This window comes from Vigna unguiculata, chromosome 4 (assembly GCF_004118075.2).
Source record: "Vigna unguiculata cultivar IT97K-499-35 chromosome 4, ASM411807v1, whole genome shotgun sequence".
Lineage (NCBI taxonomy): Eukaryota > Viridiplantae > Streptophyta > Magnoliopsida > Fabales > Fabaceae > Vigna > Vigna unguiculata.
In genome coordinates this window covers 35553135-35625223 of record NC_040282.1, presented here as the reverse complement: position 1 = coordinate 35625223, position 72089 = coordinate 35553135, and the positions used below count along the sequence as shown (strand labels likewise).

At 33.9% G+C, this 72089-nt stretch overlaps 4 protein-coding genes and 2 long non-coding RNA genes across 9 annotated transcripts; 2 read left to right on the top strand and 4 right to left on the bottom strand.

The window, feature by feature from the left end:
* Positions 1 to 20735: 20735 nt before the first annotated feature.
* LOC114181235 (receptor-like protein EIX2) lies at positions 20736 to 26233 on the top strand. 2 transcript variants are annotated; one of them, XR_003603772.1, is made up of 3 exons: positions 20736 to 20813; positions 20918 to 21326; positions 25918 to 26233. XR_003603772.1 is itself a non-coding variant. In XM_028067630.1 (2 exons), exons 1-2 carry the CDS (start codon positions 20870 to 20872, stop codon positions 25947 to 25949), a joined length of 489 nt encoding a protein of 162 aa, XP_027923431.1. In that variant the 5' UTR covers positions 20836 to 20869; the 3' UTR covers positions 25950 to 26233. The 2 variants fall into 2 exon arrangements, 1 of the variants encoding a protein (XP_027923431.1); XM_028067630.1 differs by lacking the exon at positions 20736 to 20813 and having other exon boundaries at positions 20836 to 21326.
* Positions 26234 to 35292: 9059 nt separating this feature from the next.
* Positions 35293 to 39230, bottom strand: LOC114181844 (receptor-like protein EIX1). The gene has a single exon (XM_028068448.1). It carries the CDS (start codon positions 38453 to 38455, stop codon positions 36146 to 36148), a length of 2310 nt encoding a protein of 769 aa, XP_027924249.1. The 5' UTR covers positions 38456 to 39230; the 3' UTR covers positions 35293 to 36145.
* LOC114180835 (receptor-like protein 34) lies at positions 38455 to 40087 on the bottom strand. The gene is made up of 3 exons (XM_028067125.1): positions 40073 to 40087; positions 39516 to 39651; positions 38455 to 39257 (listed from the first exon to the last, which is right to left on the bottom strand). The coding sequence occupies exons 1-3, from the start codon at positions 40085 to 40087 to the stop codon at positions 38455 to 38457; spliced, it is 954 nt and encodes a 317-aa protein (XP_027922926.1).
* A 6457-nt stretch (positions 40088 to 46544) lies between these two features.
* Positions 46545 to 47743, bottom strand: LOC114181847. The gene is made up of 4 exons (XR_003603955.1): positions 47625 to 47743; positions 47446 to 47537; positions 47235 to 47261; positions 46545 to 46616 (listed from the first exon to the last, which is right to left on the bottom strand). It is a non-coding gene; the product is annotated as an uncharacterized LOC114181847 (long non-coding RNA).
* Positions 47744 to 49330: 1587 nt separating this feature from the next.
* Positions 49331 to 50506, bottom strand: LOC114181848. Its single transcript, XR_003603956.1, has 3 exons — positions 50050 to 50506; positions 49793 to 49984; positions 49331 to 49687 (listed from the first exon to the last, which is right to left on the bottom strand). It is a non-coding gene; the product is annotated as an uncharacterized LOC114181848 (long non-coding RNA).
* Positions 50507 to 55571: 5065 nt separating this feature from the next.
* On the top strand, positions 55572 to 69995 carry LOC114181845 (receptor-like protein EIX2). 3 transcript variants are annotated; one of them, XM_028068451.1, is made up of 2 exons: positions 55572 to 56094; positions 69593 to 69995. In XM_028068451.1, the coding sequence occupies exons 1-2, from the start codon at positions 55662 to 55664 to the stop codon at positions 69628 to 69630; spliced, it is 471 nt and encodes a 156-aa protein (XP_027924252.1). In that variant the 5' UTR covers positions 55572 to 55661; the 3' UTR covers positions 69631 to 69995. The 3 variants fall into 3 exon arrangements, with proteins under 3 accessions (XP_027924252.1, XP_027924251.1, XP_027924250.1); XM_028068450.1 differs by lacking the exon at positions 69593 to 69995 and adding an exon at positions 69240 to 69378; XM_028068449.1 differs by lacking the exon at positions 69593 to 69995 and adding an exon at positions 66561 to 69378 and having other exon boundaries at positions 55572 to 56367.
* Positions 69996 to 72089: the final 2094 nt, after the last annotated feature.

Sequence of the window (72089 nt, the reverse complement as noted above, 5' to 3'; positions counted from 1 at the left end):
GATTTCTCCGCTTATATAATAACGATTAGAGAGATCATGATAGTGTCCAGAGGAAGGTGGAGGCTTAGAACGTGGGCAGTGAGGTTATTGCAGCGAATCCCTTCCCACCGGCAACAGTCGCGAGAGGTCCAAGAGGAGAGCATGTCGTAACGATCGACAATGGCAGCCTTGAATCGGAGAAGAGCTTCCCTCTCCTTTGGAATGCATGTGATTTGATGTTCTCCATAAGCAACCTGCATTATCATCACACAGTGAATAAGTGAATATTAGAATAGAGTGAAAGGGGTGATGAATTTACAACAAACCTGCAACACGACATAGACCACAAACATCATGAGTTTGAAACGAACTGGATTTTAATAGATTTCATACATATATTACAAAGGATTAAATAGATGTTAATAGATAAAAAAAGTTGTAGATAGGGTGATCATGATTGGATTTTTAAAGATCCAATTCAAATCTATTTTAAATCTAAATAATTGTAGTAAATTTTCAATTCAAAACTTTTTTCTTTTAAATTAGCTTGAATTTTTTTTAAATCCACGTACAAATATTTGAATTAAGATTTAAATTTATATTCAAATATTTGGATCAAGTTCAAAATTCATAATCTATATTTTATAAAAAAATTTAAATTGAAATTTTTAAAACTTGTATCGTTAATGCCAACACAATCGAATGTGGTAGAATTTTAGCTAGAACCAACTCGGTCGACTCGAATGTATTTAGAACAAGATCATCTCGACCAAAGTCCGATTAGGATTGACCGGTTCGACCTTTGGTCTGAATCAACCCGTCTCGATCTTTGGTTTAGGCTAGTCCATCTGAACCTTCAGCTCAATCCAACTAAAAATTTAAACTAAAAATTTGGATTGGATTTTTCATATTTGAATATTGAGATTCAAAAAATGGATATCCAAACTAAAATATATAAAATGTAGATAAAATTGAAATCCAAATTCAATAAAATTGATGTTAAATTGATTGAAATTTTTATAAAATTGATTGAATTGAAGTCAAAGTGAATCTGAGACAAAAAGTGGATTTTTTGTCCGCCCCTAATTGTTGGAACTAATTTAATCTTTAAAAAATGTTTAGAAAGTTTGAAAATGTTTTTATAATATTTTAAAGAAGGTGTTTGTTTATGATATTCTAGCAAATGTAAAGTTTAAATTAGAATTTACAAACGTATCATATGAAGTGTTAATTGATTACTAGGGAGTATTAATTAAATTAGTGATAACTAACTTTTATGGAAAAACCAAACTTTAATGAGACTTTCTCTTTTTATCATATTTTTCATTCACGTTATTGGAACTTCGAATAGTATTACTATTTTTTGTTTTACATGGAAAGATATAGAGTTAAATATGTTTTTGGTCCTTAACTTCAAGTAAAAATTAAAATTAATTTATTTTTGAAACTTTGGTCCAATTTAGTCTTTCAACTTTAGAAATGTTTATATTTAGTCCTTTTAATCAAATTGTGTTAAATTTATTTAATATTTTAAATGTGTTTTATAGTAGCATTTAAATTGTTTATACTGTTTGACATATTTTCACTTTAATATTAGTCCATAAACTGTCTTAAATATATTTGAAATGTTAAATTAACATAACAAAATTTAATTAAAAAAATTAAATTTAAATATTTATAAAATTAAAAGGCTAATTACGTATTCAAATAAGACTAATTCTTATTTTCAGTAAAAACTAAAGATAAAAATATATTTAATTCAAAGATATAATTAGTTATGTTTACTGTATTTATGGTCCACAAATTACGTATTCTTTTTTATCTGCTGCACTGCTTTCCCTTACTATATTCTCAGTCATCGGTCGTCGTGTTTCGCTTTTCCATTTTTTTGTATTTTTTTGTCTGTAATGGCTGCAACAAAAAGCAAGCGTTTTGGTCCTTTTTTTTTGCTTATTAATCATAAAGTTGTCAATAAAGTAAATAAAAGACAACAAATATAAAGAAAAAACGAACGCGTATGCAGTACATGCTTACTTTTGAAATTCAGTTTAATTATTTTTCTCTTAAATAATAAGAAAATCTAAATGACATCTCATTTCAATTTTATATTTATTACACTTTTCAATAATGCATGCATTATTTGTAGATTAATTTTTTTAATCATAATATTTTATTCAAGTTACCGGGAAACGAATATTTTGGGGTCGGAAGGTTCGTCCTTCATAAACTCTTAAAATTGTGCGTATATATAACTAGAATTTATGATAATTAAATTAGGTAAAATTTTAATTTATTTTATAGAATATATCATGTTAATAAATAATAAAATATAAAATTAAATATAATACAGAATATAGAATTTATTAAGATATTTTTTTATTTTTTTAAGTTATCTCTTACATTGTCAATGTATTTAGAGTGATTTAAGAGAGCGGAATGGTGAATTGAGTTGATATCTCCATCTTCACAAATAAAGAAGATTTGGGTGATTTACTGTGTATGCACAATAAAATTACAGATGTGTCTTTTTTTTAAAACCAGCCTTTCTAGGCATCTACCAGATTGTTTGTGCCAAAATAGTGCCCTTTGTTTAAGAGTTTTTCAGCGATTTAATAATTATAATACTTATTAATAATAATAATAATAATAATAATAATAAAATATAAAGTATTTCAGCATAATATTATTAGAAAATAATACAACATCTATTTATTTGATTATAATATAATATTTAAATTAAAATTATTTTTAACCATATATGACATTGTATTTTAAATTAATTATACCTGTTAACTTATTTTATTAAAAAATTAATCATCCAAATTATTTTTTAATTTAAATTCAACTAATAAAACTTTATTTTATAATAATTAAGAGTATAGGGACAAAATTGTAACTTCATATTTTAATCTTTTAAATTTTTTTTTATATTTATCATATTCATCAAATCATTCACAAACTTTCATCAACTTTATTTTCAAATCTTTTCATCTATCTCTTAAGACAAACAACACCATAATCCTTTCTCCATCTCCTCAAATCCATTCACTCACTCTCTCTCAAATCATCTCCTCAATCCAAACACACCCTTACCTTGTGTTTGGATAAAACATTTCAACAATTTTAAGAACTTGAAATACATTGCATTTGAATTTCTTGGAATTGAACTCTCTTCATTTTCTAAATAATTTGTTTGGATGGAGTAATTCAAATATCTCACATTTCAATTTTTTGTTTGGATAAAATAATTGAAGTTTTCTTGTGAGATAAAATTTCATTGTAACAATTTTTTAATATATAAAAGTTTGAAATTAAATTTAAAAGATATATTAGTCAACTTAAAATGTTTAAATTCCATCAATTTTGAATCATATTGACTCAACCGAATTCATCCAAATTTATGTTGACATAAATTTAGTCAAATTTGGCCAAATGTAAGTTAGGATCAACTCGGTCGAATTTGGTTGGGTTGACTCGACCAAATGCAATCCAATTTGGACAAGGCCGACTTGACTGAATTTCAGTCGGGATCAACTTGGCCAAATGTGACGGAATTCAATAGAGCCAACTCGATCGAATTTCGGCTAAGTTGGTCCCAACCAAAATTTTGTAGTACTCGACCAAGACAACACTGACTAAAGTTTGCATAGTCAGTCCCAACCAAATTTTGATCAATTTAGATCCCATCAAATTCGATCGAGTTGGCTCTAGATAAATATTTGGTTGAACTCGACCGAGTTGGTCCTATCCGAAATTTGGCAATTCAGACTGAATTTCAGCCAAGTCTTCATCGACCGAAATTTGACCAAATTCGGCCGAGTTAGACCCGGTCGATTGTCGATCGAGTCAGCCCCGACTATCTTTTATCCTAACCAACGAGGAATTTCACAACTTGTGGAATTTCAATTTCCTTATCTTTTGAGGGAATTTGAAATTATATTATTTTAGTTATTTGAAAAACCTAAAAATTTCTCAATTTCAATTTTCTTTTAATATCCTCATCTAAGCAAGTCATCATTTTGCTCCAAAGAAATTCAAATTCTCTAAATAAATGAATTACTCTCTTAAAATGTCTCATCCAAACACACTATTAGAGTCTTAGACATGTTATCTATTGTTTCTTAAGAAAGAAAAATAAGTTATATACAAACTTATCATTGTTGCTCTTATTTTTCAATTCCTATTTCATTTAGAAAAAAAATAACTCTTTTTTGTCGCACTTGATTATAAAATATTAGTTTCATATATATTTTTTTATCTTTTCTGTCTTTTGTATAGTAATTTTTTATGAACATAAAAGAAAATTTTAATTATGTGTTTTTTCATAATTAATTAATTTTTAATTATAATTCGATTATCATATTCGTCAATATTTAATTAGATTATCATAATTTATTTTTTAGTCTTGAATTTTTCATTTATACGGATCAAAAATAAAATAATAGATTATTTGTTAAAAGCGATTATCTGAATGTGAAAACAACACAAATTAAATTTCTTCACTTAGCCTGAAGCATGACAAAGGGCTCCATCGGATACAAATTTCATTATCTCATACTCATCCATAAATAAAAATCATATCCATCTTCATCGCCATATCCAACGAGTACGGGTATAAGATATTTGTCTCATTCTCATCCTCATTGAATAACGGGTATACATGCTCATACCTGTTTTCTTATTATTTTAGTATCAATTAATTATTTTTTATAGAAAAGTAAAATTCACATGAAAATATAATATTATCAAATATTCAATATAAAAAACACACATTCTCTTATCTTTAGTGTCAAATATTTCAAAAGAAATTATAATTGTATACATTTCAAATTGAAGTACCAAATAATTATATAAAATATTTCACAATTAATGTAAATAAAATTTCACAACTAAAACATCTATAAAATTTTTCAAATAAAGTTAAAAATATTTCGATAATCTTTTCACTAATCTATTTTCTTATATGCTCATAAATATTATATCGAGCATAGAGAAAAAATATTAAACTAACAATAATTCAAATATAGACATAAATCTTCCATTTTATGAATTTCAATTTATGCTGGATAGTATAAAAAATATTTATGACAATAACATTAAATTATTATATTATACTAAATGAAAGATTTGTTGTTAAAGTTACACTTATGAAAAAGAATTGGGAAATAAAAATAATTATATAAAAATCATCAAAAATAACATTTTACAAAATCAAAATAAGCAACAAATAAAAATATTAAAGAAGATGAAATGATTTGATACATCATTGAATAAAATTGTACAAAGAAAAAATATATAATTAAATATATAATAAGATTAAAAATACCTTAAACATATGAAAAAGAGTTGAACCATTGAGATAAAGTTGTTTTAGCAAAAATAAGTTTTTCAAAATATTGGGGTTATGGATTGTAAATGTTCATTGTGATTGGATGTTTTCATGGAAGTTTTTTTTTTTTTTTTTGTAGATTTTGTGGTTCTATTTCATTTTTATGGTTTATGCATACATTTGTTGGTTTTAGGTTTTAAGTTATATGTCAAGTTTGAATTTTTTTTTTATGGTTATGGTGTTGGAAATAGTTGTTGTTTGTTTGCGTGATATTGACATACCATCGTCTTCTTTTGTTACTTCTTTTTAGGCTTAATTACCATTTTGGTCTCCTAATTTGTTGGGTTGGTTTATTTTGGTCCCCTTATTACTTTTTGATTCAATTTGATCCTCTAATTCTTGAAGAAGGTTTAATTTGTTCCCTGCAGTTAAGTCTAAGTTAACACCGTCTTCGTACATGCCACGTGTGATTTTATGGAATTTTCAATTTTTTTAATTTTTTTTTAATTTTTTTAAAAATTTTTAAAATTATTTTTTTAACAAAAATTAACTGTCACATGTCACTTTATGGTTGTGACACGTGTCAATTTGAGATTTTTTTTATTTAAAAAAAATATTTTCGCGTGGCAGATCACGGTTGTGCCACATGTCAAGCTAACATTGGTTGTTTTCAATTTAGTCCCTCTATCTACAATTTTGATTCAATTTAGTCCCCCAATTTTTTAAAATGATTCAATTTTGTCCTCTCTAATTTCATACCGAATTAGTAATTAAACTTAATTACAACTTATATATACATATTAAAATAATTTTTATTATATTTATAGATTAAATTACTCCATCTAACTATTCAAATTTTTTTTTACATGTGTAGAAAATTTCAAGTGTAAAAAATTACAAGTGAAAGATGTAAGAAATGAAATAACATGAGTATTTAGGAAGTGATTTGATGTATAAATGGTAAAAAATTATTTTAGCATGAATATATAAATTGTGATTAAGCTTAATTATTAATTTGGTCTCAAATGGGAGATGACAAAATTGAATCATTTTAAAAAATTGGGGGATTAAATTGAATCAACATTTCAAATAGAGGGACTAAATTGAAAACAACCAATGTTAGCTTGACACGTGACACAATCGTGACCTGCCATGTGGCAGTATTTCTTTTTAAATAAAAGAATCTCAAATTGACACGTGTCACAACCATAAAGTGACACGTGGTAGTTTAATTTTTTAAAAAAAATAATTAAAAAATTTTAAAAAAATTTTTAAAAAAATTTAAAAAAAATTTAAAAATTTCACAAAATGACACTGACATGTACGGAGACTGTGTTAACGTAGACTTAACGGCAGGGACCAAATTGAACCTTTTAAAGAATTAGAGAATTAAATTGAACAAAATAATAATAAGAGGACCAAAATGAATCCACCCAACAAATTATGGGATCAAAATGATAATTAAGCCCTTCTTTTTATTTATGGGTTTGCCAATTTCTTCTGTTTTTATTCTTGAAACACGTTTCCAATTTCATAATTGAAACGTGGCTACAAAAGTGTAGACAAGTTGGATATGCCGCAAAGGTGAAACTTTTTTTTTCTTTTCGCTTCGAATGTTTTTTCTATTTCCCTTTTCTGATTATTGAATGTACATTTTTAGATATATTTTAGTGTTATGTCTTTTTGTAACAGAAAAAAAATGGGAAATATTATTGTTAAGTTAGTTCTATATTGTCCTGTATACTTGATAAATGAATTTTATTTTTTATTTTTTTTCATTTATGTTTGTATTTGTTTTTTCGTTATCTATGAAAAAAAAATAAAAGGTGTGATTTATGTCAAAGCTTTAGGAGTAAAAAATATTTAAATGTTTATGCACTCATTATTTTAAAGTGTCTTTGGATTCTTTAATATTTTAATTGTTTTTTATCAGAACATGTTTTATTAGGACAAATTGGTATCATCCAAAATGTATTCACACATTTCTCTCATTATTAAGAAATTTCATGAATCTCCAGTTAGAGGTCATAGTGGATACTTTAGAACTTTCAAGCACGTGGTGTTTTGGGAAGGCATGAGCAAACACATTAAAAACTTTGTTGTGCAATGTGAGATATATCAAAGGAATAAGGCAGAAACCTTGGCTCCAATAATGTTACTTTAGCCACTACCAATTCCTACTAAAGTCTGGTCGGATATGTCCATGAACTTTATTGGGGTTACCTAAGGCCTAGGCGAAAGACATTATTTTTCGTAGTAGACAGCTAGCTATCACCTTTTTTAGCAATTTCTAGCAGTTTCGTGAAGTAGGAACAAAGATGAAATTTAGTATCGCTTACCATCCTCAAATGGATGACCAGACAGAAGTAGTAAACCATTGCCTTGAAACTAATTACCTTAGTTGCATTATGGGTACAAAGTCTAAAAGATGGCCCCATTGGCTACCTTGGTTTAACACCAATTATAATGCTTCATCAACTATGACTCCTTTCAAAGTTGTTAATGGTCGGAGACCTTCCTCTCCTTATTGAGGGAACTACTATTCCTTCTAAAGTGGACAGTGTCAATCAGTTACAATAAGAAGGGATGATATCCTTAAAGAGTTGAAGGTTATTAGTTTATCTAAAAATGTATTGGACAAAAAATTCAATTTTTATGATCCAATATATTTTTTCTATGATCCAATCCATTTAATATTCATTCTATTAAAAATCAAATCCATTTAAAATCCATTTTATTGGATCTGGATATCAATCTAATCTACATTTTATATATTTTATGGATTGAATATTCATTCTCAAAATTTAGATTTTCAAAATGGATAATCCAAAATATCCAATCCAAATTTTCACTTTATATTTTTTGTTCGGTTAGGCTAAAGGTTGAGACAGACTAGCCCAAATTTAGTCGTATTTGATTGAGTTGGTGTGACCCTATACAAAATTTGGCCGAATTAGGCCAAATTCTGTCAAGTCGGTCCCGATCGAGATTTGACCCAGTTGGTCCTGGACAAAATTTGGAAGTATTTGGCCAAATCTGTCAAATTCTTTGGCGTTAGCCCTATGGACACAAATTTGAATCCACACCCATTATTTGGATCCAAAATGGATGTGTATTTGATTTTCGATAGAGTTGACACTATAGAATTTGGCAGATTTTTTGTCGAGGCCAACAAAGCCAAATTTCAGCATAGGATGAACTTGGATGACTTTTGAACAAATTTCGGTCGGGGACGACGTGACAAAATTTGGGCTAAGGTCGACTTGACAAAATTTCAGTCGAGATCGACTTGACTGGATTCGACTGAATTTTGGCCAGGGCCGATTTTGCCCAATACGACCAAATTTTGGTCAGAGCCAACTTGGTCAAATATGGCCACATTTGGGTTAGGGCTTGATTAGTCAAATTTTGGTTAGGGTTGACTCCACTAAATTTGTCGGCCGGGACCGACTTGACTAAATATGGCCAATTTTCAATCACAACCGACTAAGTTGAATATAGTCAAATTTTGTTCAGAACTTAATCGACCGAATACGGCTAAATTTGGGCAAGTGCCGACTTGACCAAATTTTGGTCATGACCAACTCAACTGAATTTGGCCAAGTTTAGGTTAGAACCGACTCGCCTAAATATGACAAAATTTTGGTCGCGATCGACTCTGCCGAATACGACCAAATTCAGGCCAAGACCAGCTCGGTCAAATTTTGGTCGAGGCCAACACGATCGAATTTTGACCGGAGCCGACTCAACTGAATTCGGCCGAATTTTGGTTGTGGTCGACTCAGTTGAATACAACCAAATTTCGATCATGACCGACTCATTTGAATACGGCCAAATTTCATCCTAGGTCATCTCAGCCAAATACGACCAAATTTGGGTCAATGTCGACTCGACCAAATCTCAATCAAGGCCAACTCGATTGAATTTGACCAGATTTTGACTTGAACCAACTAGGCTGAATACAACCAAATTTTGGTCGCGGTTGTCTCGGTCGAATACGGTCAAATTTTGTCTAGGTCGACTCAGCCCAATGCAGTCAAATTTGGATCGGGGTGAACTCAACTGAATACTTCCAAATTTTGTTCAGGAGCAGGTAGGCCAAATTTCGATCGAGACCGACTTGACAGAATTCAACCAAATTTTGTATAGGGTCACGCCAACTCAATCAAATACAACTAAATTTGAACTAATCGATCTCAACTTTTAGCCTAACCTAACTAAAAATATAAACTGAAAATTTGGATTGCATATTTTGGATTATACATTTTGAAAATCTAGATTTAAAGAATGAATATAAAATTCATAAAATATATAAAATATATATCAGATTGATATCCATATCCAATAAAATGGATTTTAATTGGATTGAATTTTTAATAAAATAGATATTAAATGGATTAGATCATAGAAAAAATAGATTGGATTATAAAAAATGGATTTTTGCCCACCCTTGATTAGAATTTTGTGACACATCTCTTTGCATTTTGAATGTCAGAACAGAAAACAAAAAAAAAAATACTTCCTGCCAACATCTAAACACTTTTCTAAAGTCATCCATGTAATGATAGCAAACATCTGCAAAAGCTTCAAATTACTATTGTTGCATAAGGTTAGCTTTCCTATTTCCGGTAAAATCATGTCCTTTTCTCTTCCTTCTTTTGATAAATAAGAAACTATTATATGAAGAAGTATAAACAACAAAGAAGAACCTTAGCTATACTGCAACCAATAAACCAAAGCACCATTATTTTATGGAAGAATCAAGTATTTCAGTGCAATAATGTGAGACGTGCGACGTGAGACGTGCTACGTGGTACGTGGGACGTGGAAAGTGAGATGTGTGCGTGATACGTGGGACATGGGACGTGAGACGTGGAATGTAGGACGTGAGACGTGAGACGTAAGACATGAGACGTGAGACGTAGGACGTGGGACGTGAGACATGGGACGTGAGCTGTGGGACATGCGACGAGAGACGTGAGACGAGAGACGTGAGATGTGGGACGTGGGATATGAGACGTGAGACGTGAGACGTGAGACGTAAGACGTGAGACGTGGAACGTGAGACGTAAGACGTGAGAGACGTGGGACGTGTGACGTGAGATGTGAGTGACGTGAGACAAGAGACGTGTGACGTGAGACGTGTGACGTGTGACATGCGACGTGCGACGTGAGACGTGAGACGTGAGACATCCATAAACAGTAAACTTTGAAATTTATATTCATAAACTTTAAACCTTACAATTTAATTAAAAATTTTAGAAGTTTAATAAAAGAATTGTTAATGTATCCATAAATTTGTACTAACAAATTTAAATTATACTCTTGTAAAAAATGTATTAATAAAAAAAGATTAAATACATATAAAAGTGAAAGAATACAAATATGAAGGTAAAAGTAATAATTAATGTTTATTTAACACCTAAAAATAAAAATTATGAGGATAACAACAATAATTTATATTTATTGAACTCTTAAATGAGCGGAAGGAAGTAGATGATGATCTGAAAAGTTAAACTAAGCCCAAATTTAGTTGTGTTTGATTGAATTGGCGTGATCCTATACAAAATTTGGCTGAATTAGGCTAAATTTTGTCAAGTCGGTCACGATTGAAATATGGCCCAGCTGGTCCTGGACAAAATTTGGAAGTATTCGGTTGAGTTCACCCCGACCCAAATTTGACTGCATTGGGCTGAGTTGACCTAGACAAAATTTGACCGTATTCGGCCGAGACAACCGCAACCAAAATTTGGCTGTATTTAGCCTAGTTGGCTCTAGTCAAAATTTGGTCGAATTCAATCGAGCTGGCCCCATTGAGATTTGTCCGAGTTGGCCCTGGTCCAAATTTGGTTGTATTCGGCTGAAACGACCTAGGATGAAATTTGGCCGTATTCAAATAAGTCGGTCACAATCGAAATTTGGTCGTATTCAACTAAGTCGGCCACGACCAAAATTCAATTGAATTCAGTCGAATCGGCTCCAGTCAAAATTCGGTCGTGTTGGCCTCATCCAAAATTTAACTGAGTTGATCCTAACCTAAATTTGGTCGTATTCGGCAGAGTCAATCACGACCGAAATTTGGTCATATTTAGGCGAGTCGGTCCTGACTTAAATTTGGCCAAATTCAGTCCAGTTGGTCATGACCAAAATTTGGTCGAGTCGGCACTAGCCCAAATTTAGTCTTATTCAGTCGAGTAAGTCCCGAACGAAATTTGACTATATTCAACTTAGTTAGTTGTTATTGAAAATTGGCCATATTCAGTCAAGTCGGTCCCGACCGACGAATTTACTAGAGTCAACCCTGACCGAAATTTGACTGATCAAGCCCTGGTCCAAATATGGCCATATTTGGCCAAGTTGGCTCTGGCCAAAATTTAGTCGTATTAGGCAAAATCGGCCCTGACTGAAATTCAGTCGAATCCAGTCAAGTCGATCTCGACTGAAATTTTGTCAAGTCGACCTTGGCCCAAATTTGGTCACGTTGTCACCGACCGAAATTTGTTTGAAAGTCATCCAAGTTCATCCCATGCTGAAATTTGGCCCCGTTGGTCCCGACAAAAAATCTGCCAAATTCTATGGTGTCAGCCCTATGGACACAAGTTTTAAAAAAATTTAATTTGAATTTATTTTATGAAAAATGGATTTTGAATTTTGAACTTGATCCAAATATTTAGATCTGGATTTAAACTTGATCTAAACATTTGGATGTGGATTTTTGAAAAATCCAATCTACTTTTTTTGAAAAAATGGATTTAGATCAAAAATCTAATCCAATTATTTGAATCCAAAATAGATGTGGATTGGATCATTAAAAATCCATTCTATGATCACCCGTAACCAGAATAGGCTAGAAGAAAATAAGCATCTCATCTCATAGAGGTGGAATATCATGTGGGAGATTGGGAATATCTTAAGCTGCAACCATATAGGCTTAAATCCTTATCAAAACGCCCCAATTTGAAACAATGAGAAACCCTTCCTAAGTCTTAGTCTGTTTCTTGTCTTCCATATTTGAATGTCTGAGAGTAATTAATTTCTTGGTTCTCTTTATCTTTGTTGTTGAAGCATCTTCAGAGTTTTGGCCTTCAACCTCTCTTTTCTTTTCCTAAAATATGATGCAACTCATATTTAGCTAGATATCTTTATCTTGAATTGGATAGCTAGAGATTTGAATCTTAAAATAGAAGAAGTTGTTTAATAACTACAGTTTGATGTTCTCAGCATATCGAAGACCAAACCAGCCCCTGCTCAACGCTGCAAAGGTGTAGATATATCCCATTTGCAAATCACAATGGCAACGATAATTGAATTATTGGACGTTCTTTTCATCTTCTGAAAACCATTTTGATGAAAGATGGACAATGCGACCTTGATGATGTAACTTAGACTAGATGAATAGGAAAAAGAGTGAAAAGAAGAATTCAGAATTAGTTAATGAAATTCAAACTCTAACTTTGTGGATCCAAATCAACAGTGCTGCCATATAAGAATTGGACAATAAAAAGGTAAAAGGTTGAACAATTAATAAGACCGACGGAATTTGTAATGAAATGTTGATTAGCAAGAGGTATAACAATAATAATAAATGGAGATGTGGACAAATGTTGATTTGCATTTACTTTTTATTTAATTATTTAATTTATATTTGAAATAAATGGCAGTAGTACAGTTAGTTGTTAAATAGTTGTTTCCTTATAATTAGAATTTTTTTTTATCTTTTTTGCTGGTATTTTACTTTATTTCCTAAAATAAGAAAGCAATTCCCAAGAGCATATTTGTTATAACAAAGTTAATTAATGAGCTGACATAAACACTCAATTTGATTTATGTTGAGACCGACTTGAATTGACTTGACTTAAATCCAGACTGACTCATATCGACTTAGGTTATTTGGTTTATGTTGCTCAACTTGGGTTTGAGTCACCTCACTTTACTATTAGCCAAAACTAACTTGAGCAAACATAACCAGACTAATTTCATTTTACATGGGCCCATGTCGACCCAACTCTACTAGATTCTCGAATGACTCGGTTGGATCTTTAGTGTGGATCAACTTCATTCGATCTAGACGTGGATCAACTCATCTCGCATTCAACTCAGGTCAACTTGTCCTAATGTTGGTTAGTTTAGAAGATATTTTATTTTATGCAGTTACTGTTCTGTTTCTGTGATCAAATAAATTTATATGCTATTTATTAGGGATAGTGGTTTGAAGTCTAAGTCAGCACGCACCCATGAATTTAGCATGAAATTGTGGGAGTGGAGTTAAAATCTGTAACTGCTGTGTATGGCTTTAAAAGCCAATCTTTCCCGATTAATAAAATGTGAGTTGACAGTACATACAAATATATTTCTCTATTCTGCTGTGTTTAACAATTGGTATCAGAGCTCCTACCTAGGGGCCTGATCCAATATTTCCTTGAGTGTGTGAGAGAAACAGTCGGTGAGGAAGTGTGTAGAAAAAGAGCGTTGTGAGTATATTGAAGAGAGTGAGATACAGAATGATAGACAACAACACTGACAAGTACGTGCAACCTGCGATTCCAAAATATGATGGTCATTATGACCATTGGGCGAAATTAATGGAAAATTTTTTACGTTCCAAACAATATTGGAATTTGGTGGAACAAGGGATCGCTAAAGTAGCGGATGGAGCTGTATTTTCTGCAGAAGACGCTAAAGTGCTAGAGGAGCAGAAACTGAAAGATTTGAAGATAAAAAATTATCTTTATCAAGCGATTGATCGTGAGATTCTGGATACTATTCTTAATGACGAGACCTCTAAGGATATTTGGGATTCAATGAAACAAAAATTCCAAGGTTCTACAAGGGTTAAAAGAGCACAACTGCAAGCATTACGCAGAGAATTTGAAATGTTACAGATGAAGGAAGGAGAAACCGTCAACTCCTATTTTGCTCGCACTCTCAAGATCGCTAAAAGTATGAAGGCGTGTGGTGAGAATATAGGTGAAAACAGTATTACTGCAAAAATCTTAAGGTCCATGATCTCTAAATTTAATTATGTAGTTTGCTCAATTGAGGAGTCCAACAATTTAGAGATTATGACAATAGATGAGTTACAAAGCAGTCTTCTTGTTCATGAGCAACGAATGAACGGTCAAGAAGAAGAAGAAAATGTGTTACAAGTTACCAATGAAGATAAAGGATGGAGAGGAAGAGGAAGGGGACGTGGAAGAAATTCCAGCAGAAGTGGTCAAGGGAGAGGAAGAGGCAGACAATTCTTCAACAAAGCTGAAATTCAATGCTTTAAATGTCACAAGATGGGACACTTTCAATATGAATGTCCCACTTGGCAAAAGAAAGTCAATTATGCTGAAGTACATGATGAAGATGAAAAGGAAGCGGAAGATGAGATCTTATTAATGGCCTATGTTGATATGAAACAAGGCACGAAAGAAGAATGGTTTCTTGACTCTGGATGCAGTAATCACATGAGTGGAAATAAGGATTGGTTTGCTGACATAGATGAAAGCTTTAGACACACGGTAAAGCTCGGTAATAATACTAGAATGCCTGTGATGGGGAAAGGGAATGTTCTGCTGAATGTTAATGGCATTACAAATGTGATCTCAAATGTCTACTATGTTCCTGATCTTAAGAACAATCTCTTAAGTTTAGGGCAACTTCAAGAGAAAGGACTCACCATTTTAATTGAGAATGGGAGGTGTAAAGTTCATCATCCTGAACGTGGTCAAATTATGGAAATCAAGATGAGTAGCAATAGGATGTTCTTAGTGATCGCTACTTTGATGCCTAGAAATTCTACATGTCTTCAAGTAGAATCAACAGATGAATCCCACCTTTGGCATCACCGATTTGGTCATTTCAACTATAATGGTTTGAAACTACTCTCCTCCAAAAAGATGGTCAATGGGCTACCTTCTATATCAACTCCAAAGGAACTTTGTGTACAATGCTTAGAAGGAAAGCAACATCGAAACTCTATTCCAAAGAAAAGTAGGTGGCGCGCATCAAGCAAACTTCAACTTGTGCATGCAGATATATGTGGGCCTATCAAACCCACTTCAATCGGTAACAAAAGGTACATTTTAAGCTTTATTGATGATTTCTCTCGTAAGACTTGGATTTATCTCTTACATGAAAAATCAGAAGCATTCTCTATGTTTAAAAATTTCAAAGTTAGTGTTGAAAAAGAAACTGGAATGTATATCACTTGTTTAAGGACAGATAGAGGTGGTGAATTCACCTCCAATGAATTTAGAGAATTCTGCAGGATTCATGGCATAAAACGGCAATTGACAGCAGCTTACACCCCTCAGTAAAATGGAGTGGCTGAGAGGAAAAACAGAACAATAATGAATATGGTGAGATCCATATTGATTGAGAAACAACTTCCAAAGATATTTTGGGCAGAGGCTGCCAGGTGGTGTGTACATGTTCTCAACCGGTGTCCTACTGCAGTAGTACCAGATAAAATCCCTGAGGAGACATGGAGTGGAGTCAAACCTACAGTGGAATATTTTCGGGTCTTTGGATGCGTAGCACATGTTCACATACCAGATCAACACAGAATCAAATTAGACAACAAAAGCAAAAGGTGTGTCCTGTTGGGAGTAAGTGATGAATCCAAAGCCTATCGCTTGTTTGATCCAATCTCCAAAAAAATCATCATCAGCACAGATGTAATTTTTGAAGAACAAAAGCATTGGAATTGGGAGAAAAACGAAGAGGCTACAACACAAGATGCTTTAGATGTGGAGGTTGAAACTGAGGAAGAAGCTGCTGAAAATAATGATATTGATGACACCATGCAGGCTGCTACACATCCTGGTGATTCCAACAGAGTTGATACAAGTATTGATGAACCACAAGCCCATGACAATCCAATTGAAGGGAGGGTTAGAAGAAATAGACGAGAACCCAACTGGATGCTTGATTATGAAAGTGGTGAAGGCTTGTCTGATGAAGATACTTTAAATGTTATGATGACAGTAACTGATACTGATCCACTGTCATTTGAAGCAGCCGCTAGAAGCAAGAAACGGCGAAATGCAATGATGAAAGAAATGGAATCAATAGAAAAAAATAAAACCTGGGAATTGGTTGATGCACCAAATAGAGTAAAGCCCATTGGAGTTAAATGGATTTTCAAGACAAAGTTCAAAGAAAATGGTGAAGTAGATAAATTTAAAGCAAGATTAGTGGCGAAAGGATATGCTCAAGAATATGGAGTTGACTACACATAGGTATTTGCCCTTGTGGCCAGACTTGATACCATTCGCATTATACTTGCTATGGCAGCCCACTATAATTGGCAAGTTTATCAGTTAGATGTGAAGAGTGCCTTCCTTCATGGAGAACTTAAAGAAGATATTTATGTACAACAACCCACTGGTTTTTTGAAGAAAGGGAAAGAAGACAAAGTTTACAAATTAAAAAAGGCGTTGTATGGCCTTAAACAGGCTCCAAGAGCATGGTACAACATGATAGAGAGCTATTTCTCTCGTAAAGGTTTTAAAAGGTGTGTATGTGAGCACACTCTCTTCACAAAATCAAAGGAAGGAGGTAAAATTTTAATTGTAAGTCTTTATGTTGATGACTTGATTTATACTGGAAATGATTGGAGCATGTGTGATGAATTTAAAGAATCAATGATGTTAGAATTTGACATGACCGATTTAGGCAGAATGAGATATTTTCTTGGAATAGAAGTTATGCAGAATTCAGATGGTATTTTCATTTGTCAAAGAAAATATATTCGTGAGATTCTAACAAGGTTTGGCATGGAGAATAGTAATGCAGTAAAAAATCCTATTGTCACGGGTACAAAACTATCAAAGAATGATGGAGGAGCCACAGTTGATTCAACTGTGTTCAAGCAACTCGTTGGAAGTCTTTTGTACTTGACTGCAACCCGTCTAGATATTATGTATGCAGTTAGTTTAATTAGTAGATTCATGTCTTGTCCTTATGAATCTCATTAGCTGGCAGCAAAACGCATATTAAGATACCTAAAAGGTACTACTGAAATGGGCATCTTCTACAAGAAAGGTGGTGGAAGCACTGATGTTGTAGCTTATTCTGACAGTGACTTTGCTGGAGACTTAGATGATCGAAGAAGTACTTCTGGATATGTGTTTTTCTTTGGTTTTGGAGCAGTTTCATGGGCCTCGAAAAAACAGCCTATAGTTACATTATCTACAACTGAGGCTGAGTATATAGCAGCCGCGTTTTGTGCTTGTCAATGTGTGTGGATTAAAAGAGTATTGGAGAAACTTGATCCTAAGGAACAGAAGAGCACGTTAATCTTGTGTGACAACAACTCAACCATACAATTATCCAAAAATCCTGTTTTTCATGGAAAAAGCAAACATATTGATATAAGGTTCCATTTTTTAAGAGACTTGGTGAAGGATGGAGTTGTCAAATTGAGTTACTGCAAATCAGAAGTTCAAATTGCAGACATTATGACTAAGCCCCTGAAGCTGGATCAATTTGAAAGGCTTCGATGTATGCTAGGCATGACTGACGCTTCAAATATAAACTATATATCGTAACGTGTATAGTTTAAGGGAGGGAATGTTGGTTAGTTTAGAAGATATTTTATTTTATGCAGTTACTATTCTGTTTCTGTGATCAAATAAATTTATATGCTATTTATTAGGGATAGTGGTTTGAAGTCTAAGTCAGCATGCACCCATGAATTTAGCATGAAATTGTGGGAGTGGAGTTAAAATCTGTAACTGCTGTGTATGGCTTTAAAAGCCAATCTTTCCCGATTAATAAAATGTGAGTTGACAGTACATACAAATATATTTCTCTATTCTGCTGTGTTTAACAGTCTTGACCTTCGACCTTTTAATTTTATTACCTTTCAAATATTGACTTATATTTGTCACTATTTTTTAAGAAGATATTTGATGGATTATTTTTTATACAAAATTATCGTTTAATCTAAAAATAGTTAATGTAAGTTACCTTTCTTTTCACAAGTCTTCCGATAAGTCCATTGATTGGAATAAAATTATTGCCCTAAAACTTTTCTCACGATTTGATTTATTCTACAAATACCAAATTTGTGTTCATACTATAAAACTGATAACATTTCATTTGATAGTAATTTCATTGTGGATGCCATGTAATTTGTAGTTTATTTTATATATGCATCACATAAATTAAGTTATTAGTTTATGTAAATTGACTAGATATTGTGATTTAAAAAAAGAACATTAATCCACAATAAATTTCATCCGAATTTTTCTGTTTACCAGTTTTAATTATAATAGATAAACATATGTATTTAACTAATTAAATATTATTTAAGAGTTGGGGTGACATTTACGGTGAGGACTTGGAAAATTGTAAAGTAAACCCATCACATAAGTATGATATGACAAACATAAGTTCACAAGGTTTACAAATTTTCATATTTGAAGAAGTAACAAAGAATTGTTGTTGTTGTTGTCTTAAATATTAATTAATTTATATTTTGTTGTCTTCAGAAAAAAAGGAAGTTTCCTTCTTTTTTTGTCAATATTTCTTTATAATTTGTAACTAAGACAATTTACTATAACGAACTTATTACCTATCTGGATTTTTAATATTAAAATATATTTTTTTCGTATAACTTAAAAGATTTATAAAAAATATTAAAATCACAATTTTTTTTATAAAAAATCAGGCAAAATATAAACTTTTCTAATGGTATTTATTTTAAATAACTATTATTTCTAAATAGAAATAAGTAACGTTATTTTGTTACTCATATGTAAACTGTTACACTGTATTAATTTGAACTCTTTCTATGTCAAATTAACCATCTTTTATTCATAAAAGAAGCCATTGCAAATATTACAACATGTTAAAAAACAATTGCTTTGCAAAATGCATTTTCAGAATATTTTTTTAATTTTATTATCTTTCGAATATTGGCTTATAATTCTGTCACTATTTTTTTAAGGAAACATTTGATCGATTATTTGTTATATAAAATTGTTGTTTAATCTAAAAAATCGATCTTTCTTTTCACAAGTCTTCGGATAAGTCAATTGGTTGGAATAAATTATTGCCCCAAAACATTTCTCACCATTGATAATGAGGAAAGTGACAATGGTGGAAAAGTGGAGGGACTTATCGTAAGAATGCCTCCATTGACTTAGACTTTGACAAGCATGATCTTTTATTATTTGTGATTATTTATATTATATTTAATTATTGATGATTTAAACTTTATTGTGATGAATATGTTTATTGTGACTTTAGCCAAAGATTACTCAATTAGTGATACTTGATATTCTCATTGTATTTGGTATTTTATCATAATACATGATTCACCGTACTTTTAGAATCAAATTATGTATTAATTATATTGTAATTGAGCGTTTTGATTACTGTTTGCAAAGATGAAACTTTATTTACATTTATTTCTTTATGTGAAGCTCGATTAATTGACAATTGATATTGACCTTATTTAGTTTACAATTGAACCTGGTTTGGTTGGAATAATAGAGTTTGATTCAATTTTATTAATTTTCCTTGTCATTTTATTTACATGAGACCAATGTCTAATTTTCCAATAATGACTAGATTCATTGAAGTTTCCTTTTTTTATTTGGCAATATTTGTTACATTTTGTCCAATTACACCAAACTATACTTTACTACGACAAACTCATTTGCTAGCTAGTAATATGAGATGACAATTAATATTATAGGAACAAGATAGTGGGACTTACAAATTTTTCTTAATATTTAGTGGGACTTACAAATTTTCTTAAAAATCCTGAAAGAAAAATATCTATTTTATGAATTGTATAAAAAAATCACAGACAATATACAAATTTTTAATTGTATTTATTTTCATACAATATATTGTCTCTACACAAGAATAAATAACATAATTTATTATTCATGTAAAACTATTAAATTGTAATAATTTGGACTCTTTCTATGTGGTTAGGAAAAACTGACCATCTTGGTAGCCACAAATAAAGATATCGCAAAGAGTATAATTTGTTGGACACAATTGCATTTTCAGAGCTCTTAATTTTTTTTTTCAAATATTAAATTCCAATTCTTTAATTATTTGTAAGGAGGAGTTTGATGGTTTGTTTTTTTCATATAATATTGTGGTTTAAAATGAAAATTCACAAGTCTTCTCGGAAGTCAATTGATAATGCTGAAATTATTGAAATCTTGCATGCATTAATGAAATGCATAATAAATATAAAGCTGAAATGAAATGTCATTAGTTTCTTTTATTATTTGAAACATAAAACCATTTAGTGCGTTTTATGTTTTATATTTGTTGGCTTTTACTAACTTATTGTATGAGTCATATATAATTGTAAATAAGAAAGGGTTGTTTAGTACATTATTTATGGACCACAAAAATTAGTTGATATGATGAATAAAAAAAAAGTGACTTAGAATGAAGTAAGGAAGCAGTGCAGCAGAGAGAGAGAGAGAAGAATATGTAATTTAGGAGTTGGTGTGTGTATATATATGGATGGGTATTGGGAGTGGTAAATTCAGAAACCATATCAGTCTCTTCTAATATTCACTCTGTTTGAAAGTGATAATGAAGAATATGAAAGCGATGATGTTTGTGGTGTGTGTGGTGTTGCAGGTTTCTCATGGAGAACACGAAATCAGATGCCTTCCAAAGGAGAGGGAAGCACTCCTTCAATTCAAGGCTGCCATTGTTGATCCTTACGACATGCTCTCCTCTTGGACCTCTCCCGACTGCTGTCATTGGGAAGGGATTCGCTGCAGCAACCTCACCGCCCATATTGTAAGCCTCGACCTTCACGGAGAATTTCATATTAAATCTCTTACTCTTGGCTATTATTATGAAGTCTCTCGGCGTTACATCAGCGGAGAGATCCACAAGTCATTAACGGAGTTGCGACAATTACAGTATTTGAACCTCAGTCTCAATTCTTTTCCAGACATTAATATTCCAGGGTTTATTGGCTCCCTTACCAACTTGAGATACCTTGATCTCTCTTCATGTGACTTTGGCGGAAGAATTCCAAGTGAGTTAGGCTCTCTTTCTCATTTAAAATACTTAAATCTTGCTCATAATTATTATTTGGAGGGTTCAATCCCTCATGAACTTGGAAATCTCTCTCGGTTGCTGTATCTTGATTTCAGTGATAATTATTTAAATGGAAGTATACCTTTCCAACTTGGAAATCTGTTTCGGTTGGAGTATCTTGATCTCAGATGGAATTCTTTTGAAGGATACATTCCTTCCCAACTAGGAAACCTTTCAAATTTGCATAAGCTGTATCTTGGAGGATATCATGGTGCTCTCAAAATTGTCACTACTCATCAATGGTTATCAAATCTTACTTCTTTAACCCATCTTTACATGGATTCCATATCTAATTTTAACACTTCTCTTAGCCGGCTTCAAACGATTGCCAAGCTACCAAAACTAAGAGAACTCAGTTTAATTGAATGTGGCCTTTCCGATCATTTCCTCCTTTCATTCAACCCTTCCAACTTCAATTTTTCTTCTTCCCTTTCTGTCCTTAGACTTTCTGAAAACTCCTTCATGCAACCGATGATATTCCGGTGGTTGTCAAACACCACTTCCAACCTTGTTGAGCTTGACCTTAGCTCGAACCTCTTGGAGGGTGTCATGCCATATCGTTTTGACTTGGCCATGAATTTGCTTGAGCGCCTTGACCTTTCCAATAATTTGTTCAAGGGTGAGGATTTGAAATCATTCATGAATATATGCACCCTACGTTCATTATACATGTTTGAAAACAATATCACCGAAGACCTTTCATCAATTCTTCGTTATTTCTCCAGTGGCTGTGTTAGATACTCACTACAAGAGTTGAGTTTGGCACACAATCAAATCAGAGGTTCTGTACCTGACCTTTCAGCATTTTCAAATTTAAAGATGTTGGATCTTTCTCACAATCAATTGAGTGAGAAGATACCTGAAGGCACTAGATTGCCATCTCATTTGGAGCAGTTGTCAATTAGCTTTAACTCTTTAGAAGGTGGTGTTCCAAAATCATTTGGGACCACATGTACTTTGGAGTTATTGAATTTTTCTTCCAATAAGTTGAGTGAAGATCTGACAATGATATTTAATCATTTGTCTGGATGCTCTAGATACTCATTGCAAGAAGTATATCTCGATCACAATAAATTCAACGGAATACTGCCTGATTTCTCTATATTTTCAAAGTTAGAAGCGTTGGATCTATCGGGAAATCAAATAAAGGACGGAGTTCCAAAATTACTTCACAATGATAGTGTTTTGCTTTCATTGAACCTATTCAATAACAGTCTGAGTGAAAACCTTTCAACAATAATACATCACTTATCCCCATCATTGCAACATTTAAATCTAGGCATGAATCAAATTAGTGGTACTTTGCCTTGCAACCTCGCAACAATGTTCCCATCATTAAAAGAATTGTACCTTGATGGTAACAAATTAAATGGGACAATTTCTAAAGATCTTCGATTTCCAACAGAACTTGAGGTATTATCCTTGATGTCAAACTCTTTGAAAGGTGTGCTGACTGACTCTCATTTTAATAATATGACAAAGTTAAAGACATTGATGTTGTCAGATAACTCACTAACTTTAAAAGTTAGTCAAAATTGGGCTTCGTCTTTTCAATTGGATGATATTGAATTGAGGTCTTGCAAGCTAGGCCCATTTTTTCCAAAATGGCTAGAGAAACAAAACAAATTTGAATACCTTGACATTTCAAATGGTGGAATATCAGATACTGTTCCAAAATGGTTTTGGACCAAATTTGGATTGACAAATTGGATGAGTATTAATATTTCATGCAATAATTTACAAGGTATGATTCCAAATTTGTCAATAGAAAATCATTATTATTCTCTTAGTTTGGCATCAAATCAATTTGAAGGTCATGTTCCACCATTTTTACAAGGCTCAATATTTCTTGATCTATCAAATAATAAATTCACAAATTCTTTTTCGTTTTTATGCTCTGGTGGTGTAGCTGAAACTTTGTACCAATTAGACCTTTCAAATAATAAGTTTTCTGGACAAATTCCGGACTGTTGGACCCATTTCAAGTCATTAGCTTATTTAAATATGAGTCAAAACAAATTTTCTGGGAAAATTCCTACTTCAATGGGATCACTCTTGCAACTTCAAGTATTATTATTGAGAAGTAATAACTTATCAGGCAATATCCCTTCCATCCTGAAAAATTGCACACAGTTAGTGATGGTAGACATAGCAGAAAATAGATTATCAGGATTTATCCCAAATTGGATTGGGAATGAATTATCACAGTTGCAATTTTTAAGCTTAAGAAGCAATTATTTCTATGGGAGCTTACCATTGCAAATTTGTTATCTAAAAAGAATTCAGCTCTTAGATCTTTCTCTAAACAACCTATCTGGACAGATTCCTACATGCATACAAAACTTTTCCTCAATGGCTCAAATGATTTCTTTGAGATATTATCAAAGTCATCATTACTTGATCAACACGAGTTATACGAAAGGTAACTATTCGTACAATTTGAATGCATTCTTGATGTGGAAAGGTTCTGAACAAATGTTCACAAATATAGGATTATCACTTTTAAAAAGCATTGATCTCTCAAACAATCAATTATCAGGAGAAATTCCAAAAGAAATAGAGGGTTTATTTGGATTGGTTTCATTGAATTTATCAAGAAACCAATTGACAGGGAAAATTCCTTCAAATGTTGGAGAGTTAATATCACTTGAATTTCTTGATTTGTCAAGAAACCAACTTGTTGGTTCAATTCCTTTGAGTCTTGCTCAAATTGATCGACTCGCTTCATTAGATTTGTCACATAATTATTTATCTGGAAAAATTCCAACTGGCACACAGTTACAGAGTTTTGATGCATCAAAATATGAAGATAATGTTGATCTTTGTGGACCACCGTTAAAGAAATTGTGTATTGATAGAGTGCCAAGACAAAAATCGATTGTTGAATTTCAAGAAGATGACAATTTGATTTTCAATCGTGGGTTTTACATAAGTATAACAATTGGATTTGTTATTAGCTTTTGGGGAGTATTTGGCTCAATCTTACTGATACGTTCTTGGCGTCATGCATATTTCAAGTTCTTAAGTAATTTAGCAAATACTCTTTATGTCATGGCAGCAGTGAAAGTATTCAAGAGGTTTTCTAGAGCATAACAGGTAATATTATTTTAGTTTTGTGTTATTTTTCTTATATTATTTTTATTATTATTATTATTATTATTATTATTATTATTATTTTAAACAAATAGTTTTCACAAACCTCAGTTTTCTTTTTCAAAAGTTATATATTGAACATATATTTTATATATATATATATATATATATATATATATATATATATATATATATATATATATATATATATATATATATATATATATATATATATATATATATATATATATATATATATATATATATATATATATATATATATATATACTAGAATAGGAATTACTTTTCCTGTGATGTTACAACCAACATTGAAGACTTAATATGGTAATTTTTATTTTTATTTTTTTACTTTTTCCAAATTATCAACCGTATATATTATTGCAAATAGAATGTCAAACATCACACAAGTAGCTAAGAGATTTTAGATTTAAACATGTTTTTCTCTCCGCTTGTATCCATAATATTGTTTTTTCTTCATCCTTTGTTTTTCTTATTTTGTATTTCATGATGGTTGCTAGTGACTTTGCTAATTTGACGTATCACCTTTTAGTAGAAAATATATGACAAAAAAAAACTTTCTTGAACGTAGAGAAACAAATATTTTGAGAGGAAAAATGCATAAATATTTCAGAAACAACTTATAACAGAACAAAATATATAAAAAGATTTAGGAAACAAAAGTATTTTTTTTTATTAAAGATCAAATAAAAATCAGAACTTTCAAATCTAAAATAGCACATTTAAAGCCAAAATTTGTACAGACATAAACGATTGTACATACAACAATGTTTTTATATTAATACATCATAATTAATTATTGTTACTGATTATCAAGATATTATTTAGTTAAAAAATTAATAACATCACATTTTAATTTGTCATTCACTATTTATTATTTATCTTTATGAAATCGATCTCATTTTTTCAGAGAATAACAATTACAAAGCTATTATGGTAAAATCATTTCTTCATTAGACAAAAAGAAACTGTTGAAAGATTAAGGATGTAATAATAAATACGAATATTGCTTAAAGATAATAATTAATGTCTATGGATTCAATAAAATAATAAAATATCCTAAGTATAAAACATATTTTCAGTCTCTTTATTTCTCCTCTTTCGATCATGTCCCAAAATTGTTGTGCCATTCTCATAATAAGTTGTTTCTTCTTTTGTATGTTTAAAGATTGCAATATTTGTGCCATGGGTGATAGATATAATTATTTTTCGACAAATGATTTTTAAGAAGTATATAATAAATCGAAACAATTTAAAAAGTATTCACTTCAATTATTGGAGTTTTCTATTCATTTGCCTTTTAATATTTGAGTTTTCTTTGTTTTCTCTTTTTCTTTTCATTATTTTTTGTTATTTTTATTTTTGGCCAAATTAATGATTTGTTTATTTTTTGGCAGAGGAAATCTGGATTATTATAGGTGTGAAGTAGTGTGAGTGAAGAAATGGAATTATTGTTGAAGATCGAAAAAACAGAGAAAAGAGCTACTTCACTTGAATTTGAAGAAAGATAACTGAGGAAGGTTTTATTAGATTTATTTTCTTGGCTATTTTTATTTTGTAATAAGTTTTTGAAAACAATTGGGCTTGGGGGAGCCCATTGCAGTTGGGCTTAGCCTTTCAATCTGAGTTTATTACATGTGAAGTTGTTTATAATAAAATGACTTGATGAATGTTCAAAACGTTGGAAATGACATGTTATTGAATTTTGAATCATGTTCATTGATTATGTAAAACTAATAGATGATGTGTATTTGTTGCATGTGATTAATTAATTTTACGGGAATTACTTTAGTAAAATTTTACCTTAGACAGATACAAATGGCATGATAACATGAAATTCAAAGTTAGATTGTAAGTTGAAGAATTTATAAAAGCACAACTTGAATTTCTTTTATCATTTGTTAATTAATCTGTCTCAATTATTAAGTATCTTAATTTGTCATGCACTATTTATTATATATCTTCATAAATTATTTTAAATTTTTTAAGAGAATAACAATTACAAAAATATTATGGTAAAATAATTTTTTTCATTCGACAAAAAGAAAATTATTGAAAGATTAAAGATGTAATAATAGATAAGAATATTACTTAAAGATAATAATTAATATCTTTGGATACAATAAAATAATAAAAGATCCTAAGTATAAACATATTTTCAATCTCTTTCTTTATCTTCTTTCGATCATGTCTGAACATTGTTGTCTCATCATAATAAGAAGTTGTTTTTTTTCTTTCGTATGTTAAAAATTGCCATATTTGTGCCATGAATGATAGATATAATTATTTCTTTAAATACATTTTTTTACATGAGTTGTAATTAGAGGAATGATCTCCCATATAAATCTTCATATTTTCTAATCTTTGGATTTGTAACGTCCATTTAATAATTAAACTTAATTAAATGAAACATCACATAGAAGAATAATATAAAAGGTATTATCATGGAGTAGGAATGTCACTTCTCACAATTATCCAAACAACTTGGAGAGAAAAATTAAGGCATACTACGATGTCATTAATAAAACAGAGTACAAGTTTAACAGTATCCAAAATACATGCTCATATAGCAAAATAGTACATAGGCCACAGTGCCTTAAAAATGTACTCGAAGTAAGGGGATCTAACCCAAGATTAGCTATGCAACAGAGTTTCCATCACCCTAATGACCATGAGGGTTTCCCATATCTGCTTACATCAATAAATTGATGATCATCGCAAAAGGAGAAAACCACACACAAAACACATAAGTAAATAGAAAGGGTAAGCTAGAGTAAAAGGTTTTATCATAGAATTGAGCATGCAATTTAAAAGTCAATAATACATGAATCAACCAAACATGTGATAACAAACAAGCGAGACTCTAAGACTCAATTATCCAAATACATATAATCAATCGGATTCACTGGATGTTTGCACTTGTGGTGACCTCTACTACTCTACAGAGCCATTGCCAATGAGTTCCACCCTACCATGCACAAGGTTAGCTTTTAAACGTCTAAGGTCATTATCCTGCCAAAGACTAGGGTCTCATGCTACTCTCACCACTTGAGTTAGTACGCTCTACGTGAGACTAACTAACTCTTTAGAGCTTCAGGATGCAATCCTTACTTAAATCCTTACATCATTATATACTGAGGCACCACCACGAAACCTTACTAAGAGGTTCGTGGAATTACATCCATTACCTGAGGTACCACCATGAGCTCTCACCAAGAGGGTCATGGAATTACGTCCATTACATGAGGCACCACCATGAACTTTCATCAAAAGGTTCATGGAATTACGTCCATTACATGAGGCACCACCATGAGCTCTCACTAAGAGGGTCATGGAATTACGTCCATTACATGAGGCACCACCATGAACTCTCACCAAAAGGTTCATGGAATTATGTCCTACTTATACCATAGTCATGTCTCACCAACCAATTATAGATTTATCATGTATACCAATTCTCATGTCAATATTCAACCAACCACCCAATCATGTTTCATACGCATATTCATACCAAACTCATCGATTCAAATCCCAATGTATCATATAGAGCATACATGGCATCATACTTGAGACTGTTTAAAGCACAAATCATCCAATTATGTGAACGTCCACGAATATAATCAACTCTGTTAATTCGCTCAAGCTAAAGAGCTCACGCTTAGGCTAGAGGAACCCCTCGCTCAAGCCACAAACTATTGTCTGGGCGAGATTGCACACAGGGGGCACGTTGAGGTCTCGCTCAAGCTACCCATCTCGCTCAGGTGAGACTACTCTCGCTCAGGTGAGTGACCTTTGCTTAGGCGAGCCCTCAAAACAGAGAGAAATATGGGTTGCAGTTGTTCTCGCTCAAGCGAGAGCTCCTCGCTTAAGCAAGAGCTTTACGTTTGAGCGACCACCCAGCTCGTATGGGTGAGTTCAGCAGAACCCACCAGCTCTCCCTTGTGCGAATGCCAGATTCGAATCACACCCACAACACAAGCAATGCATTTTCACATGACAAACAACATGAATCAAGCATCCATAACGTAAAACAAACCAAGCATGCAAAGATAACTTAAAAATAGCGAAACCCTAGCTTCCCTTACTTGAACAGAGGCTAGTAGACAACGACAAACACCAAACAGTGAGCACCACAACTCCAGGAACAACTTTATGAGCTGAAAATACTAACACCAGAACCAAAACAGGGTTACTACGATGAACCTAGTTGGAAACACAAAAGTAAAGCTAGAGAAGAGAAGATATGGGTTGAAGACTAACTTACATGGAATAGAAGTGGAGTTCAACTAGCTTGATGAGGAACAGGGCCAAACCCTAGCAGAGCTTTGAAAAGAGAGAAGAGTGAGTGAGGAAAAGGGGTTGTTTTGCGGAATGAGAGTAGAATGAGAAGGATTAGGGCTGAAAAAGAGTTTTTGGACATCCTATGGGTTGGCCTTAGGCCTAATAGATAAGGCCAAACCCTTAAATATTAAGAGCAAAAAAAGTGGGTCTTACGAGATTTCTCTCTTTTTTCCTCATTATTTTCTGTTGTTTCTATTTTTGGCCAAATTAATTATTTGTTTAATTTTTTTGCAGAGGAAATTTGGATTATAGGTGTGAAGTAGTGTAAGTGAAGAAATGAAACTATTATTGAAGATGAAAGGGTTGTGAGGGTTGCATGCTGAAAGCACACGAAAAAACAGAGAAAAGAGCTACTTCACTTGGATTTGGAGAAAGATAATTGAGAAAGTTTTCTACACATTTATTTTCATTAAAATATTTTTATTTTGTAATACCATGATTTGATCAATCTTCAAAATATTGAAAATGACATGTTCTGCTATCTCATTTTCTCATCTCTCATTGTTACTCAATTACCAAATTAGTTCTTTTCCATTATTATTTCCACTATAACTTTTATGAGTTTTATATTTGTACCTTCAAATCTTTAAGAAGAAGGATAAATACTTCTTATTTAGTATGTGAAGCTTAAGATTCATTAAGACGGTTAACATAAATAATTGAACCAAACTGTCTGATCAATAGAATTACACAATCAATTTACAAACTCTAATATTTGAAATTGTTTACTATATATAATAAACATACGTAAGATGTTTTGAGTAAAACATTCCTATTCATTAAAGCCATTTCATTTTCCAAAACCGTGCAAGACAAAATATAAATTCCCTAAAACAAGTGTTCCTTTGTTTCTAGAAAAACCCAATCAATAACCTAGAACCCTTTATATAAACATTACTAATTTAAAAGCCAATTCTTTTGGTAGACAAAATATTGGTTGCTAATGTTAGTAATTAATTTAGAGACCAAATCACCTTAATGACAAATTTAAAGACAAATTTAAAAATTATTTTAATTATCAAAGGAAAGTGTTGACAGGAAAAAGGAAAAGAAGTCCAAGGAAAGACATGCTTATATAGCTTGGGAAGATAATGATGATTAAGTAGTTCATCACAAGATGACAGTGAAAAAACAAACTTGTGTCTCATGGCTGGATATGAGTTATCATCATCAAGTTAAGTAAGTTCTCTGCCATTAAAAGACAAGAATGATTATACCTGAAGGCATCATATTTCCATCTGAAATGGAGCAATTGTCAAATGGATCTAACTCTTTGGAAGGTGGTGTTCCAAAATCATTTGGGAGCACATGTACTTTGCAGTCATTGGATTTGTTTGACAATATGTTGAATGAAGATTTGACAGTCATATTTAATCATTTGTTTGGATGTTCTGTATATTCATTGCGAGAATTATATCTCAATCAAAATAAATTCAGTGCAACACTAGCTGATTTCTCAATATTTTTGAAGTTAGAAATGTTGGATCTATCGAGAAATGAATTAAAGGATATGGTTCCAAAATCAATTCACAATGCTACTGTTTTGCGTTCATTGGACCTATCCAATAATCATTTGAGTGAAAATCTTCCAGCAATAATACATCACTTATCCCAATAGGCCAGATACTCATCGCAACATTTAGATCTGAGCATGAATCAAATTAGCGGCATTTTGCCCGACACCCTCTCAATGCTCTCGTCATTAAAAAAGTTATACCTTGAGAATAACAAGCTAAATGGGACAATTTCTAAAGATTTTCAATTTCCAATTGAACTTGAGGAATTGCATTTGATGTCAAACTCTTTAAAAGATGTGATAACGGACTCTCACTTTTATAATATGTTAAAGTTAAAAACATTGATGACTTACTTTAGAATTTAGTCAAAATTGGACTCCATCTTTTTAGTTGAATAATATTCAACTGAGGTCATGCAAGCTAGGACCGTTGTTTCCCATATGGCTAGAAAAACAAAATGAATTTAAAAACCTTGACATTTCAAATAATGGAATATCAGGTATTGTTCCAAAATGATTTTGGACTAAATTTGAATTACCAAATTGGATCAGTATTAATATTTCACGCAACAATCTACAGGGTATGATTCCAAATTTGTCACTAAAGAATCACTATTATTCTATTATTCTTGCATCAAATCAATTTACATGAATTACACATTAGTAAAATTTTACCTTAACCAGATTAAAAATGTTATGATTACATGTAATTGAAAGCTTGTTAGCCGAAGAATTTGTAGAAGCACAACTTGAATTTCTTTATAATTTGTGAAATAATCTATATTAATTGTTAAATTTCTTGATAATTCATTTTAGTGTTAAAAAATTAAATACCATATTTAATTTCCTAAAGTCATCTTATAATTTAAGTAACGTTTAACTAATATGTGAAATTTACTCTTTATTAAATAACATTTTACATTATTTCACTAAAACAAAGTATTTTTTACTAGCAATTATTTTATGGTGGTAATTTAATACATTATTTTTCTTTCTGTTAATTTTATATAACCACTATAATAAAAATTGATTTTAGCAGGAATTTTAATTACGTTTTCGAAAATTTTAACTTCATTAAATATGTTATCCGCGATTTAACTTTTTTCGGGTAAAACCAATGTCACTAACAGATTATCAACGATTTTGAGTAACTCATGCTAAAACGAAACTTTCTTACATTTCATAACTTCATAAATTATTAGGGGTTTCAAACTCTTGTAAATTATCAGGAGTTTTACAACCATAGTATTTTCCAGGGTTTCAAACCTCCGATACTTCCTAGAGATTTCAAACCCCTATTACACGAGTCATCTCATTTGAATTAATTTCATCAGTTAATTGTTTTAATTACGTAAATTGATTTTTTCTTTTAATGCACATAAATATACGAGACAATTGAAAAGACAAAATACAAATATTTTAAAATGATGATATTATCTTGAATATAACATTCATTAAAAGAAAGAAGTACATAATTTACGACTTGAAGGTTTTTATTCACAATCATAAAATTAAATAACATTCTTTAATATGGATTTTTGTGTTGATATTCTATGTATTAAAAATAATTCTTTGACCAAATACTTAACGTATAAAAAATTATCATAACTAATAACATTTAAATACTAATATAAAGAAGTATTTACATATTAAAATTTAAATATTACGACGATGGGTGTCCAGTTGCTCTGTTGTTGTAAAGTAGAACACAAAATTTTGTTTATAGCACTTGGGATTATCCATGCCATTGCAATTAGAGAGCAAACAAATTGAAATCTAAGGTTGTATTTACTTCATAAGCTAGATTTGGGGAGGGTGGAAAAATATATTTGTGTGGATTTGAGTAGATGAATATGTGTATTTTTTTAATGGATTTAGAGAATAAAATAAATGGATTTGGAGATAAATTTTATGCTAATTAGTGAGTGATTTGAGGGAATTGATATATTAAAAAAATTGTTTTAATAGATATGATTTGAAGATTACCAAAATACCCTTGATGATAAAAATAAAATAAGATATTATTATGAGATAAAAACATTAAAATTTTACAATATTTTAATTATTATACATATTTACATATTTTTTTTATTATTAATTATTATATATATATATATTAATTATTATTACATATATATATACATATATTATTTTTTAACAATATTTCAGTTATTATATATTAATTATTATAAACATATTAATTATTAATAATATTTATATTTATATTTATATTTATATATAATCTATATTAATATGTGCAACAAAATTTAAGGATAAAATGGTAAAAAGTGAATGAATCAACGCAAATCTTTTTATTTGAGGCGAGATCGAATTATCTGATTGATTTGTAGATCTGTCTGTGCTTTTCATCGTTAATCTTTTGAAACGAACATGATTTCATATAATTATCCATGCCTCCAAATCTGTTTGAATAGTTGTATCAGCATAAACAAACACAACATAAATCTCTTACAGTTGCAACTATTACACCTGACACGACAGCCAAAGCCAAATGCATCATTCCAATGACATGATTAGTGCATTAGAAACAAGGAAAGGCGGTGACATAGTCCTTTTTCATACATGTTAAATGCTTTACAAAATTTGTATTTTATGCTACTTTTGTTTTATCTTTTACCATAATTTGTGTTATAATTTAAAGTATTATTAAAATAAAACAAGTAATTGAAAAGTGACAAATCAAGAGTACTTAAAAAAAGTTGATACTCTATGTTTTTAATCAATAATAACAATAAATGTTAGTTCCATCTCTCATCGATCTGGTGAAACTTGAAGATTTTGACATTGTTTTCTTTATATAGACTCGAATTTGATCTGACATCAGAAAAATAATAAAGTTTAAGAATAGTTTATGTGTTGACCCTTGTAACAAGAAGGATGACTATTTAGTAAGATGTTGAGAGGTTCCTAATATCTACTGTGAAGGAAATAGAATTGATATTCTATTAACCAGTTTTTAGAAAAATTAAGTGTCATTCTTTCATCTACATTATTTCTAAAGGTTAATTAGGTATGCTTCCACACTTCAACTCATTCTCATACTATCCAATCACATGTCAACCATGCAATTAAATTCTATTCACGTTAATTAATTGATTTCTCAACACACGATATTAAAGAGAAACAACAAAAATATTCATAAGATGCAACGAAAAACATTAACATTAACACGACAGGTTTTTTTTTTAATTACTTTTTTATGATAAATTGTGAGTTGACCACAGAATTTCATGATGGTCAAAAGAGAAGTTGTGTGTATAGTATAGATATTTCCAATTTGTATCTCCAGAAATTAGAAATCGTATTCTAGGAAGAAAGAGAAGAAAGTGAATATAAAATATTTATCCAGAGAGATAAATAATAATTAGTTTTTAGAAAAAAGAAGAAAGTGAAGTAAAATAAAAATTAAAGAGAAGAATAATGACTCATGGGTTTCCACCCATTTTTTAAGGGTGTTTGAATCCCATTTTTAAGTGTGTTGGAATGCAAAGTGTTTTCATTTTTTTTTCTTGTCATAGGCTGATGACCTAATCTGACTTATCTATAAAAAAACAACTTTGGATTTAAAAAGTAAAAGTAAAAACAAAAGTTTATTAATATAGCTTAATAGCTGAGGAGGAAAATTGCCTCTTCAAACGCAAGAACATTTCTTGCAGAAATTTTTACACGTGGATTCAAAATAAGAATTCACATATGAGTAATTTAAAATGAAAATATATTATATACTTTTTTTAAATAGGACAATGATATTTAACTCACCTTTTTTACTTACTTTTGATTCACTATTTTAATTATCATTAAATATCACATCATGTCACTAAAAAAAATTAAAATAGATAATTTAAGAATGATGAAAATACTAAATTAAAAATAAGTTAAAAAAATAAATTAAAATATCATTTTTCTTTTGGACTGGACACTTTATCTCCTTTCTCAGGTCTTTCCCACGCATAATAGCATGCTTAGGGATGTCAAAAAAATCCGTACCCGCGGGTATCCGCGGATAAAACCCGCAACAGATAGGAAATGGATATTAAAAATGGATACCCGCTACCCGTGGGTATGGGTATTTTTGATACCCGCATGTTAACGGGGCGGGTACGGATATCATAGTATCCGTACCCGTGGATACCCATACCCGCTAAACTTTAATTCAGAAAAATTATTACCCCACAAATGAATCAAAACATTATGAGTCTTCATTATATTAGTAAAAACTTTAATTCAGAAAATTTATATATATATATATATATATATATATTAATAAAAACATTATGAGTCTTCATTCAATAATGGTGGTCAGATTCTTACCCCACAAATGAGTCAATTACTTCCATATACTGTGGAGGCATTGATGTGTCTCTAAGACTGGTTATGGACCAGTATGAAAGGTAATGAAATTAACATTTTTACTTAGATATTTTAATTAAGTGATTGTTAGAAATTTTTACTTAACTCTTTATGTTTTAAGGCTCTTCTAGATTAAAATTGGATAACATTAAACTTTGTACAATGTTGCAAGAGGTGGATATTGATGAAGTTAGTAATTTTTTTAATATTTTATTCAAAAGTAAACTACAATATAAATTGGTAGTGATTTTTTATTTGTTTGTTTTTTAATAATCAATCGGAGAAAGAGAACTTGTTGATCCAAACAATAATTATGGTTAAATAATTATTTTTTTAAATATTTTTGTAAATACCCGCGGGTACCCGTGGATACCCGCAGATATGAAAAAAATAGACGGGTATCCGCATAACGGATACCCGACGAATATAGGTACAGATACGGGACGAATATTTATTCAGCGGATAGGGTACGGGAGAACTACTACCCGTACCCCGGCCCGTTGACATCCCTAAGCATGCTCTTTGTCTTCTTTCTTTATTCTGATTTCTCCCTTTCTCCGTGATGTCCTTTTGTATGATTGGATTTCTTTATGGTACCTATCTTTGCATGTTTTAAATTCGATTTCCCATTTTTTTCATTTCGCTTTTTGGGTTTTTCGCTTTGGATTTGGATTGCAGGCTTGCATTGGAGGTTGCATTCGTTCAACACATTTTGCATCAGGAATTACAGATAAACTTTCTTTCCCTATTTCTTTCTCAGTTTTGCTAATCTCTGCTTTGTAGTGCTCTGTGAATTTCTGTCGATCGTTTGTACCAGTGGTGTAATATTTATTAATTTTCGATTTTCGATTTCTATTGTCATGCCATATGTGATTTTGAATTAGGGTTTTTGAATTTTTGCAACTCTAAATTAGGGATTTTGAATTTCAAATTTCGATTTTCTTGCATCTTTTGGCTTTTTGACGCCTTATATCTTTGCATGGTTATAGAGGTTTGTCGAATATCAATTTATTGTGTTTCCATTTTATGTTTTCAGTTATATGTTGTTTGTCTATTTTTATTTATTATTTATTTATAATTGTCCTTCAATTCCATTCGTGTGTTTTAAGTCATTTTTTTATGTATATCTAAATTTTCTTTTCATTCCTTTTCAAATATGTTGCAGTTGTTCTTCACAGTGGCTTTGTCCACGGTTCCTCTCACCCTTTAATGGAATACACATTTGGTTCTAACTAATGCAATGAAATTAAATTCATTTTTAAGTGAATATATAGAAAATATACGTAAAATTAATACAACCCGTTATTATACATTATATATAAAGTCTACATATATTATAACTGCTATTGAAAGGAAAAAAACAAGTAAATATGGAATGACTAAGATAATATTACCAACTAGCCTCTAATCCACCTCTTACATTTGGCGACTTTTATTATTATCATGCGACAGATATTGTCGATTAAGTTATTCAACAACCTAAAATATACTTGTTGCCAAGGACAACTGATCAGAATGGAGCCAAAGGTTCCACACAAGCCTGTAATGAATCCAAGTGTCATACTCACATAAAATGCACGATTGATAAGGAAATTCCCATCTTCGTCTGATTCAACATTTTGTTCATGTGGTGGTTCCTCTGCAACACACAACTTGTCAAGTGGTTTCCCACAAAGATTGGAATTATATTCATAACTTGAAGCGTCAAAACTTTGTAGCTGAGTGCCAATTGGGATTTGCCCTGATAAATTATTATGAGATAAATCCAACATGGTAAGCCGATCAATTTGGGTAAGGCTGGTGGGAATTGAACCGCATATTTGATTTCTTGACAAATCAAGAAATTTAAGTGAGGTTAGCCTTCCAATATTAGAGGGAATTTCTCCTGTCAAATTGTTTCTCGATAAATTTAATGAGATAAGCTCAAACAAATCCTCTATCTCCATTGGAATTTCTTCTGATAATTGGTTGCTTGAAAGATCAATACTTTTCAGAAGCAATAGCTCATTATTTAAGAATATATGATCTGCACCTTTCCATGTCAACAATGAATACAAATCATAGTAGTTCATGTACTGTCCAATCGATCTAAGGCTGACAAAATACCCCTGGTGTGTATAATCTATCAATGAAGTCTTTTGAGTCATTGAAGTAAAATTTTTGAAGCATTTGGGAATTCTTCCAGATAGATTGTTCAGTGAGAGATCCAAGAGCTGAATGCCCTGTAGATAACAAAGTTGAACTGGTAAACTTCCATAGAAGTTATTCTTTCTCAAGCTTAATATTTGCAAATCTTGATATATTTCCCCAATCCAAGAAGGGATAGTTCCTGATAATCTATTTTCTCCCAAGTCAAGCATTACTAACTTTATGCAATTCCTTAGGGAGAAATGGATCTCCTTGGTTAAGCTATTGTTTCTTAGTAATAATGCTTGAAGTTCAACAAGTGATCCCATTGAAGTAGGAATCATTCCTGAAAAATTGTTGTGACTCAAATCTAAATACGCCAATGATTTGAAATGGTTCCAACAATCTGGAATTTGTCCAGATAATTGGTTGTTTGAAAGGTCAAGTTGGCCTAAAGCTTCAACTGTCCCATTCGCACAAATAAATGAGGAAAAGTCTGAAAATTTATTTTGAGATAGATCAAGAAATGCTGATCCCCTAAGAAATGATGGAATAGGGCCTTCAAACTGATTTGAGGCGAGGACTACAAAATGAGGAGTAACATCCAAGGGAAAATTTGGAATTGTACCTTTGAGGTTATTGAATGAAATATTCATTTTTGTCATTCCTTGTATTGCAACCTTAGCCCAAAACCATTCCGGAACAAAATCTGATATTCCACAGTTAGAAATGTCAAGAATTTCAATGTCATTTTGTGTGTGGAACCATTTAGGAAAAGTTGGACCTAACTTGCAAGATCTCAACCCTATGTAACCCAATTGAAATGTTGGGGTCCAGTTTTGGCTAAATTCCAAAGCCAATGAGTTGTCTGATAGATCCAACAACTTCAACTTTGACATGTTTGCAAAATGAGAGTCACTCATCACACCTCCCAAAGAGTTCAAGTTTATTTTGAGAGTCTCCAGCTGAGTAGGAAATTGAATATCTTTGGGAATCTTTCCATTTAGCTTGTTTTCATCTAGAGATAAAGTTTTTAAAGAAGAGAATGTTGAGAAATCAGGTAGTGTACCCTTGATTTGATTCATTCTCAGTTCTAACTCTTGCAGCGAGGATCTAGCACATCCTGACAAGTTTTGGATTATCAGTGGAAGCTCTTCATTGAAACTGTTATTGGATAGGTGTAACAAACGCAAAGTACATGTGCTCCCCAATGATTTTGGAACACCACCTTCCAATGAGTTTGATTCAATTGATAAAGACTCCAACTGAGGTGGAAATTTGCTACTATCAGGTATCTTTCCACTCAACCGGTTCACAGAAATATCCAATATTTTCAAATTGGAGAATATTGAAAAGTCAGGTAAGGAGCCAGTTATTTGATTGTAACTTAGGTACAACTCTCGTAATGAGTGCCTCACACAACCACTAGATAAGTTATGAACAATTGATGAAAGATCTCTAGTCATATTGTTTCCGTATATGTTTAAATATTGTAAGGTGCACATATCCATGAAGGATTCTAACGCCTCACCCTTGAGTCTATTAGAGGAGAGATCGAGTCGTTCAAGAGAATGCATCATCAAACCAAAATGATTTGATGCAGGAGCCTCCAAGAGGTTATTACCATAAAGGTCAAGCTCAAAAGATTGTAACTGATATTTGACACCAATTGGAATATCATGGATGATGTAAACTTGTTCCAGGAGAGGTCAAAGACAGAAAGGGAAGTAGAAGAATTGAGCTTTGAAGGGCTCAATGAATGGATGAAATTATCAGAAAGGCTACAATCAGACAAGCTTAATTCTCTGAGTTTTGGTAAATTTCCAATGATTTGCAGCCAACTATGAGAATTATTAAGATTAGCCATCAAACTTAAGTCAAGATGGGTTAACGAGGTGAGATTAGACAACCAAAGACCTCCATCATGAAGTTTGAGCGCTCCACCATATCCAAGATAAAGCTTATGCAAGTTTGACAGTTTCCCAAGTTGAGAAGGTACATTTCCTTCTAAAGAGTTATCCTTAAGATCTAGATGTTGCAACTTGGAGAGATTTCCAAGTTGACAAGGGATCGAACCCTCCAGGAAATTCCCTTCAAGATTTAAGTAATTCAAATGTGAAAGAAGACCAAACTGGTTTGGAATCCTTCCACCAAAACCAGAATTTGGCAAATCAAGGTATCTCAAATTTCTTAGAGAACCAATGAAATATGGTACTTGAATACCTTGAAATCGATTCCAACTGAGGTTTAAAACCTCTAAGTGTTGCAACTCTAGCAGTGACTTGCTGATGATGCCACCGAGAAAAAACTCATCCATAGCAAACCAATCACCGTGAAGATCAACTATTAGTATGTGGTGAGTTAAATTGCTACAGGTAATGCCTGTCAAAAATAATTTAAATAATTTAACTAATTTAATTGTAAGTCAAAGTTTCATATTAAATAAAAATAATAAAATTAAATACCAAATAAGAAAAAGATTCGTAAAATTCATTATTTAAAATTTTAGATTAAAAATAGTGACATGTGAAATAAAACTAAATGTCTCATATATATATATATATATATATATATATATATATATATTTTTTTTTTTTTTTCCTAATAACCCCTCAAATAAAAATATAAATCCATCAATACCTTTCCATTGGCAACAATCAGGAGTGGTCCAAGATGAGAGCATGCCATATTTATCAACGAAGGCAGTCTTTAAGTGGAGAAGTGCCTGCCTCTCCCTCTGCATGCACCTCACCCCTTTTGCACAAACCTGGTCATCCTGTGATGCCAAACACACAAAAGTTATGATTAGAATGAATTTGGTATAAATTGACATCATTTTTTGAACTGTGGAATTCCCAAACGCATAAGCTCATACTGTGAAGAGTAACAATGCCAATGGCCTTATATATAACATACTCTAAGTACTAGAAACTTCTTCAACAATAAAGACTAGAACTTCTTTCTAGAATAAGAACTATAACAGAGGAGAAAAAAAACAGAAGACTTAGAAATTTCTCGTCAAAAAATAAGAAAAGGAAATAAAGAAGACTTGGGAACATAAGCAGTCAACTTTTTCTCCATGATGTATCAAATTCCCATTTTTTGTAAATTACATTTCCATTCCATTATTTGATGATAAAATGTTTAAATGATTTGAATAAGTTATTTGATGTTCAAATAATATTTTTTTTCCATACCTTACAAAAAGGCATTTAGTGTTAAAAACGTGTAATGCATCGTTTTAGAATTAATTTGGTTATTTTATAAAAAAAAACAAATTATTTTAATAGTTTCATCCCACTGCCAAAATTTTTTATCTTTCATCACATCATTCATAATAATAATAATAATATTTTTTTTAATTTTTTTTAATTTAAATTAGAGTTTAGTAAGTATTAATAATTATGGATATGGATATTATGGTATTTGTATCCTATCTGTCTTGGTAGTATACAGGTATAGAAAATATTATATGAGTATTTATCTATAATATTATTTTTCACATATATTTATATTTGTATGTATAAATCTTTTTTACATCTATTTTGAATTGAGTACTTAACCATGTGGGACTTATATTTATATTTTTCTTTAGCTTTTTTTATACATTAATCATTATAAGGCAACACTTAGATGAAATCTTACATATAAAAAATATTAAATTAATAATTAAAATTTAGATGAAGATATTTTATTTTTATGATAATGATATTAAATTATTATATTATATTATATGTTATATAATTGTAATGATAAAATTAAATTTATGATAATGAGTTAAAAAATAAATATAATAATATAAAAAACCATTAAAATAATATTTTATATGATAAGGAAATAATAAACAAAAGAAAACATAACATCACACACAAAAAAAAATATGTATAATATATATATATATATATATATATATATATATATATATATATATATATATATATATATATTATCTTCGAGATCAAAAAAATTTTAAATATTAAATTAGTTGAACTTTTGATGATTAATGAAATTGTTTAAATACAAAATACTTTACAAATAAAATAAAATTAAAGATAAAAGAAAATAAAGATAATTTTTTAATTACTTAGTAAATATTAAATATTTGAAATTGAGAAAATCAAATATTTTTATATGAAAAAATTTAACAATAAATAAAATTTAAAATAAATAAAATGTGATATTTAAATAATATTAATAATTAAAAAATAGATACATATGTTTAAATATTTTAATAATTATAACATACTCCAGAAACTTCTTTCAAGCATAAGGACTAAAAGAGAGGAAGAGGATCAGAAGATTTAGAAATTTCTAGTCAGAAAATAAGAAGAGAAAATAAAGAAGACTTGGAAAGATAAAGAAGACTTGGAAAGATAAACGTTAACCTTTTTTCCATGATGTATGAAATTCCCATTTTTTATAAATTACATTTCCATTCTGTTATTTGATGATAAAATGCTTAAATAATATGAAAAAGTTATTTGAGGTTCAAAACATCTCTATGAGTAGGCTTGTCAGCGTTGCATTTATGTTCCAACAACTACTATGCATGTTAATCTATTATTACTCGATCAAACTTCTTAAATAGTCCAAAGAGTCATTTAAGTTCGCATATTGTCTAACTGTCTAATTTTATATTTAAAAAAAAATCTTGAATATATATATATATATATATATATATATTATTTTTTTAATTTTTAAAAATTTTCAACATCCAAATTTTTTAAAATGTAATTATATGATTTTAAAATTTTATAAATTCCTGTTTCAATTAAATTTATATCAAATTTTTTAGATGGACTTAAAAAATATTTAGTAAAAGATTATAAATTTTGTAGACACATATATGTATATATGTCTATGTATCTTACGAAAACATGATAATATTATTTCTACAATTCAAACAAATTTATCTTTTTATATATTTTATTATTTGTTGCAAATATGTTCAAATAATTTTTACAAAAATATTTTATAAAATATAAATTTAAATAGAAAAAAATGTTTTAAGTTATAACTAAAATAACATTGTATTAAAAAAAAATAACAGTATGTGTAGAACTATACATTTTAAATAAAATTAATCTTTTTAAACGTAATTTTAATTTCATAAATATAAATAAACAATTGTTCACTTATTAATTTTTCTTTTGTTAATAACTTTAATCACTGAAAAAAATTAATAAGTATTAATAAGTAACATACTAGTCTGAGTAAATAAAATATTTATATTTATTATTAATATGTATCTGTTAAACATATCGACCTAGTATTATTTGAGGTCTATATGAAGGGTGCCAATATTTTTTTTTTTAAATTAAATTGTTTCATCGTAACTGGCATGACATATTTTTTCGATCGAACAAAAAATGTATGTGAAATCTTTTATACCTTGGAATACTATAAATATTCATAAATATTTTTACATTTTATCTTTTGTATAAATTTAAATAAAAATAATAATATTTAAGTACAATTCAAATCAATTTATTTAATAAAATGTTGAAGCAAATAAATTTGATTTTTCTATAAAATAAATTTAAATAAATTGTATCAAAATATAAATTTGAAAAAAATTAACTTTTTACAAATAACTTTAATTTTATAAATCTAAATAAAATAATAAAAATATAAAAAATTAAATTTTAAATCATTTTTCTATGATTAATACTTTTTCATTAATAATCTGTTTTGATCACTTGAATTTTAAAAAAGAAATAGTTAACGCACTAATATTATGATATTTATACATATTCCATTAATAATTATTCGTGGATAATTATTAAAGATATTTGGTTATTAAAGCTAAGCATGACATGATTATGATCATTGTTAAAAAATTTAATAACCAAATTATTTTTCACGTCGCTCTTAAAACAATGAATGAAGCTTGACAATCTTTCCAAAAACTTGAGTCATTTTTCTTCTTCTTACAAAATGTTATCCTAATTTTCTTCACTAACACACTTTTTTTCATTTGTGTTGACCTTCACTACAACGTATTAAGGTGATTGTATTTTCTTTACTTGATCAAACATATATTTCAAAATGACAAATGCAATGCAAATTGTTTTTAACTTTTTGAATAGACTCAATAACAAATTCTTAGTCAATATTTGAAGAATGTAGAGGTATGATTTCTACAAAAGTTGTTGTACTAGTAGACATAACTCTTTTAAAGAAACTGTTGCCTTCTTGCAATGAATAGGAGTTTCTAAATCAAGGATAACTTCTAAACCTTCAAAATAAGAAGAACAAAAAAACTACAAAAAAAAAAAAAGCATATGTAGAGGCAAAAATACTTTAGATTCATGCATTAAATCTTTACTTCTCTTCTACCTTTGCACTTTTACTTTTATAATTTTTATAATATATATATATATATATATATATATATATATAAATTCACAATAATAACTATTTATTAAAAACTAGAGGTGATAACAATTTAATGAAAACGAAATTGTAATTTCTGGTTTTTTAAGGACTATGACAGTCCCGTAAGATTTACTTTGAACAATAATATTTTAACTCATTTTTTTATCTACTTTTAACTCTTCACTTCAATCATCATTAGATCATCACATCACATCATTAAAAATATTAAAAAGAATGATTTAATGATAATTAAAATAATAGGTTAAAAATATATAAAAAAAGTGGATTAAAATATTATTTTCCATTTACTTTGGATGAAAAATCAAATAATAGAAATATTCCATTTTGAATATTCTATCTCATTTATTTACTATCAAAATAAAGTATATAAATCAAATAACTAGGATTAATAACTGAAAAAAATAAAGAGCGAGTCAGTATTAAAAAGAAATAAGAATAAAACAAGAAGAAATATGAAATAAAAAAATCACCTCATAGGGGGTAATCTATTTAAAAGTCCAATTACTATATTTAGTTACTCTTTTTTTTCCTATATTCTCTCTTTTATCTCTATACAATTTTTCATTTTTTTTGAAGATTTATGAAAATTTCATGAATTGTCTGACTATATAAAATTGCATTCTATGATTCTATATAAACAACAAGAAATAAAAAAATGAAGTATGAATATAACAAGAGAGCGGGGAGTTTTTTAAATCTATATACAAATAATCTACACCCCCTTTTTGATTTCATTAATTGAATTTCGTTTGTTGATTCGAGCTAAGTTCTATAAAAACACCTGCCTTTTTTGAAATATGCTGAACAGTTCCTGTAGGTTAAGCGCCCCTTGTCAAGAAAATGAAAGAATAACAGGAATATTGAAATAGGTTTAATTCTTTATAGGAGTAATAAAAACAAATTGCTCAGTTAGATTTGACATATTCAAACACCTTACACTGTGTCGGTTTACTCTGTGCCCATGGATTTGATTCATCTTTAATTCAATTAGTAAATTGCATATAATATTTGAATGCATCACTCTCTGCCTTGATTAAAAATTTAAAATAATTTAATTACTTTGACTTGAATAATGGAATTGATTAGATAGATTATTCCAAACTGATAACCACATTTATTTTCTCTCACTGAAATATACATAATCACTACTAAAAATTATTATATTATATAAAAAAGTTTCTTGTAAATTTATTAAAAAAAATTATAAAAATATTTTTTCTGTTATTTTTTTAAAAATCATAATTGACAGATAATTTTTTTGTGAATAATTATTTTCTATAAAATTATAAAATTTGTAAGTATTTTTTACAAAATTTGTTGTGAAAAATATTTTATACAAAAAATATTTTAAAAAAAATTAACAACAATTTCTTACAAATTTCTTTTCTTAACAAAATTCATAAATATTTTTCACGAAATAAATTTCAAAACAAAATTGGTAAAAAATATAAAACTTTTTTAGTAGTGAATGTTACATATTTAGTATTTAATTTTAATAATTAGTTTTTCTTTTTAAACAAACTTTTTAATGTGAATTGTAAATTTACTTTACTCGACGGTTACCTTAAAAAAACATATTTTATAAATTAATGATTATATATTAATTTAATATAATTACTCGAATAATTGATTTTTGATTTAATTTAGTGGGAGAGTTTTTTCTCCCAGAACAATTTTACGCGTATCTCAATTCAAACTCTTTTTAAATATTTTTTCATTTATAATTTTATTTTATATTTTTATTTTTTTAGTAAAACTTGTTTGATTTTATCAATTTTCATCTCAGTCTTATTATTATTATTTTATTATGATTATTATTACGATGATGATTATTATAATTATTATTTATATTTGATTATTTTTCTAACATTTTATATTGTTATATTAAATTTACAGTTTCGTACATGAAAAATGACTATTATTAGTATTTTATGTGTTAGTTATAAACATGTCAAACCTTACAAAATTTAAATTTGTGGCCTTTATGATATGAGAGATTAGATGCTAAAATACACTTAGATGCAATGCGTCTTGATGATGTCATCAATGAAAGAAATAAATCATCTTAACAACTAATTAACCATATCTTGACAATGGATTTCACGAATACTCTAAATTTACTTCATTTCTACTTGTGGTTGAAACAAATGAGTTTTTGATAAAAAATCATGAGAGTCGCCCAAGTGATTCTGCTCATTCCATAAGTGAATGCAGCAATATCTTTGATTTATATTTTCATGGTCATGGTCATGGCCTTGGTTGTGGTTATGGTCGTGCTAGGGATCATGGTTGTGGACATGGTCATAAAGTAAATTTCAAAGATTTTATAATCAGAAGTGGAACAATAATATTAAAAAGGGAAAAGAAAAAGGTGAAAATAATGGAAAGAAAGATGAAAATTGAAGTTATCATTAAAGGCCATTTGAGTTGTATTTGTTGTATACTAAAACATCTTAAACAATAAGGAAAAGAACATAAAAACACATTTTGCTTATGAAAATGATGATTTTGATTATGGCCTTATGGATTTCTCTTAATATTGTTGTTTTCTTTGCTAAACCAAATGGAAACATTGATCACCTTATTAGTGATGAAAGTGTTAAGAAATAAGTTTTTTATTTTTATAAAATGTTAGAAGAAGTCTTTACGTGATGAAGTATTTAATTTATTTTTATTACAATTTAAGGTAAATTTTCTATGGTATTTTTACTATATTGATTTAAAATACGCATGTATAATGTTGGTACTATGTATAGGTATAAAAATCGATTTTTCTTTTGTATTACAAAATATATATGTGAACTGAGCGTATGATAGACATGTCAAAGTGAGCCAACCCGGCTCACACGGGTTGGCTCACCACGGGCCGGGTCAGAAAACGAGTGAGCCCAACCCGGCTCACTTTAAGGTGAGCCAGATTTTTTACAACCCGGCTCAACCCACCACGGGTTGGTGGGTTAAGTGGGTTGGCTCACCAACCCGCATACAAAATTAAATTTTTTATTTTTTTTAAATTTTTAAATAATTTTTGAAGTAATGTATGAGATGATAATTACAATAAAATCAAGTACCAATGTGTCTCCATCATGCTCACTACAAGGCTCATACTAGGAAATTTCTATCATTGTATTCAACAAAACATAAATGAAAATAGTATACATCTTTATCATGGTAATTCAAAAAATTTGGTTCATGTTTGAATCTTGTCATCCTCCAATTGCTTTATCTATCTCCCTTTGCCACTCTTCTAACATGTGCAGTTCTCAAAATCTTGTCCTACATGAACTGCAAATAACAAAACCTTCCCCTTGCAAAAAACATAATTTGGCAGCTGCTAAATGACTGCATAAAGCATGATAAAACAAGAACAATTTAGAAACTAATAAAAAGCACATATTCATGAGTTATGTACATCAATGGTGATGAATAAAAAGATTTAAAGTAAAAGGTTTAGAAACTAATTCATATCATACTTAAAAAGATAAAACTACTGATTGGTTAAATACTAGTTTTAAAATAAGCACAACAAATGCTTTGGATTTGATTGGGCACCAATACACCAAGCTAGAGTATATAAACAGTGAAATTGGGTAGAGTTGCACTGGACTTAAATCTAGAGATGATATAAACAGTGAAATGATCAAGGTAAAATTATAAAATACATTAAGCTTAAATCGTAAAAGTACCCAAGCTAAATACCTCTCTAGACATTACTATTTGGAAGATTCTTACAACAATAACCACTCCCAATTTTCTTCTCAAACTCGTAAATCATGCAACAAGATAAAATAGACTAAAAGAAAAGAAAATTAGCAACAACACACTCTGAAGCTTCTTGTCCATCTACATGTGCATCCCCCAAACAAAAGACCATTGTAGATCAATTCGCAGCGAGTGATTGAGAAAATTGAAACGAAGAAAGTAAATAAAATTGAAGTGAAGAATGGTAGAAGCACTCACTTCTTCAAATCTGGTGGTTGCCCTGATCTGCTCATGGTGATGAGATGAAAAATGACAGTAGCAAAGAAAATTTGGTGAATAGAAGTGATCATGGACACAGTACAACTTATTAAGGTATATTCCATGAATGTTTCTGTTTTCCAAAATCATGTATGGGTAATAGCAGAGACAGAGACAATATGCATAAGACTATAAGTTTTTGTTTCCTTACCTAGAATTACTACACATGAGGTGCATTGGAGTCATGGATTGAAAAGTCTAGAACAACTTCCTCTTCCTTTTGATCATCTTCATTATCTTCATCTTCAAAATCAAGAAGAAACTATTAGGAAATAATATAATTTAGAATTAGAGGTATGATATAAAGAAAAGTGTGAAAAAATACATTACCAATATTTTCAAATCCATGTAACCAATTTTGAGTTAAAATCAGTGCTTGAACATTGTCAGGAAGAAGATTAGATCGATACTTGTTAAGCACGTGACCACCAATGCTAAATGTAGACTCACTAGCAACAGTTGTTATTGGAATACTTAACACCTCACATGCTAGTCTACATAGATTTGGATAACGTTCTTGACGATCCTTCCAATAGCTCAAAACATCTAACTTTGGAAAATACTTTGGCTCAAGTGGTGTTTCAGTTAGATACAGATCCAACTCCGACTTGCCAGCTACATTCACATTTTGGCTTACATAATTGATATATTCCTATAAAAATATAATCCAAAGATAAAAATTGGTTAATAAAGATTACATAATAATAAACAACAAAGACATAATGATGACATACTTACATTATATGGATCAATCTCTTTGTCTTCTTCCATGTTCAAATGTTCTTCTGTTGAACATGTGAACTGAGAACTTGATGCATTAGATGAAATTGACTTCACACTCACTTATTCTTCAAAAAGTTTGTACATGAATAAGCTTTTCATCACAAGTAGAAGAATCAAGCTTGGAGTAATAGAACCGGAGTGCTTCAAGTTTCATTCGTGAGTCAAGAATCATAGCAATTGAAAGAATGGTACTATATTCACCCCAATACTTGTCAAATTTATCCATCATCCTTTTTGCCATGTCTTTCATTAAGGGGTCATCGCTTTTAAGAGTATCCCTTAACAACCACTCAATTTTCCAAACTTGCATAAAATATTCATTAGAGGTTGGATAAGATGTGCCTGAAATCAAATTGGTTATCTTATAAAATGGCCTTAAAAATTCACACATCCTCTCAGCTCTTTTCCACTCTTCAGTTGTTGGGCAATGTTTAAAATTTCTATCACGTAAGGTGAAACTTGAAAAAGCGCGACGATACTTAAGACCACTTTCAAGCATCATAAAAGTCGAATTCCATCTAGTAGGTACATCTAACCTTAAACCCACTTTAGTATCAATGCCCCTCACTTGAACAACACATTCAGTAAATGCCATTTTCCTTGCCTCTGACCCTTTAACATATTTAATGCTTTCTCTAATTTTCTGCAAAGCAACTTCAGCCACTTTTAAACCCTCTTGAACTATAAGATTCAAGATATGAGCACAACACCTCACATGAAAAAATTCACCAACACATAATAAGCTATTTTGTAAGCTTAATTGTTCACCCAAAATATGTTGCGTACGGTCATTGGCAGTAGCATTGTCTAAAGTTATAGAAAATATTTTCCTATCAATTCCCCAATCAGTCAAACATTCAAACACTTTATTTGCTAGATCATGACCTGTGTGTGGAGGTTCCATTTTACAAAAAGCAAGAATCTTACTATTCAATTTCCAATTGTTATCAACAAAATGGGCTGTTAAACAAATATATCCCTCTTGAGTACAAGCAGTCCAACAATCTGATGTCAAACAAATTCGGTTATGACAATGATGCATTTCATGTTTTAATTTCTCCTTCATTTGAACATGAAATTTCCACAAATCAGAAACAGTTGTATTCCTACTCACATGCTTTACATCAGGATTCAAATATGAAAGCAATTCTCTTATCCATTTGTATTCAACAAACTTAAATGGCAAACCATGTTTGACAATAGCCATTGTCATAATCTCTATAACATGCTTGTGATCAAGTTCCCCACTCCTTAACTTTCCCATATTATCAATTATCATTCCCCCTACATCTTTATATTTTGGGCTAACATTGCATTTTTTTAAATGACGCAACAGTGTTGAAGTGCCTATTTTAGTACCACCAATAACATATTCTTGCCCACATGCATTACATTTGGCCTTCTCTTTACCATCTTTTACTCCAACTTTAGAAAAATATTTCCAAACTTCAGAGGTAGTTGTCTTAGCTTTCTTAGTTTCTTTTTGAACTTCACTGTCTTCATTGTTTACAGAAGGTGGTTCTTGTGGGTCATTAGCAATTTGATTATGTATATTATCATCAACATTAACATTCACATTCACACTTCGATTAATAGTTTCAGATTCCATGCTGCACATTAATTTATGAAAAAAATAGTGTGAAAAACTTACTAAAAACAGCCATCGAACACATGAACAAATCTAACCAAAAACATGAGATGAGTGAACAACTAACCTATTTGCAGCAGACAATGATTGCAGCAGGCAGGGGATGATTGTAGAGGAGGAAAACACCAAAAAAGCACCTCGTCGTCGCAGACCAGTGCACAACACTAACAAATGGCCACCAACGTCGACTCTAGCATCGTCGTAGACCACTCAGACCACCAATGAGCACGCACAGACTAGACGACAGTCAAACAAACGTCTGAAGATAGCATGAGAATAAGAACCCCATAGATGAGCGACAAGCGACAAGAGATAGAAATGCACCTTAGGGTTGGAAACTCAGAATCTGCAGAGGACGTGTGAATACAGGTGCAGATCGCTCAAACCTATGGGGTGTGAATACACCGTTTTGCCGCAGACGACGAACGACCACCACGTCGTAGACACACGATGAACGACCACCACGCCGTAGACACACGACGAACGACCACCACGCCGTAGACACACGACGAACGACCACCACGCCTCAGACCAGACGACCACCACCAAATGGAGGCACCACCATTACCGTGATCGTGATTCAGAGGGAAGGGAAAGGAGCTCAGTGATTTTGATTCGTCTGTCGTGGATGTGTATCGAAGAAGAGGATTGCAATTAGGGATTTTGAATTCCAATTCAATTTAGGGATTCCAGTTCTGTAACCTAATATTAAAATAATTAATTTTATTAAGTTAAGTGGGTTGGTGGGTCAGCTCACTCAAACCCGGCTCGAACCCGCATAGCCCGTGGGTTAAGTGAGCTCAACCCCGTTTTGACCCATAACCACAAAATTTTTTGTTTTTTCAACCCGACCCGGCTCGAACCCGTGGTGAGCCGGGTTGGCTCATGGGGTTCGAGCTCACTTTGACATCTCTAGTGTATGATGAACATTTATTATTATATAGATCTTATATAGTAATTATTATAGAAGTGTGAATGAAGATATTCAACCAATATGATACATTGTACATGTAATACATATGAATATCTTTTAAGTTAATGATATATTAAAATATACATATTATATGTAAGAATGTGAAATAGGGGTTTTGATATGGATTTGTGATTTTTATTTTGTTATACTATACATATATAAAGGTTCAAATATTTTCGGAGATGATATTTTATACTTTGTTTTATTTAATATGATTTGCAAAGTTGATTAATTTTGGGTGGTACATACAACAAGTTGAGGTTATTAAGTACATTAAATTTAATTATATATATGATCATTTGGAATGCAATAGTGTTGTATAGACTAATACATATATTTAGGGCTGGTCAAAATGAACCACACTATACTGCAGTGTTAAAAACTGCACTGAACTTAAGAATAGTTCGCCTGAACTGAACTGAACAATAATTCAGATGAATTGCATTTAATTGTTTTTTATTTTAAAAAACTGAACTTAATTGAATTACAATATTTTTAAACTAAATTTCATTATTTTTAACTGAACTGCAATATTTTTGAACTGAACTAGTTGTGTATTGTTTTTTAATTGTTTAACTAAATTATTCATTTACAAGGAGATAAATGATCAATTCCATAAATATATTGTGTCAGAGTTTCTAGAATTTTCTCACAATGTTCAAATAATATTTATTTTACCTAGACCTATAATATTATATTTTGTTTATATGTAATACATGTTGCACATTAAATAATTTGTTTTAACAACTTTAGTTTGATTTAATGTTATATTTTATTTATATGTAATAAATGTTTCATATTAAGTAATTTATAAGATTAAGACTTGTTCACTTAACTATTTTTTTCTAAACAAACTTAATTTAATTATTATCTATTATTTATTTTTATTGGTGAATACTCAAAAAAAGTTACATGAAAACGTCTCAAGAATCTCTTAACTCGTTTTTTCTCTATTTTTTTATTTTTTTTCTAATGATTTAGAACAGTTTTCGTAAGTTTATATATATATTTAGAAACATCATTTTCGGAAAAATATCAGAAACCAAATTCCGATAATTATGAACTACTTTATATATATATATATATATATATATATATATATATATATATATATATATATATATATATATATATATATATTATAAAAATAAATAAATAAAAGTATTTAATTTCTGATTCACGAAACTTTTGTTTTCACATAAATCTTGTAAATAATAAACATACAAATCAACATATGATTCATAGTAAACTTGAATCTTTAGTTTTTCTGCTATCTCAAAAGCTCAAGTAATCACACGTCACACTTGTTTGGCATGATCGGTTGGGGCATCTGGATCTATTCTGATGCTAAAAATAGTTGAAAAAAATCATATGGACACCTACTTAAGAATCAAAAACTTCTCCAGTCTAATGATTTCTCACGTATTGCATGTTCACAAAGGAAAGTTGACAATGAGACCATCAACAGAAAAATTAGAAATGAGTCAATCTCCTTTTTAGACAAAAAGATACAGTGTGATATTTGTGGTCTAATACACTCATCATGTTGATCATTTAGATATTTCATAGTTTTAATTGATGCATCAACTAGATGGTCACATATTTTTTTATTATCAACTCGTAACCAAGCATTTACAAAATTATTAGCACAATTAATCAAGTTAAAAACTCACTACCCTGATTATCTGATTAAGAAAATTCGTCTTGATAATGCTGGTGAATTTAAATCTCATGTTTTTCATGAGTATTGTACATCAATTGGAATTGAAGTTGAACATCTAGTAGCATATTTTGTTTGCACAGGTAACCTTAGTGCATGTGATCATGTAAGATTGATGAAGACTTAATGAAGAATTGAAGTGATTGGTAGTTGATCAAACTTGGGGTTTATTGAATTTGAAATTGACATGAAGATCACAAAGTGTGAAGATTGGACTCAATTCGTAGACTTTATGATATAGTGTAAATGTCTTTTGTCTGTCTTTTCAATTTGTTAAAAAGGATTTTAATAGGTTAAAAGGCTTGTTGCGTATAATTATAATATGAATGTATTCAATCAATTAAATTGTTATGCAATCTACTTATTTCACTTAAGTCAAGTGAAATCAATAAATTGTACAGACAAATCAACCTATTGAATTCACTTATGTGTAGACTATATAAGCTCGTTTTTCAGAGAGTGGGAAGAGCTCTGTGATTTTTGAGCGTGAAAATAATGAATCCAATTTGGAAAATTCTCTATCTCTGGATTACACAATGTGTAGCTCGTGATTGAAGATCTTTGAATGTTGGAGAAATTTTTGCTTGGTTTTGAAGCATTGAAGTACGTTTTAATGAAAAACGGCAAGTGCACCGATCGCATGTAGCAAGTAATAAATATATTGTTCTCTCCATAGGGACTTGTGCAACACATGACAAATCTCACAATTCACAACTCAAATAGACAACAAAACTAAAAAACACAAAGAAACGCTTTTTGGTATTTTATCAAACAGTTGATGTGCAACAGAAATTTAACATAGATTATATACAATTGTCAAGACTAGATTTCATTCACTTTATTCTCATGCATTCACAAACATCTCAATTTCAATTTCACGCCAAAATCAACTAATAAGAATACTCAAATCCTATTCCTAGTGACTTTGAGTCTATGATAACTCATCAAGTTCCAATTCCTTGAATCCTCAATAAGTGAAATCATGCATTAAGTTCAAGAGTCTTAAGATTAGTAATGAATCATGTGTTATCCCTAGATACAAGCTCCATTAGGCATTCAATTTAAGTTCTAGGTTTAAAAGACATTTTCCAACATCTCAAGAACCACAAATCATGCATGGGTGGCTAAACCAAAACCAGCATTAAGCATGAAAATCAAATACTAACATAGAAATGGAAAAGCATATGGATTAACATCACTAAATGCACAAAATTCAATTTATTACATATAATCTCAACACATAGGTTTGCTCTCCATGGTGGGAACCTAGGGTTTATAAATTGAAAAGATAGGGAAGAAATGGAAACCAAAGAGAAGATACAAGCCCTCTCCCAAGGTTCTTAGCAGCCACTCCATGCTCCAATTGCGCCTCCCATTTGTGTCTCCATCTCCCAACCACAATCCATCTTCCTCTCCAACCCCAAAAGGGGGAAAACCACCATGAATGGAGGAGAAGACCCAAGGAGGAGTGGGAGAGCTTCCCAACACCCCTAGGAACTTTCAATAGGCTCTCCAAGCACCCAAAAGTGTTTTTCTATTGTGCAAAATAAGGAATCGTCCAAACCCTCGCGAGAAACAAGATTAAAAACCCATTTTTTTGACATGTCAACGACGCCACCGCTCAACCTTGTCTTCGCAGCTCTCAGCGCCAAGTTTTACGAATTGAATGACACTCAGTCCCACCTTCCACCGCTCAGCTTTGTGGCACTGAGCCCCAATTCGCCACCGCTCAGCCTTGTGGTGCTTAGCTCCACTTTTCCACCGCTCAACCTTGGGCAGTTTGGTAGCATTATGTATTTGAAGCACTAGGCGTGATTCCAATGGTGCCCGACACAGGTACCATTGGAATCAATATTTTCTTGTCGAATCATGCTCCCTTAAGTTCTTGCTTGTTTTTCGCCACCATACATGTTTTCTATTAACTTATTTAACACACTTAAAAGAGAGATTAAAGTCAAAATAAGCATAAAACAACTAAAACACAAAGCAATACAAAATACACTAAACTTAAGGATATAACAAGATAAAAACTAGAAAAGAGTTGATTTATTCATAACAATAAACACACAAAAAAGGTAAAAATGGACATTATCAGTACGCGATTTGGTTGGCTATGGATAGCCATCACCAAGGTTTGGTTGTTCCTTTGCTTCTGGGTACTTCCTGGTGTGATTCCAAGTCTACAAGTGGGATCAATTATAGTTTTAGTTTGTATTTGATTTTTTCTCTTATATTTTTGTGACTTCAATTAAAGTTACGTACACATTAGAGTCAACCATATACAACTAAATGATTCAACATGATATGATACTAGTGATGTTTGTAAGAGTTTGAGATGTCATCACTTGAGTCCCTATGTCTCTTAAGGAGGTTGAAACAACCGAACATGTCCTTGGAGAGTCCCTATGTCTCTTAAGAAGGTTGAAACGACCGAACATGTTCTTGGAGATTTTGTCCTTTACTTTGATGGTAAAAAATGACTTAAAAATATGATTGAAAAGGCACATGCATCAATATTTTTAACAAATTTATCTTGCTATTATTTCGCAGAGTCTAATGGAAAATGGAACAATTGCCTTATATTCCAAGCATGACTAGGAATGTAGAGGTGTTTCTCTTCTTTCTCTCTAATTTCTTCATGTTTAACCAGAAATCATTTATGAAAATTAATTAAAGGAGAAAAGAAAAGTGGAAGATTGGATAAAGAAAAATATGGAGAGTTATCAATGTTAAAATCGTTTTGGAAGAACCTAAATGGAGAGCGTGATAACTGCCACGAATACGTTTAGTGATATTTATTTTAATATATATTGTTTAAAATTAACAAAAATCATAAAAGTATACGTAAATTTGATTAAAAATATTCTTAGTGAATATTCAAGAGTAGAACCTTCTCCAGATGTACATCGTTGGTAACACAGTTAGTGTAGAGCTTATTAAATAAAATATGAGAAGAAAATTTTGTAATTTTGAATAAATGTGTATACAAATAACATTAAATAATGCATCAGTAATCTTGTTTTTGAATTTAAAATCCGTTCATCTGTCGAATAGTGTAGAAATGGTCCACAAAATGAGTTGATTAGAGAAATATAAAACAGAATAAAGTAAGGAAGCAGAGTGCAGGAGAGTGAGAAAGAAGAACAGGTAATTTAGGAATTGGTGTGTCTATAAATGTAGGAATTGGGAGTGCTAAATTTCACAATCCATATCAATCTAGTTCTATACTATTCAGTGTGTGTGATGATAATGAAGAATTTGAAAGCGATGATGTTGGTGGTGTGTGTGGTGTTGCAGGTTGTTAATGGAGAACACGAAATGAGATGCGTTCCAAAGGAGAGGGAAGCACTCCTTCAATTCAAGGCTGCCATTGACGATCGTTACGGCATGCTCTCTTCTTGGACCACTCCCGACTGTTGCCGGTGGGAGGGGATTCGGTGCAGCAACCTCACCGGCCACATTCTAAGCCTCGATCTTCACGGCGAATATTGGAACTTCCCTCCACGTTATATGAGCGGAGAGATCCACAAGTCACTGATGGAGTTGCCACAATTACAGTATCTCAATCTCAGTTCCAATTATTTTCCACACACTCCCATTCCAGACTTTCTTGCTTCTCTCACAAACTTGAGATATCTTGATCTCTCCTCATCTCAATTTGCCGGAAAAATTCCAAGTGAGTTAGCCTCTCTTTCTCGTTTGAAATATTTGAATCTTTCCTCAAATTATTATTTGGAGGGTTCAATCCCTCATCAACTTGGAAATCTCTCTCAGTTACAGTATCTTGATCTCAGTGGGAATTCTTTTGAGGGATACATACCTTCCCAATTTGGAAACCTTTCAAATTTGCGTAAGCTTTATCTTGGAGGATATGATAGCGCTCTCAAAATTGTCCCCGCTGATCAGTGGCTATCTAATCTTGTTTCTTTAACTCATCTTTCCTTAGAATCTGTTTCGGGGTGTAGGGGCTGAGAGCCTACTATGAGAACCTCTTCAATTAGCACTGTCTCTTCTTTCTCCAGTAACTTCAGCGAAATCCTCTCCTTAGCTCGATCGGTTGGGATGACGATCGGGGTACCTGTCTAAAGTACTCCGATGCTTAAGTTAGATGACGCCGATCGGTGTGTCGATATATCAGTTGTAATAAATGCGTAATTAATTGCCTCACCAACCTACCTTTGGGCCCTATTTATAGCTTTCGACATGGGCCTGTAATTAGAGTTTCTTAATCACGGCCCAATAGCACCTTAATGAAGATTAGTGACCTGTTTAACCGATAATCCTTGGTTTAAGCTATATAACCGCACGACCGATGGTTGCTTGGTTGGGTTGATGGCGTTGTGCCGTTAACAAGCTAACCATGTGTTTGGCCGATCGGCCGTCAAGCGTTTTTACAAAGTCCGTCACTGGTGTCCTACAGATGAACCGATTGGCTCTAAAGGTTAGATGGTCCGTCGCTGCCGTTTTACCGATGGACCGGTGGGCCTTCAAAGGTGAGAAAACCATCGATATCATTCTACCGATGGACCGATGGGCCCTTGAGGTCAGAAGGTCCATCACTGCTGTTTTACCGATGGACCGATGGGCCCTTGAGGTCAGAAGGTCCATCGCTACTGTTTTACCGATGGACCGATGGGCCCTTGAGGTCAGAAGGTCCATCACTGCTGTTTTACCGGTGGACCGATGGGCCCTTGAGGTCAGAAGGTCCATCGCTACTGTTTGCATATTCAACCGTTTGACCGATGGTCTGCAGTTTTCTGATTTTCGATCGACCACTGGTCCTTTAATTTTGTGGCACGGTTGTTCGTTTACCCGTGAGACCGATTGACCGGTGGGGTCAGCAGTGGCCGATTGACCGACTGGGCGTACTGTACACAAGCCCCCCCAGCCTCGAGCGATGTGGAAGAAGCGAAGAGGTTTTACCCAGACCATGGTGCCGACTGACCGCTGGCGTTTCTCAACGGTTACATTGCCTCGTGGATCGTGCCTGTCAGTTACGATTTGAAGCGTCGCGAAGCTGGGACCGTTGATCCGAATGTGATCGTAGGGCCTTGGAGCTGCCACGTGTCACATGGTCCCCCCTATAAATAGGTTTGTGTGACTGCCGTTATTTTCACGCTTTCCTTTCTCTTTCTAGCCGAGCCACCGATCGTTTTTCTCTCTCTGCAGGTAAAAAATGTCTTCAAGCGCATCGGGTTCAGATGATCCGTCGGGTGGAGCGGTCGGGTGGTCTGGGGACGCCGGGTCGATTTCCGCTTTGTTCGAGTCGTCTGAGTCGGGAACTTCGCTCGGGGGAGTGTCGAGCGGCACGGATTCGCCAATACTTCTAAGCGGCAGCTCTGATGCCGAGCAACTGATCGAGGAGGTGGCGGAGCAGGCTGCGGCTTCTGATGAAAGTGGGGACCTCGTCGGGATCGACGTAAACGACCAGGGGGACGACGTCAATCTGCCGGAAATATCGGGTTACGATTGGGCCCCTTATGAGCCGCGCACGCTTGTAACAAGGTTTCGTTGGGGGAACGACCTAGGGGATCTAGTCGAGCGGACCAGAATTTTTAGCGAGGAGGTGGAGGAGCGGCAACTTCGGGTCAAAATCTGCGCTGGCAATGAGAGAGTGTGCCACGGGAAGGGAGAGGCGAAGCTAGACTTCTTCTACGTGTACGCCTGTCTCTTCCAAGATCTACGCTTGAGCGTTCCATTTGCCGATTGGCAGATGGCCGTCCTGCGCCAGATTCAGTGTGCGCCGACGCAAATTCACCCGAACGCCTGGGCGTCCATGCAGGCATTTGACGTTCTTTGTCGGGCGGCCGGTCTCACACCCACCATGCCTTTGTTCCTCCATTTCTATAAGACTCGGCCGACGGCGTCCAAGGGTTGGGTCTCGTTCTTGGGGGCGAACAAGAGCCTCCTTACTCTCTACCTTGCGTCGTACAAAGGTTTTAAGATCGGGTTCTTTAAGGTAGCGATTACTACCAAGGGAAGGAAGCATTTCTTCGATGAGCAGGATCGTCCTAAATTTCCTCTCTACTGGACGGCGTTCCCTCCTTCCACCGATGCCTGGGCTGAAGATCTGATGACTCCGGCCGAGCGGGCTGACCTGGCCGTCCTTAAGACCCTGCCCGACAAGATCCACCCGCGGCCGCTGATCCAATGCATCCGCTCCCCCGACCTATCGGGGGCGGTCTATGGTTAGTTGTTCTGATATTGCCGATCGTCAATTTTGGTCGCAGTTTAACTTAATTGTTTTGTCGTTTTGCAGATATCATGGCTCGAACGCCCGCTGCCAACGCTGAGTTCGCTGCTCGTGCTAAGGCTCGACGTCGGGGGAGAGATACCGCCGAGGAGGTGGTTCCACTCTCAACCGTTCCAGCTGCCCCTCCGGTCGGTGAGGGTGCTCCCGCCTCCGCTCCCGCCGGGACTTCTGGTGCGGTCTCACGGCCTCGCTTGGTTATGAAGCGACCAAGTTCTGGTGCTGCTGCCGCTGCTGCGGGGGACAAAGGCAAGAAGTCCAGAAGAGAAGACCCTCCGGTCGTCCCCCCGTTCAAGAAACAAAAGCACGGAGAATCGTTGTCGTTGGCCGACACTTTCCTCGGTGGCGGTGCTCACCTTGACAAAGAGGTCATCCTCCAATTGGGACCTCGAGTGACTGAAGCTTTGAAGGACGTAACCGAGGAAGACGCCCTTCGGACCGCTGGGGAACTCACCCTCAGGTTAGCTGCGCTATACACCAAGTTTCCCCGTCCCGAGCGGAGCAGGATTGAGGACTTGGAGAAGGAGCTAGCAGCGGCAAAGACCGAGCTCTCAGAGGTGAAAGCGTTTGCTGCTGATCTGAAGGCCCAGTTCGATCGGCTTAACGGCATCAAGGCTGAGCATGCTAAATGTGCTGGGCTGTTAAAGGCTGCGGACGATCGGGCCAAAGCGGAGCAAGCTAAGGCAGGTGAGGCTGCTGAAGAATTGCGCAAGCTCCAACGGCGCTTCGACGATCTATCTCTGGAGCACCTGGGCGCCGTCGGTTCAGCTTCAGACATGCAGAAGAAGGTCAAGGAGTTAGAGGAGGAGCTGGAGGTGGCCGATGAGCAAGTTTTTGCTCAGTATGAGTTGGGCTTCCAGAGGGCCGTCGACCTGGCGGTCTTCTATTACAACTGCTCTCCCGATCGGTTCGATGTGCATATGGGAGTAGTGGACGGGAAGGTGGAGAGGGTCTTCGACCGGTTGGACGAGGTCAACGATCCACCCGCATAAGATTTTTTCTTTTTTGTTTTAACTTGTACATTTTGATATAACCGATCGAATCCGATCGACCATCCGGTGGATCGCGTTCGCTCGGTTATTAGGTTATTTTTTGACAAACATTGGTGTAAATTTTAGCTCTGTATTTATTTCATCCGCTGAATTTTTCATGCTTTCATACGTTTATTCTACTTTGCGATGGCGACCGGCCTTGCTTCGTTGTTACTTGTCTTTGTCGGCGATCGGCCACATTTTTATTGTCTCTTAGCGTTGGCGATCGGCCGTGCAATTGTTTAACTTGTTAGTTTACCTTGGTTGCGTTTAATATTGAGCTGCCCGGACGATCGGTATGCGAACGTTATATTTGTGTTCAATTCATTTTTGAGATCGTTGGTGTTGTACCCCGATCGATCAGGACAGCTCGTGTCACTTGTTTACCCGTGGGGTAATTAGATCGCTTGGATCGGTGCTGACAGAGTGGGACTTCCTCTTGGAAGTCCCTGACTCGATCGGTCAGGCTTTGCTTGGGTCCCGTAGGGAGCCCCGTCGGTCAGATTGTTAGATAGAGTTGCATGAAACGCTCATTTTATTCATGATTAACTGTAATACATCTTGAGGTGTGACGCGTTCCACGTGTTGGGTATTTCTTTCCCGCTCAAGTGCTCCAGCCGATAGGCTCCGTTCTGCAGGCTCTCGGTCACGCGGAACGGACCCTCCCAATTTGGTGCTAGCTTTCCCTGTGTCGACTTCTTTCGTGCGTCGTTGGTTTTTCTCCAAACTAAGTCTCCTTTGACAAAACTTCTTGGTTTGACCTTCGCGTTGTACCTTCTTGCCACCATTCTCCTGCACGCTTCTGCTCGCACGGCTGCTCGCTCCCTTCGCTCGGTCGTCCAGTCCAATTCCTCGCGCAGTCGTCCACAATTGACCTCAAGATCTTGCATCTCCCGCCGAAGGGTCGGCTCTCCTACTTCGACTGGTAGCATGGCGTCGGTCCCATATGTTAGGTTGAAGGGAGATTCCCCGGTCGTCCCGTGCGGCGTGCAACGATAGGCCCAAAGGACTTGCGGCAGCTCGTCAACCCATGCTCCTTTGGCTTCTCCCAACCTTTTCTTTAATTCTGCCACTATGACTTTGTTCATGGCCTCAGCCTGGCCGTTGGTTTGGGGATGCTCGACCGAGCTAGTAACGTGTCTTATCCCTACCTGCTTATAGAAATCTCCTAGTTTCTTGTCGATAAACTGACGGCCGTTGTCAGTGATGATCGTGTGAGGAAGGCCGAAGCGGCATATGATGTTGCGCCAGACGAAGGAGTGGACTTGCCGAGCGGTGATATTAGCCAAAGCCTCTGCTTCGACCCACTTAGTGAAGTAGTCGACGGCTACGAGTATGAATTTCTTCTGCGCTCGGCCGATTGGAAAAGGTCCGACGATGTCCATGCCCCATTGAGCGAACGGCCACGGAGCTGTCAAACTATGCAACTCGGTCGGAGCCCTCTTCACATCGTTTCCATGGGCTTGACATCCTGCGCATTTGCGTATCATGGCTTCGCAATCCTCTTCCATGGTCGGCCAAAAATATCCCGCTCGGAGTATCCTTGCTTTCATCGTCCGCCGACCGGTGTGCATTCCGCATATGCCGTTATGGACCTCGTTCATGACGTATGCTGCTTCGTCTGCGGATAGACACTTGAGGAGTGGCGCCGCGAAACCTCTCTTGTATAGATCTTCTCCTATGATTACGAAACGGAGTGCCCTCCTTCTTTCCGTCGGTCTGACCTCTTCTCCAGCCTCGCACCTCCTTAAGAGTTCTCGCATCTCGGTAGTCCAGTCAGCCGATCGTTCTGTTGCAGCGCATTCTCCCACCGAAGGTCTCATCAGGGTTTGCCTGATAATTGTCTTTAATTGACCCTTCTCCTTTCCTTCCGCTAACTTGGATAACCTATCGGCTCTGGTGTTCTCCGCTCGGGGAATGTGATGGATGGTCACTTCTTCAAATTCTTTCATGACCTCGACAGCCTTGTGGTAGTATTGAAGCAGCAAATCATCCTTAACTTGATATTCTCCTTGCACCTGCCCGACGACGAGCTTTGAGTCGGTGTTACATTTCAACTTCGTCGCGCCCAAGTCTTTTGCCAGTCTTAACCCGGCGATCAGCGCTTCATACTCTGCCTGGTTATTTGAGGCTTTAAACTGGAACTGCAAGGAGTGTTCCACCATGAAGCCGTTCGGTCCTTCAATGACGATTCCCGCTCCAGCACTTCGTTTGTCCGACGATCCGTCAACGAAGAGGGTCCACGTTTGATTGGACGAGGAGGTCGGTCCGTGGAGTTCGGCTGCAAAGTCGGCCAAATGTTGCCCTTTGACCGATCCTCTAGGTTCGTACTTAAGACCGAACTCAGACAGCTCAACCGACCAAGCGATCATCCTACCAGCCAAGTCGGGCTTTCGGAGTATCTTGGCTATAGGGTGATCGGTTCGGACGACCACCTGATGACTCTGGAAGTACTGGCGTAACCGTCGCGAGGCTGTTAACAATGCCAAAGCTATCTTTTCTATCAACTGGTATCTCGTTTCTGCGCTTTGTAGAACTCGGCTGATGAAATAAATAGGCCGCTGCTCCGGAGCTTCTTGTACCAAGGCTGCGCTGATCGTGTCGTCCGATACCGACAGATATAACTGCAGGGGCAGCCCTTCAACCGGTCGGGTCATGATTGGGGGAGTGCTGATCATCTCCTTTATTTGCTGAAAAGCCGCCTCGCACTGGTCATCCCACTTCTCTGCAGTTTGCTTCTTCATGATCTTCAGGATCGGCTTCACCTTCTCTGTCAGCTTGGGCAGAAAACGCGCCAGAGAAGTCAGCCGTCCCATCAAACGTTGAACCTCCTTCAGGTTCTTAGGGCTCCTCATCTCCACAATGGCAGCGCACTTGTCCGGATTCGCCTCTATACCTCGGGCGGTCAGCATGAAACCCAGAAATTTCCCTGCCGGCACGCCAAAGACACATTTCTCGGGATTGAGACGCATGTTATATTTACGTACCTGGCGGAAGACCTCGCCGAGGTCACGTGCATGGTCCTCGGCCGTCTGCGACTTCACGACCATATCATCCACATAAACCTCCATTGACCGACCGATCTGCCCTCGGAAGACCCGGTCCATCAACCTCTGATAGGTAGCCCCCGCGTTCTTCAGACCGAATGGCATAACCTCATAGCAGAAGTTTGCCCGGTCTGTGATGAATGCCGTTTTCGATCGGTCCGGACCATACATAGGGATTTGGTTATACCCCGAGTAGGCGTCCAGAAAGCTGAGGAAGTTGTGCCCCGAGGCCCCGTCTACCAACCGATCGATGCTAGGCATGGGATACGCGTCCTTGGGGCAAGCTTTGTTCAGATCAGTGAAGTCAGTGCACATCCTCCACTTCCCGCTCGACTTTTTCACCATGACCACGTTGGCCAGCCATGTCGTGTACTTGATTTCGCTGATAAAGCCAGCTCCTTCAAGTTTTCTCACCTCCTCCTCGACCGCCTTCCGCCTTTCTTCTCCCATCTTTCTTTTCTTTTGAGCGACCGGTCGTGCTTCCCGGAAGATGGCTAGCTTGTGGGACATCACGTCCGGGTGGACGCCCGGCATATCGGCGCTCGACCACGCGAACAGATCCTTGTTCTCCAAGATCACAGTGCCGATGAGCTCTTCCTCTTCCGCACTCAGGGCTCCCCCTATCTTCGTGAGTTGTCCAGGCTGGCTGCCGATGGGGATCTCCTTGGTCTCTCCTTCCGGCTGCAGCCGATCCTCTGTGTTCGTTCGGGGATCCAGGTCCGTCAACGCCACCTCCGATCGATGTTGTTTACGCGGTCGGCTGTGAGGCCTGATCCTCAATCCAGCAGCGTAGCATTGTCTGGCGACCTGTTGATCTGCATGCACCGTGCATATAGTTCCCTTGTCCGACGGGAATTTCATGGCTAGGTGAAGGGTAGACACAATCGCTCCGAAAGCGTTCAAACAGGGTCTCCCTAGCAACACATTGTAGGAGGTGTTAGCTTCAACTAACAGGAATCTAACTCTTACCTCCCGACCGTCCTTCCGTGAGCCGATCCTGGTGCGGAGATCCACGTATCCTCTCGTGTCCACCCGTTCGCCTGAGAAGCCGACTATCTGCTCGTTGTATGGCACGATCAGGTCCTCGGAGAGGTTCATCCTCTGGAAAGTCTTCCAGTATAAGATGTTGACAGAGCTTCCCTGATCGATCAACACCTTCCCGATCCCGTACTCGGCTACCTCTATCGAGATGACCATCGGGTCGTCGTGATCGGGATCGGGCGCCTTGAAGTCGTCGTTCGTGAAAGTGATGGGAGGCATCGACCGGATCTTCTTCTCAATCAGATGGACCGACTTCAACGCCCGAACGTGCCTCTTTCGGGCTGCGGAGCTTGACCCTCCTCCGGCGAAGCCACCAGAGATGGTGTTGATATAACCCCTCAAGGGTCTTTCCTGGCTGTGACTGCGGCTCCTCCTCGGGCTCCGATGTGATCGGGACGGTGCTCTCCTATGTTTCTCGCGCTCGGGCTCCCTTCTCTTCTCCGATCGGGTTGGGGGATTTCTTCTTCTCGGGCTTCGGTTCATCACTGGACTCCGCTGAGGGCGATCTTGCCGGATGTATTTCTTTAAGTGTCCCTGTCGAATGAGCTCTTCTATTTTGTCGCGGAGCGTGTGGCACTCCTCTGTAGTATGCCCGATGGTCCGATGATACTGGCAATGTTTGCTCCCGTCGGCATCGGGTGGTGGAGGTTTCTTCCTGATCGCTGGTAGCGAATCAGCGCTGAAGGCTTCCTGTAGTATTCTGGCTCGGGGGACCGCCAGAGGGGTATAAGTTGTGAACTTTGGCGGCTTCCGCTCGGTGGGTCGAGCTGCAGGTTTGCTCGGTCTAGGGACAACCGGCTTAGGGAGCGCAGCATCCTCCTTCTCCCTCTTCTTTACCCTAAACTCTTGCATGTCTTCCATCTGTATAAACTTAGCTGCGCGTTCCCTCATCTCCTCCATCGTCTGCGGCCTCTTACGGCTTATCTTGTCCGCAAAAACCCCTGGCTGGAGTCCGTAAGAGAAGTGGTGCCGCGCGATCTCGTCACTGAGACCTTTTATCTTGACCGACATACGATTATACCGATCGAGGTAGCTCCTCAGCGATTCCCCGTCTTCCTGTCGGATGTTGACCAGATTGTCGACCGTCAGAATGGCCGGTTTCAGGGGCGCGAATTGTGTGCTGAACCTCGTTTTCAGAGAAGCGAACGAGTCGATGCAGCCGGTCGGTAATTCAGAGAACCACTCCAAGGCCTCCCCGGTCAGCGATGTTGAGAAGACTCGGCACCAGATGGGGTCGCTGACAGCATGAAACATCATCTGATGCATGAAAACCCGCATGTGGTTGTCCGGATCGGTCGTGCCGTCGTACTTGTCAAAGGTCGGCATTTTCCATTTCTCCGGCAGCGGCGTTTCTAAGATATACGAGGTGAAGGGGGAGGACCCCGACACGGGTATCGGCTGTCGTGACGGGCGACCCCCGTTGTTCGCTCCTGAACTCTCCGCCACCGTGTGTGATGGATTTCCTCTTGAGCCTTGCGTCCTTTCAACCCGAGCTGGTTGTGATTGCTCATTCCCCGTGGGTGGGGGTCGGCTCTCCACCCGCTCGGCCTCCCGATGCGGCTGTACTCGACTTAGCCTGTTTGGGTCGGGTACGGTCGGCGTCGAAGGGACTCCGTCCTCCTTCCGCCTTAAGATGGCGTTCTCCTCTCGTAAAATCTGCACCTGTGCTTCATAGTTCCTCTGCATCTCGTCCATCCTTTGCTGCATCAACCGTATCATCTCCCTAGTATCCGCTTGGTCATCCGCTAATCTCCCTCCGTCCATGTTGCTGTTCCGGTTCCTCGTGGTCACCATGTGGGTATGTTCTTCAAAGAGACTGCTCGGCCCCACGGTGGGCGCCAAAATGTTTCGGGGTGTAGGGGCTGAGAGCCTACTATGAGAACCTCTTCAATTAGCACTGTCTCTTCTTTCTCCAGTAACTTCAGCGAAATCCTCTCCTTAGCTCGATCGGTTGGGATGACGATCGGGGTACCTGTCTAAAGTACTCCGATGCTTAAGTTAGATGACGCCGATCGGTGTGTCGATATATCAGTTGTAATAAATGCGTAATTAATTGCCTCACCAACCTACCTTTGGGCCCTATTTATAGCTTTCGACATGGGCCTGTAATTAGAGTTTCTTAATCACGGCCCAATAGCACCTTAATGAAGATTAGTGACCTGTTTAACCGATAATCCTTGGTTTAAGCTATATAACCGCACGACCGATGGTTGCTTGGTTGGGTTGATGGCGTTGTGCCGTTAACAAGCTAACCATGTGTTTGGCCGATCGGCCGTCAAGCGTTTTTACAAAGTCCGTCACTGGTGTCCTACAGATGAACCGATTGGCTCTAAAGGTTAGATGGTCCGTCGCTGCCGTTTTACCGATGGACCGGTGGGCCTTCAAAGGTGAGAAAACCATCGATATCATTCTACCGATGGACCGATGGGCCCTTGAGGTCAGAAGGTCCATCACTGCTGTTTTACCGATGGACCGATGGGCCCTTGAGGTCAGAAGGTCCATCGCTACTGTTTTACCGATGGACCGATGGGCCCTTGAGGTCAGAAGGTCCATCACTGCTGTTTTACCGGTGGACCGATGGGTCCTTGAGGTCAGAAGGTCCATCGCTACTGTTTGCATATTCAACCGTTTGACCGATGGTCTGCAATTTTCTGATTTTCGATCGACCGCTGGTCCTTTAATTTTGTGGCACGGTTGTTCGTTTACCCGTGAGACCGATTGACCGGTGGGGTCAGCAGTGGCCGATTGACCGACTGGGCGTACTGTACAGAATCCATATATAATTTGGACAGTTCTCCTAGCTCGCTTCGAATGATCGCTAAGTTACCAAAACTAAGAGAACTGATTTTAATTAACTGTGGTCTTTCCGATCATTTTCTCATCTCATTCAACCCTTCCAACTTCAACTTTTCTATTTCCCTCTCTGTCCTTCATCTTTCTCAAAACTCTTTCACAGAACCGATGATATTCCACTGGGTGTCAAACACTACTTCTAATCTTGTTGAGCTTGACCTTAGTTCGAACCTCTTGGAGGGTTCCTACATATCGTTTTGGTTTCGCCATGACTTCGCTTGAACACCTTGATCTCTCCTATAATGTATTGAAGGGTGAAGATTTGAAATCGTTCATGAATATATGCACCCTACATTCTTTAGACATGTCTGGAAACAATATAACCGAAGACCTTTCGTTAGTTCTTCGTGATTTGTCCAATGGTTGTGCTAAATACTCGCTACAAGAGTTGAATTTGGCAGTTAATCAGATCACAGGCTCTGTATATGACCTTTCAGCATTCTCATCTTTAAAAACATTAGATCTTTCTAGAAATCAATTGAGTGGGAAGATACCTGAAGGCATCAGATTGCCATCTCAGTTGCAACAATTGTCAATTGAGGCTAACTCTTTAGAAGGAGGTGTTCGAAATCGTTTAGAAGCACATGTACTTTGGAATCATTGGATTTGTCTCATAATAAGTTGAGTGAAGATTTGACAGTCATATTTAATCATTTGTCTGGATGTTCTAGATATTCATTGAGAGAATTATATCTCCGTCAAAATAAATTCAATGGCACGCTGCCTGATTTCTCAATGTTTTCAAAGTTGGAAATGTTGGATCTATCACATAATCAATTAAAGGATGGAGTTCCAAAATTACTTCACAATGCTACTATTTTGCATACATTGGACCTATCAAATAACAGTCTAAGTGAAAAGCTTCCAACAATAATCCATCACTTATCTGGATATGTTGGATACTCATTACAACATTTAGATCTCAGCATGAATCAAATAAGTGGCACTTTACCCAATACCCTCTCATTGTTCCCATCATTAAAAATATTATACCTTCAAAATAACAAGCTAAATGGGACAATTTCTAAAGATCTTCGATTTCCAACTAATCTTCAGGAGCTACATTTGATGTCAAACTCTTTAAAAGGTGTGATAACTGACTCTCATTTTTATAATATGTCAAAGTTACAGACGTTGAAGTTATCAGATAACTCACTAGCTTTAGAAGTTAGTCAAGATTGGCATCCACCTTTTCAACTGTATACTATTGAATTGAGATCTTGCAAGTTAGGTCCATCGTTTCCCAAATGGTTACAAACACAAAACCTATTTAACACTCTTGACATTTCAAATAGTGGAATATCAGATATTGTTCCAAAATGGTTCTGGACTAAATTAGCATTACAAGAATGGATTAGAGTCAATATTTCATGCAATAATTTACAAGGTATGATTCCAAATTTTCCACTAGAGAATCATTATTATTTCCTTAGTCTTGCATCAAATCAATTTGGAGGTCCTGTTTCACCATTTTTACTAGGCTCGTCGAATCTTAACCTATCTAACAATAAATTCACAGATTCTCTTTGGTTCTTATGTTCTGATGATGTAGGTGAAACTTTATACCAGTTAGACCTTTCAAATAATAAGTTTTCTGGAGAAATTCCAAATTGTTGGACCCATTTGAAGTCATTGGCTTATTTAGATATGAGTCATAATAAATTTGTAGGAAAGATTCCTACTTCAATGGGATCACTCCTTGAAATTCAAGTATTGTTATTGAGAAACAATAACTTAACTGGTGAGATCCCTTCCTCCTTGAAGAATTGCACAAAGTTAGTAATGTTAGATGTGACAAAAAATAGATTAGTAGGATCTATCCCAACTTGGATTGGAAGCAAATTATCAGAGTTGCAATTTTTACTCATAGGAAGCAATCACTTCTATGGAAGTTTTCCATTGCAAATTTGTTATCTAAAAAGCATCCAACTCTTGGATTTCTCACTAAACAACCTATTTGGACAAATTCCTAGATGCATAAAAAACTTCTCTTCAATAGCTCAAATGACTTATTTGAGAGATTATCAAGGCCTTTGGTATTCTGTACACAATAGTTATTCCAGAGGTATCCAATCATTCAATTTGAATGCATTCTTGATGTGGAAAGGTTTCGAGCAAGTGTTTACAAATGGTGGATTATCACTTTTAAAAAGCATTGATCTCTCCAACAATCAATTTTCAGGCGAAATTCCAAAAGAAATTGAGGATTTATTTGATTTGATTTCACTAAATTTATCAAGAAATAATTTGATAGGGGGAATTCCTTCAGATATCGGAAAGTTAGCATCACTGGAATTTCTTGATTTGTCAAGAAACCAACTTGTTGGATTAATTCCATCGAGTCTTGCTCAAATTGATCGACTGAGTGCATTGGATTTGTCACACAATCATTTATCTGGAAAAATTTCAACTGGCACACAATTACAGAGTTTTGATGCATCAAAATATGAAGATAATGCTAATCTTTGTGGATCACCATTAAAGAAATTGTGTATTGATAAAGTGTCAACACAAGAACCATTTGTTAAACTTCAAGGGGGTGACAATTTGGTTTTCAATTATGAATTTTATATAAGTATGACAATTGGATTTGCAATAGGCTTTTGGGGAATATTTGGCTCAATCTTAATGATACCTTCTTGGAGACATGCATATTTCAAGTTCTTGAGTAATTTAGGAGACACTCTTTATGTTATGACAGTAAAGAAAAGTTTCAAGCACTGATAGAGAACATAACAGGTAATATTATTTAAATTTTTTTTGCATGTACTTGATTTTCCTTTATATTATAATAATAATAATAAACTGTAATAATACAATGAATATTTAAAATATTTTTATGATAAGTTTAGGACTTGTCTAATTTTATTAAAAATATTAATAATTTTCTGCTTTTTTTATCATTTTTTTCCTATTTTTGGCTAAGTTTAGGACTTGCCTAATTTTTGGCAGGGGAAATCTGGATTATGATTGTGAGGTGGTGCATGTAGAAAAATATATTTGTTGTTGAAGATTGAAAGGGTTGTGAGGGTAGTATGTTGTAAGGAAATCAAAGAACAGAGCAGAAAAAAGTGAGGAAGGTTTCTACATATTTATTTTCTTTTAAAAAAAATAAGTTTCTTATAGTGTATTTTTATTTTGTAATGGGTTGTTAAACTCCTTTGGACATGAGGGAGCCAATTGTGAGTGTGATGTTCATTTTTCTTTTTCTAAGCATTTTGTTCATAGCTTAGTTTTTAAATGTAAACTTCATGTTTCTTCTAAAGTTGTTAATCATAAAATGATTTGGTTAATCTTGAGAACATTGGAAAAGGTCATGTTTGATAATTACTTATTGATTTTTGAGTCATGTTCTGAATAGTTTGAGTGTGATGGATTTGTTCCTTTCTACCTTAATCTCTTGTTTGTAATTAAGAGGGTTCATATCTTAACTAATTTAATGTGAATTATTTCAGAAATTTTTTTACCTCAAATAGAGTAAAGTGGTTTGAATTACATGAAAGTGAAAGTTAGATTATAAGTTGAAAAATTTATAAAAACTCCTTGAATTTATTTTATCATTTGTTAAATAATCAACATCAACTATTAAATTTCTTCATAATTCAGTTTAGTGTTAAATTTATATTTCAAATTTTAATTTCATAAAGTCATCTGCAATTTTAAATAGCATTCGACTGAGGTGTCACATTTTCTCCTCAGTAAATAAAATTTTATTGTAATCGCAATTTATTCGTCATCTCCTCACTAAAGTTTATAATTTGATAAACTAACAAAATTACTAACTTTACATGTTAAATTGTTTAATTAAAACTTAATATCTATGTATTTTTATTATATATTTATATCTTTCATATAATTCAATACAAAATTTCAACTTGAAATATGCATGTCGCCAAGAATGTATTGTTACGATTGAGCCAAACACTCCCAAAAGCTTATAAAAAATCCAATTGTCATACTTAAATAAAAGGAAAATGATTATTTGACAACTAAATTTTGACAATTTTCTTTTACAACCTTAGGTGACATCTTCTAAATGGTTATCCATTTCTCCATTTTCTCATTCTCAATATTTCAAAACCACTTAAAAGATGACAGATCATGTTGTAAGAGAAAGTTGTCAAAATTTAGTAGTCAAAATATAATTTTTCTAAATAAAATTCATGATTGAAAATCAAATTGTTATCTTCATGAAGTTTAACAAGTGGTTCTTGTCTTGGCACTCTATCAATACAAAATTTCTTTAATGGTGGTCCACAAAGATCAAAATTATCTTCATATTTTGATGCATCAAAACTTTGTAATTGTGTGCTAGTTGGAATCTTTCCAGACAAATAATTATGTGACAAATCTAACATAGTGAGTCGATCAATTTTAACAAAACTTGAAGGAATTGAATCAACAAGTTGATTTCTTGACAAATCAAGAAATTCAAGTGATGTTAACTTTCAAATATTAAAAGGACTTTCCCTTGTCAAATGATTTCTTGACAAATTTAGTGAAATCAAATCAAATAAATCCTCCACTTCTTTTGGAATTTCTCCTAAGAATTGATTGCTCGAGAGATCAATGATTTTTAAAATTGATAATCCATCATTTGTGAACATTTGCTTTAAACCTTTCCACGTCAAAAATTCATTCAAATTGTATGAATTGGTACCTATGGAATAACTTGTGTTAACAAAATACCAATGACCTTGATCTCTTAGAGAAGCTTTCTGAGCCATTGAAGAGAAGTTTTTTATGCATTTAGGAATTTGTGCAGATAGATTGCTTAGTGAGAGATCTAATATATGAATACTTTTTAGATAACAAATTTGTAATGGTAAACATCCATAGAAGTAATTGTTTCCCATGCTTAAAACTTGCAATTGTAGCCATTTACTCCCAATCCAATCTGGAATAGAACATGATAATTTATTTTCTGCTATATCTAACATCACTATCTTTGTGCAATTTCTCAAGGAGGAAGAGATCTCACATGTTAATTTATTGTTTCTCAACAACAATACTTGAAGTTCAAGGAGTGATCCCATTGAAGTAGGAAATTTTCCTGAAAATTTGTTTTGACTCATATTTAAAAAAGCCAATGATTTGAAATGGGTCCAACAATCTGGAATTTTTCCAAAAAACTTATTATTTGAAAGGTCTAATTGATATAAAGTTTTAGCTACACCACCAGAACATAAAAACCAACGAGAATCTGTGAATTTATTGTTTGATAGATCAAGATACATCGAGTCTCGTAAAAATGATGGAAGATGACCTTCGAATTGATTTCATGCAAGACTAAGGGAATAATAATGATTCTTTAGTGGCAAATTTGGAATAATACCTTGTAAATTGTTGTATGACATGTTGATTGAATTCATTCTTGCAATGCTAATTTAGTCCAAAACCATTTTGGAACAATATCTGATATTCCACTGTTTGAAATGTCAAGGTTGTT

Excerpts from the sequence above, each read along its gene's own strand:
- LOC114181235 (XM_028067630.1), top strand. The coding sequence starts at position 20,870 with ATGAAGAATATGAAAGCGATGATGTTTGTGGTGTGTGTGGTGTTGCAG. Across the intron at positions 21,327-25,917 it reads CTTTGGCGGAAGAATTCCAA|AGGAAATCTGGATTATTATA; the intron begins GTGAGTTAGGCT and ends ATTTTTTGGCAG.
- LOC114181844 (XM_028068448.1), bottom strand. The coding sequence starts at position 38,455 with ATGATGCATTCTCTTGAACGACTCGATCTCTCCTCTAATAGACTCAAG.
- LOC114180835 (XM_028067125.1), bottom strand. Across the intron at positions 39,258-39,515 it reads TGATTGTTGCCAATGGAAAG|GCATTACCTGTAGCAATTTA; the intron begins GTATTGATGGAT and ends TATTTTTGACAG.
- LOC114181845 (XM_028068449.1), top strand. The coding sequence starts at position 55,662 with ATGATAATGAAGAATTTGAAAGCGATGATGTTGGTGGTGTGTGTGGTG. Across the intron at positions 56,368-66,560 it reads AACTCATCTTTCCTTAGAAT|CCATATATAATTTGGACAGT; the intron begins CTGTTTCGGGGT and ends ACTGTACAGAAT.